General features: G+C 44.5%; 1 protein-coding gene across 2 annotated transcripts; it reads right to left on the bottom strand.

Moving 5' to 3' along the window:
- Positions 1-18,193: 18,193 nt before the first annotated feature.
- On the bottom strand, positions 18,194-47,634 carry LOC143998424 (uncharacterized). 2 transcript variants are annotated; one of them, XM_077493974.1, is made up of 4 exons: positions 47,536-47,634; positions 34,307-34,699; positions 20,483-20,619; positions 18,194-18,896 (listed from the first exon to the last, which is right to left on the bottom strand). In XM_077493974.1, exons 1-4 carry the CDS (start codon positions 47,591-47,593, stop codon positions 18,888-18,890), a joined length of 597 nt encoding a protein of 198 aa, XP_077350100.1. In that variant the 5' UTR covers positions 47,594-47,634; the 3' UTR covers positions 18,194-18,887. The 2 variants fall into 2 exon arrangements, with proteins under 2 accessions (XP_077350100.1, XP_077350099.1); XM_077493973.1 differs by lacking the exon at positions 18,194-18,896 and having other exon boundaries at positions 20,247-20,619.
- Between the last annotated feature and the right edge of the window lie 24,455 nt (positions 47,635-72,089).

Below are 72,089 nucleotides of genomic sequence, written 5' to 3'. Positions count from 1 at the left end.
ACTTGTTACTGACCTTTGGCTTGTTTACTGACTATGCTTCCACTTGATCCCCACCTGCTATATCTGCTACCAGATCCCTGCTTACTCACCTCCTGGTGGGGCGATCCTGAGAACTGCATTCGGGCAGTAACACACAGCAAAACCCATCCCCACCATCAGGAGCTCTGGTGAATACTGGTTAATGCTTAGACCCCGTACCTCGAGCGAGCCAACGTCATCTGCCAGGGTGACCTGCTTCTGTAGGAAAACAGGTGTATAGGTGCTGCAACTTTCCCTCAAAAAAAGCTCCGCCCGGAGCTCAGACCTTGAGGCTTCTGACACCTCCAACGTACCAGAATAAAGAAAAGGGATGGTCTGCACTCAGGATGACATCCAAAATAATATTTCTTTACTAAATGCATGTACAAAGCTGTAAAACTCCCTATACGTTTTGGGCGTTAATGACTAAGGACTAACGTCCAAAGTGCATAGGCTTTGTACATGCATTTAATAAAGAAATACCATTTTGGATGTCATCCTGAGTGTCGACCATCCAGTTCCTTTGACCTGCTTCTGTACTTATCCAGATGGTCGGTGGGAGCCTCTCTACTGCTATAGCTACTGGTCTTCGAGCCTAACCCCTGACCATGACAGTCAAATGCTATACAAGATCATACTATAGAAATCTTGTATGATTGTTCCCGATTTTATCTTTTCATGTGTAATTGTAAATGTTTTCTGGACATTGGGCAGAAAATCTTAACTGCCTTTTCAATTACTGATTTTATTTTCCCTTTTAATCTGTTGTTGTAATACACCAACATTTAAGGATGGTCCTTTTTAATGCCAAATCCTGGAACCAATAAGCTTTTTCATTCAAAACATTAGCAGGGCGACAGCGGTTATCTGAAGAACACCTTAACGTGTTTTGCACTACTATGTCTACTCATGAGGCCTCTTTTCAGAATGTTTGTCTGCACTTTGGGCAGTCACTTCTTCAGTGACTTAGACAAGCTACAGAACATTTCCAACATACCATGACCTGAATAAAGGTGAACCGCAAGGGTTGGGTTGTAAAATATCCAGTAGTGGTTAGTTAGATTCTACTGGACTTTTTCTGCAATGTTGAAAGATGTTTTGTAGCTTCTCTAAGTCACTTCTTCTTCTTCACTTCTTCAGTGGCTTGGACAGATTACGAAACATCTCCAACAAACCATGACCCGAATAAATGGGGAACCTTCATGGATGGATTGTAAAATATCAAGTAGTAGTTGGTCACTTTCTACTGGACTTTTTCTGTAATGTTGAAGATGTTTCATAGCTCCTCCAAGACATTTCTTCTTCTAAACGTCTTCAGTAGCTTGGATCAGCTACGAAATGTCTCCAACATACCGTAACCTGAATAAAGAACCTTCATGGATGGATTGTAAAATATCCAGGAGTAGAAAGTCAGAGTCTACTGGACTTGTTCTGTAACACTGAAGATATTTCGTAGCTTTTCCAAACCACTTCTTCTTCACTTCTTCAGTGGCTTGGACAAGCTACGAAACGTCTCCAACAAACCATGACCTGAATAAGGGAGAACCCTTATGGAAGCATTGTAAAATAGTCACTTTCTACTGGACTTGTTCTGTAATGTTGAAGATGTTTCACAGTTTCTCCAAACCACTTCTTCTTCTTCACTTCTTCAGTGGCTTGGATCAGCTACAAATTGTCTCCAACATACCATGACCTGACTAAAGGAGAACCTTCATGGATGGATTGTAAAATATCCAGTAGTGGTTAGTTAGATTCTACTGGACTTTTTCTGCAATGTTGAAAGATGTTTGGTAGCTTCTCTAAGTCACTTCTTCTTCTTCACTTCTTCAGTGGCTAGGACAGATTACGAAACGTCTCCAACAAACCATGACCTGAATAAACGGGGAACCTTCATGGATGGATTGAAAAATATCAAGTAGTAGTTGGTCACTTTCTACTGGACTTTTTCTGTAATATTGAAGATGTTTCATAGCTCCTCCAAGCCATTTCTTCTTCTAAACTTCTTCAGTAGCTTGGATCAGCTACGAAATGTCTCCAACATACCGTAACCTGAATAAAGAACCTTCATGGATGGATTGTAAAATATCCAGGAGTAGAAAGTCAGAGTCTACTGGACTTGTTCTGTAACACTGAAGATGTTTCGTAGCTTTTTCAAGCCACTTCTTCTTCACTTCTTCAGTGGCTTGGACAAGCTACGAAACGTCTCCAACAAACCATGACCTGAATAAGGGAGAACCCTTATGGAAGCATTGTAAAATAGTCACTTTCTACTGGACTTGTTCTGTAATGTTGAAGATGTTTCGCAGTTTCTCCAAACCACTTCTTCTTCTTCACTTCTTCAGTGGCTTGGATCAGCTACAAATTGTCTCCAACATACCATGACCTGACCAAAGGAGAACCTTCATGGATTGATTGTAAAATATCCAGTAGTGGTTAGTTAGATTCTACTGGACTTTTTCTGCAATGTTGAAAGATGTTTTGTAGCTTCTCTAAGTCACTTCTTCTTCTTCACTTCTTCAGTGGCTTGGACAGATTACGAAACGTCTCCAACAAACCATGACCCGAATAAATGGGGAACCTTCATGGATGGATTGTAAAATATCAAGTAGTAGTTGGTCACTTTCTACTGGACTTTTTCTGTAATGTTGAAGATGTTTCATAGCTCCTCCAAGACATTTCTTCTTCTAAACGTCTTCAGTAGCTTGGATCAGCTACGAAATGTCTCCAACATACCGTAACCTGAATAAAGAACCTTCATGGATGGATTGTAAAATATCCAGGAGTAGAAAGTCAGAGTCTACTGGACTTGTTCTGTAACACTGAAGATATTTCGTAGCTTTTCCAAACCACTTCTTCTTCACTTCTTCAGTGGCTTGGACAAGCTATGAAACGTCTCCAACAAACCATGACCTGAATAAGGGAGAACCCTTATGGAAGCAATGTAAAATATACAGTAGTAGTAGTTAGTCAACTTTCAACTGGACTTGTTCTGTAATGTTGAAGATGTTTGTAGCTTCTCCAGGCCACTTCTTCTTTTTCACTTCTTCAGTGGTTTGGACAAGTTATGAAACATCTACAACATACCATGACTGAAATGACAATGTTGAAAGATGTTTTGTAGCTTCTCTAAGTCACTTCTTCTTCTTCACTTCTTCAGTGGCTTCCATCAGCTACAAATTATCTCCAACATACCATGACCTGACTAAAGGAGAACCTTCATGGATGGATTGTAAAATATCCAGTAGTAGTTAGATTCTACTGGACTTTTTCTGCAATGTTGCAAGATGTTTTGTAGCTTTTTTAAGTCACTTCTTCTTCTTCACTTCTTCAGTGGCTTGGACAGATTACGAAACATCCCCAACAAACCATGACCCGAATAAACGGGGAACCTTCATGGATGGATTGAAAAATATCAAGTAGTAGTTGGTCACTTTCTACTGGACTTTTTCTGTAATATTGAAGATGTTTCATAGCTCCTCCAAGCCATTTCTTCTTCTAAACTTCTTCAGTAGCTTGGATCAGCTACGAAATGTCTCCAACATACCGTAACCTGAATAAAGAACCTTCATGGATGGATTGTAAAATATCCAGGAGTAGAAAGTCAGAGTCTACTGGACTTGTTCTGTAACACTGAAGATATTTCGTAGCTTTTCCAAACCACTTCTTCTTCACTTCTTCAGTGGCTTGGACAAGCTACGAAACGTCTCCAACAAACCATGACCTGAATAAGGGAGAACCCTTATGGAAGCATTGTAAAATAGTCACTTTCTACTGGACTTGTTCTGTAATGTTGAAGATGTTTCGCAGTTTCTCCAAACCACTTCTTCTTCTTCACTTCTTCAGTGGCTTCCATCAGCTACAAATTGTCTCCAACATACCATGACCTGACTAAAGGAGAACCTTCATGGATGGATTGTAAAATATCCAGTAGTGGTTAGATTCTACTGGACTTTTTCTGCAATGTTGAAAGATGTTTGGTAGCTTCTCTAAGTCACTTCTTCTTCTTCAGTGGCTTGGACAGATTACAAAACGTCTCCAACAAACCATGACCTGAATAAACGGGGAACCTTCATGGATGGATTGTAAAATATCAAGTAGTAGTTGGTCACTTTCTACTGGACTTTTTCTGTAATATTGAAGATGTTTCATAGCTCCTCCAAGCCATTTCTTCTCCTAAACTTCTTCAGTAGCTTGGATCAGCTACGAAATGTCTCCAACATACCGTAACCTGAATAAAGAACCTTCATGGATGGATTGTAAAATATCCAGGAGTAGAAAGTCAGAGTCTACTGGACTTGTTCTGTAACACTGAAGATATTTCGTAGCTTTTCCAAACCACTTCTTCTTCACTTCTTCAGTGGCTTGGACAAGCTACGAAACGTCTCCACTAAACCATGACCTGAATAAGGGAGAACCCTTATGGAAGCAATGTAAAATATCCAGTGGTAGTAGTTAATCAACTTTCTACTGGACTTGTTCTGTAATGTTGAAGATGTTTGTAGCTTCTCCAGGCCACTTCTTCTTTTTCACTTCTTCAGTGGCTTGGACAAGTTATGAAACATCTCCAACATACCATGACCTGGATAAAGCAGAACCTTCACAGATGGATTGTAAAATATCATCTTTGTGGTGCTCATCAGCACTTGGTGTCTCTACATATGTGCTGCCCATACTTTCTGTATTGAATATTTTAGGATTTAGTAACGACTTGCAAAGATCTGGGTGGTCTCCTATTCCTGGCATTCCATACATGCATGTCAACTGTCCCGGATTGGTAGGGACAGCCCCCTGCATTTCGGCCCTCCATCCTGCCTATCCTGTGTATCCTGGGCAATGTCCAGGCATCACAGTATCAGCCTTATCTGAGTTACCCCACATGCGCCATAGCTCAAAAAGGTGTTACTTCTGGGCATTAGGGCAACGAGCGTGTGGCTCCACATTTTAAGTGGAAGGGTCTGGGTGGCACCAACCCATAAAGTAAGCATGATGGTCAGTCCCCACAAATTTAGAGTGGGACCAGCCAGTAAAGTGGGCTTCATTTTGGTATGCCCACCTGGAAAGTGGGTAAAAGGCAGACTGAGGGCGGGGCTAACAGTGTCCTGGGACCATAATGTTGGTAGGTATGAACTTGGAGGCCACAGACACCCGAGGTAGAATTTGGTGGTTGGTTCGTTGATATTCCGGGGGGGGCCACAGGCACAGGAGCCACCACCATGCATCTGTGTGATGGCTTATTATCTTACTTATTGTTTTAACCACGTTGTTTGTTCGTTTTTTTTTTTTTGCTTTCCATATTTATTTGAAACCGATTGGAGCAAAGTTCTATAGAGAGAACCTGATTGGCTGCTAGACTACGTAGCCCCACCCTTTTTATTTGATTTGATTATGCTCTATGTTTTACAAATCTCCTGTTGAGTCTGGTTTGTTGCCATTAAAGTTTATGCTGCTTGTACACAATGGGGGGGGGGGGGTGACATCTCCTGACTATGGGGGCCACTCATTGATTGGATGCCTTGACTGCCTGAGTGGGCGGTCTCTTTGAAGTGGGCGGTCACCTTAAAGGAAAGTTCCATTATTATCAGTTTCTTGTTCTGTAGTTCTTGTCCTGGAGCTGAGTGTCGGATTGTGGGCTTGGCCACACATGTTACAATTTAGATTTGACCGACTCCTATACCTACCTGACTGGATATCACTTGTATGGATTGTTTAGGGTGACCTTCATACGGTGTAGCTGTTGGCGAATCTAGAAGAGAGGGCTCTTGAGAGGAGTACTGCAGAGGTTTTTAGGAAGCTCTGTACAGCACCCTGGCAGGCCCCTCCCACCAGCCATGACCTGCCGGCATTGCATAGAGAGGCACAGAGACCCAATGAGGACATCACTGAGTCCAAAATAAAGTGAAATTAAAAGTTCTAATGACAAATTTAATTAAAATGCTCATGATGGGGGAAAGGGGGGACCTCTGTGTATCTCTAAGCAAAACTTTTTATTTTATTTTAAAAGATGCAAAAAATGATTAGAACCTTTTTTTTTTTTTTTGCTTTTGTTTTTTACCTCTGTGTCCCATTTGGGGAGATTTTCCTTCACTTCCTGTCCCATAGAAACAACAGGAAGTGGAACGAGATTTCCCCAAGGCAAAGGAAATCCCTTCTTGGTTGTCACCGGAGTCCCCATTGCAAGATTTTCCCCATCTTTTCCTGTTGTGGTGACAACTGTAACATTTTGAATTTCCCATCAGTCTGACAGGGGTGACCAGAACGAAAAGAGAGGATGAATCTCCCCAGCGGGGACACACACTTAATAAAAATCAAAAAATCTTTAGACAGAGATACGTTTTATGACGAGAAATGTGCCAAGAAATCTATTCTGAACATTGTATGTAGTCGGTATTATGTAAAAAAAGGAAGAGGAATTCTCAGATTGCTGATTTATTTATTAACAAGAAATTTATATTAAATAAAAAAAATTAAATGTCTGATGTCACCCGTCATCACAGCCAATCAGGAGAGAGATTTGTGGCGATTACACGTACAATTAACAGTGTTTCAATATATGTGATATGCATTTTATTTTTTTCCCCTCCTCGAGTACAGTGCAATTCATATAGCGAATGTGCATTAAAGTGTTATGGACGGCGGGTGGCGCCCCCATCTGGCGGTGAACTTGAACTGCGTCCTTGTAATATATTAATGGGACTAATTGCTATGCAGAGAACTGTGTATATATATATATATATATATATATATATCTCAGGAAATGAGACTCTTTTATACCTGATGGAGAGGTATAATTTTATTGAATAAAGCTTTTTTTTTTCTTACGGACTGGTCTTGGCTCTGCCTTTCCTTCCATCGTCTGGATGAAGACGTCCCAACCAATCCCATTTCTTTCCAGGATGGGGCTATTAGTAACATTTTGTGCTCCCTTACATGGGTTTACCTAAACCCATGTATTCAATGGCGACCCCCAATACGTGCGTCCAGGAGAGTGAGTGAGAAAGTCCCCCCCCCCCGGAAAATTCCATCTGCAAACCAAAATTCTCCCCTAAAAAATAAAAAAAATACAAAACATTCCCCTCCTCTCAGTACAAATCCCTCTCCCAGCGCAAATCTTTGCTCCCCCTTTTATCACAATTCCTCCTCCACCCCCCATCCTATCTCCTAGCACAAATCTACCTATTACTCTTCATAGCACAAATCCCCCTCCCCCGCCCCATCCCATCTCTTAGTACAGTGATGGCGAACCTCGGCACCCCAGATGTTTTGGAACTACATTTCCCACGATGCTCAACTACACTGCAGAGTGCATGAGCATCATGGGAAATGTAGTTCCAAAACATCTGGGGTGCCAAGGTTCACCATCACTGTCCTAGTACAAATCTCCTCATTACTCTTAATAGCACAAATCCCCTCCCCCCTCTCCTAGCACAAATCCTCCAATTACCCTTCATAGCACAAATCCCCCCCCCCCACCCCCATCCTCTCTTCTAATACAAATCCTCCCACTACCATTCATGGCACAAAATAGAACTTTTATAACAGCTTACCTGTAAAATCCTTTTCTTCGAGTACATCACAGGACACAGAGCCACAGTATTTACTGATGGGTTATATAGGCACCACTAGGTGATGGACACTGGACACACCCTAGACAGGAAGTTTAGCCCCCTATATAACCCCTCCCCTTACTGGGAGTACCTCAGTTTTGTAGAAAAGCAATATATGTTGTGTATTAGAAGAGGGGAAGGACCTCTGTGTCCCTTGATGTACTCAAAATCCTATATCACGGGACACAGAGCTTCAGTAATTACTGTATGGGATGTCCCAGAGCAATGCCACCTGAGGGGAGGGAGACACAACAAAAGTAGGGTGCAATCAGACCTGAGGACCTATACTGCAGCCTGCAGCACACTGCGCCCAAAGGTGCTATCCTCATGCCTTCTTACATCAGGGATCTCAAACTGGTGGCCCTCCAGCTTTTTGTGAAACTACAAGTCCCATGAGGCTTTGCAAGGCTGATTGTTTTAAGCATGACTCCCACACTCAGAGGCATGATGGGACTTGTAGTTTTGCAACAGCTGGAGGGCCACCAGTTTGAGACCCCTGTCTTACATCCACCTGATAGAATCTGGTGAATGTATGGACTGAAGACCAAGTTGCGGCCTTGCAGATTTGAGCTATGGAGGCCTGGTGATGCACTGCCCAAGAAGCACTAACAGCCTTGGTGGAGTGTGCTTTGATTTGAAATGGTGGAACTTTCCTCTTCAAACCATAAGCTTGAACAATTACCTGTCGAATCCACTTAGCATTGGTAGATTTCGACGCTGCCTGTCCTTTTTTAGGACCTTCAGGGAACACAAATAAAACATCCGTTTTGGAAATCTGAGCAGTCGCTTCCAAATAGGTTTTGGCTGCTCTCACTACATCCAAAGAATGTAGTGACTTCTCTTCCGTAGAACAGGGATCTGGAAAAAAATGAAGGCAGAACAATAGCCTGGTTTAGATGAAAACCTGAAACCACCTTTGGTTCGAAAGCTAGGATGAGGACGCAACACCACTCTATCCTTGTGCATGATTAAATATGACTCTTTACAAGAAAGAGCCGTCAACTCTGATACTCTTCTTGCAGAAGAAATGGCTACCAGAAAAATTCGCTTCCTTGTCAAAAGGGACTAAGGGAATATGTTGTATTGGCTCAAAAGGCTGTTTCTGTAATGCCGACAGAACTAAATTCAAATCCCAGGGGTTCAGGGGTGCTCTAACCAGTGGATTAAGTTGCATTACAACCTGTATACAGTAAAGCTTCAGACCAAAGAATGTGAAGCAAGCGGACATTGAAACAATACCGACAAGGCTAAGACCTGGCCCTTGATGGTGCTCAAGGCCAAGTTCATCTCTAACCCCATTTGCAGAAAAGCACAGATTCTACCTATGACATACATTCTGGGATGCCAACCCCTGGATTCACACCAGGAGACATATGCCTTCCAGTCTCTATAATAAATGACTCTGGAAGCTGGCTTCCTTGCATTAATCAAGGTAGAAATTACTGGGCCTGAAAGCCCACGACTCTTCAGAATGTGGGTTTCAATAGCCAAACTGTTAAATTTATGATTTGTAAGGTAGGATAGAACACTGGTCCCTGCAATAGCAGGTCTGGACGTGATGGTAGGGTCCATGGGGATCCTACCGGTATCTTCACTATTTCTGCATACCAAGATCTTCTGGACCACGCTGGGGCCACTAGAAGCACCGACTTCTTTTCCTGTCTGATCCTGTGAAGAAGTCATCGTAGCAGCAGAATAAGAGGGAATGCATAAATCGGTGAAAACTGATGCCACGGAGTCACCAACACATCTGTCCCACATGCAAGTGGATCTCTTGTTCTTGACACAAAGTTGTCGACCTTGTTGTTGAACCTGGACAGAAACAGATCTACGTCTGGGATCCCCCATCTTTGGCATATAGCCAGGAAGATGTTGGGGTGAAGAGACCATTCCCCTGGGAACAACTGCTGGTGACTTAAGTTTTCCGTCTGCCAATTCTCTACCCCTGGAATGAATATTGTTGATATGCATGGCACATGCTTTTCTGCCCAGATTAGGATCTGGTTTACCTCACCTTGGGCTGCACGACTCCCGGTGCCCCCTTGGTGATTGATATAAGCCACTGCTGTGGCATTGTCGGATTGGATCCTGACAGGACAACCCTGAAACCTGAAAGTCCAGGTCTTTAGGGCCAGGTACACCGCACAAATCTCTAGAATGTTGATGGGTAAGGTCCTCTCGGTTTCGGACCAACTCCCTTGGACCGTCGTCTCTTCCAGAACTGCTCCCCAACCTGAAAGGCTGACATCCGTTGTTAGCACCTTCCAGGTAACTGGTAAAAAGGATTTCCCTTTCCGCAAATTCTCAGGTACCAATCACCAACTGAGGTTCTGATGCACTATTGGTGACAAGCACATCGGAAAATCTAGTGCCTGGACTTTCTTGTTCCAGGCAGACAGGATACTGTTTTGCGGCAGTCTGGAATGAAACTGAGCATAGGGAATTGCTTAGAATGAAGCCACCATCTTTCCCAACAACCTCATACAAAGGCGAATAGAAGGACCCTTCCTTCCCCTGGCTACCTGAACCAGCTCCTTTATGGCACTGATTTTTGCCTGGGGTAAAAACACCCCCTTCTGGGTTGTATCTATGACCAGACCCAAATGCTCTAGTCTTCCTACTGGTTTTAAAGAAGACTTCTCTAATTTGGAGAATAAACCTAGGTATTCCAGGTAGTTGACTGTGGTGACCAAGCTTTGGTCTAAGCGGGCTACCGACTGGTCTATTAAGAGCAGGTCGTCTAGGTACGCTATAACCGTTATACCTTAGGCCCTTAATCTGGCCAGAGGAGGAGGCCTTTGATAACACCCGAGGTGAAGTAGATAGACTGAAAGGCAGAGCTACAAACTAAAAATTTTGTTTTTCCACTTCGAAACGCAGATATTTCTGATGAGCAGGGAAAATAAGTACATGCAGATGCTAGAAGTTCTCCTCCTTGTAGGATAGAGACCTCTGATCGGATTGATTCCATGCAAAAAGATCAAATTTTTAGGAACCGGTTTGGATCTTTGAGATCTAGGATGGGTCTGACATCTCTATTTGGCTTTGGCACCATGAGAAGGTTTGAATAAAACCCCAATGCTCTTGCATAGGAACCACCATGATTACTTTTTGTGACAAAAGTTGCTCCAACGCTTTAAAGAGAGACTTCTTTTTCTCTAGGTCTTTGGGAACATTTGATCTGAGGAGATGGGAATTCTCAGAACTCTAGTTTGTAACCTAGAGTTATTGGGGAGACCACCCATTTGTCCTGAAAATCCTCCTGCCAGACCCTTGAGAACTGTAGCAGTCTTCCCCCCACTCGCGGGGGTGCGCCTTCATAAAGAGCCTGTAGCATTTTTTCTTGTAGATTTCCTCCCCCAGGACCTCTTTTGTCCCTAGGGTTGACTCTGAGTTTTACCTCTTGAACCTGACGGTGGAGGCCGTCGCGACAGCCTGGATTGTGATGCCCCTAGCACTGGGGAAAGAGCCCATTTAAATGAGGGACGTTTATTCATTTTCTTAAGTGGCAAAAGGGTACTTTTCCCACTTGATATTTTTTGGATATAATTGTCCAAATCCTCCCCAAACAGCCTTACACCACGGAAGGGAAAACCAGCCAGGAGCTTTTTACATGACGTTTGGCTGACCAATTTTTCAACCATAAGATTCTACACATATGCACCAACCCAAGCGTAAGGCGAGAGGTCTGAAGGTTAGAATCTCTGATTGTGTCAACTGCAAAACACAAAGCTGCTGGCAGGCTGGTTAACTCCCAGGCCTGCTGTTCAGGAAAAACCTTGAGCACCTGCTTCAAGGTTTTTCACATACTTTGAATTACCGCCACTGCAGGTTAACTACTGAACCTGCCAAGGGAAAAATGTTTTTTAACAGGAATTCCAATTTTTTTATTGGTTGGATCCCTAAGCATTTGAGTGTTGTCAACAGGAGAAGTCAGTATACCCCATAGAAAAAGAAAAAAAATATATTTTTTATATTTTTTTATTTTTTATGTTTTGCTATTACAATTTTGTATATTTGGCATTTTTTTGCAAATAAAAACGCCAACTCTCACTCTCTGATCTACACCATTGGGAGCTTGTCTTTTTTATGTTTTTACATGCTATTTGCCCCATATGTGTGCATTGATTGATTTGAGAAACACGTATTTGGATCTCCTTGGTGTCTGCGCTTTGGCCTGTCGAACTCCCTTGACGTTTGTGGACGGTGAAGGACCTCATACAGCCGGTCGTTCCAAGTGACTATCGTTTTATGGCTGTAAGATCTGGTGTCGCTGACATACAGGTCCACCAACTCTGGTAAGAGTATTTCACCATATCCGTTTGTTTGGATTCTACGACCTCTTGAAGTACAGTTTACTGCTGACTCTCTCCGTATAGGATTGATTTCCGAGTTCCGGGAACCCACTATTCACCTAGATGGACTTCTAGTAGACTCTCTTTTTTGTTTTTAGGAGGGAAAAAATGTTTATCTGGGTGATTCCACTCAGAATAAATAAGCTTTTCCAGCAAGAAATGAACAGGAACGACATGCACAGTTTGAGAAGGCTTCAGTGAACCCAAACAAGACGTAGGTTTTTCAACCGATTCAGTTACGGGTAACTTAAATGTGGAGCGGACCATTTCAGTAAGAGTTTGCACCAGCAATTTCTCATCCTGTGAAGCTGAAGAAGGTCCTTCCCCACTTGATTCCTCAGAAGAGGAGTCATCAGTCTCTGTCACGTACCTGGTGGAAAGAGCCCGGAGTGCAGGGAGCGGCCTCTCGTAACCCTTTGGCTCGAGATTCCCTGGAAATGGGGACAGGGATTCTAGAGTTCAGAGAGCACAAGTGCCAAGCAGGTGAAGAGTAGGACTGGCCCTGGAGCTGGCGGCAGACAACGGCAGTCACAGGTAGGTAGTCTGGAACAACTGGTAAGCAGTCAGCGGCTGGCAGCGGGTACGGATGAACACACTGGAACAGCTGATAGGTAGGCAGCAGACAGCAGCGGGCACAGATGGACAGACTGGGACAGCTGGCAGGCAGGCAGCAGACAGCAGCAGCATGGATGGCAGACTGGAACAGCTAGCAGGCAGGCAGCAGACAGCAGCAGGCACAGATGGCAGACTGGAACAGCTGGCAGATCAAGCGGGGTCAAATACAAGCCGGGTCGGTAACAGGCGGGCAGCAGCGGTACACAGGAGAAGGCAGAAGCGAGGTCAAACAGTCCGAGGGTCAAGGCTGGCAGCAGGCAGGTATAGTCAGGAGCAGGCCGGGTCGAACAGAACAGGAACAATCAGGTAAGCAGGAGGCAGAGTAACCGGAACGCTGTAGACTGGACAGCACCGAGGCATTGGAACGTATTCCTCAAGAAGCCCTCTGGGCGCCAAGGACGGTTGCACGGCGTGCGCCCATGTGAAACCGTGCAGCCGTTCGTGACCCCGCGCACCCGCGTGCGCTCGTTCGCAACATCGCGCACCCGCGTGCGCCCGTTCGTACCCACTCGCACCCGCGTGTGTCCGTTCGCACCAACGCGCGCCCATGGAAACCTATTAACGCTCAACGAGGGGATTCCGTGGATGGATCTACCATGAGCCACTGGATTCCGGAGACCACCATGACAGTCTCATTCCGGTCCTCTGAGGGGGATGCGTCTCCCCTTTCCCAGTGTCCCTCTGTTTGAGGGTTCTGGGTGGTAGACGGAGACCTAATGCGTTTTCACTTCCACTTTGTGAAGATGCGATTAAGGCCATTAATCTTTCCTCTAATCCACTTATGGTTGAGGAAAAAAAGCTCCTGAGTAATATATACAGGGGCTGAAATGCCAGAAGCAGTTGCAGCCTCTGACCCCGATGGCGCACTCTGACCAGCCTCCCTACGTCCTTCGTAGAGGGGGTGTCCTCAGAGCCTGAGGGAGATCCCTTTGAGCCCCTATTTCTTGGGGTATTTGTACCTCCCCTTCTGCCCATAGTGTCAAGCACACATGCAGAGGTACGACAAAAAATGCACCCACTGCTGAGCAAAATAGTCCAGCAAACTGCCGCTGCTATCAAGGCTCAGCCTGATGCTAAGTAAATGTTGCCTGGGAATGGCTGTGTCACCCAACACTCACCTTCCCCCCGTCTGCTCTGTGTCCCTCCTTGAGCTGTGTGCACCTGCAAAAGAGTGCACTTCATAGCTTTGTATAGCCCGCATTGTGTGCGTTAAACCACGCCGACGTCATGCTAACGCTCCGCCCCCCCCGGCTCCGACCCCCCTTCCGCCCCCCCCCTGTCTTTTTAAAAAAAGACCGCTTTTCCCACACGGGCCGAGGGCTTAGATTCCTGATCAGATCGCACAGGGAGGGGGTTGGGACAGAGGAGAAAGGAGGGCCGGTGGATAGAGAGCCGCCGTAATGGCGGAGGAGGTGTGGCATACCGCTGACTTCCCTATGGCCTCTAGCCTGAAGGAAGCTGTGGGGGGACATTCCCAAAAAGAAAAAAAAAAACCCTTCCCACATCCTACCTGGAGCCTGGGTGTCAGAGAGTTGCCCGTAGCGGACATGTCACTGGGCGCGCTGCGGGGTTTCGATGTGTGCTGGTGCGCGCTGGCGCTGCTTGGCGGGTGGCTGTGCGGGCGCGCGTGTGCGTACGCGTGTGCGCACTGGTGCGCGTACGCGTGTGCGCGTTGGCGCCAATCGGCCTACTTAAGTGTTCCCCCGTGGTGTGCTCGGTGCTGTCCGATCTGTAGCTTCCTGTGCCCTGTTGCCTGTGACTTTGCTTGTGTTCCTGAACTCCTGTTTACCCGGCTCGTCCCTTGGATTTTCCTGTCTGCTGCCTGCCTTTGACCTCGGCCTGTCTCTGACCTCGCATCTGCCTGCTCCTTTGTACCACGCTGCCCGCCTGTTGCCAAACCTGCTTGTGACCCGGACTCGAACTTGCTCATCCCTTTCCTGCACTGTCTGCCTGCTGTCATCTGTGCCTGTGGCAGGACCTGCTCACCACCTTCTGCTCGCATCTGCTCCTGCATCCAGCTGTGAGAGTCTGCCTACCTGTCTGAACCCTGCCGTCGGATCTCTCCTTCAGCATCTAACCCGCCAGGCTCTCATACCCGTCTGCACTCCCGTGCCTCCTGTCCATCCTAGCAGGGGCCGTGAACCAGACCCGTAAGGGAGACCTTCCCCCTGCTATTTCGGGCTCACCTGTCAGGTACGTGGGTCTGACACTGGGCTCAGAGGAGACGAGACTGACAAGCTTGGAATCAGGTATGTGCTCTTGACAGCCCCCTGTGACGACTTTAGTCATAGCACACATTTACTTAAAGGACAAAACCCACAAGAATTCGAAAAAATTCCTTAGGAATCTCCCTTATCCGGCTGCAGGGTTCTGTGGTAATAGACCCAATCTTCACCGCTCACAGTGGGCTCCATTTAGAAAACCTTCAGGGACTGGGGCTCCCTTTTTTTAAAACAGGGGATCCCAGCCCTGGGCCTGTAAAGCACCCCGTTACAGGCAAAACCTTGTCTCTTTGGACACGAGGCCCGGCTACCATTCAATTCGGTCTGGAAAAGGCACTTTGAATGGATTCAGTTGCATGGCCAGCCCCAGTAAGGAATATTCCAGCGGAGCTCAGCACAACACACCTTTACTGGTGACCAACACCTAAGACTCCCGGTAAGGGGAGGGGTTATGTAGAGGAGTGGACTTCCTGTCTAGGGGGTGTCCATCACCTGAAGGTGCCATATAATCCATACAGTAATCACTGTGGCTCTGTGTCCCGTGATGTACAAAAAAGAAACCCCCCCAATATTCTCTCCTAGCACAAATCCCCCTCCCCCTCATGCTCTCTCCTAGTACAAATCCCCACCATTACCTTTCATAGCAAAAATCCCCCCCCCATCCTTTCTCCTAGCACAAATCCCCCTCCCCCCCCCATATTCTCTCCTAGCACAAATCCCCTTCCCCCATATTCTCTCCTTGCACAAATCCTCCAGTTACCCTTCATAGCACAAACCACGCCCCCCATCCTCTCTTCTAACACAAATCCCCCCCATTACCATTCATAGCACAAATCTTCCCTCCCGCCAATCCTCTCTCCTAGGACAAATCCCCCATTACACTTCATAGCACAATTCCCCCCCCCCACCCCCTATTACCCTTCATATCACAATCCCCTGCATTCTCTCTCCAAGCACAAATTACCCTGCATAGCACAAATCTCCCCTCCCCCATATTCTCCCCTTGCACAAATTCTCCAATTACCCTTCATACCACAAATCCCCCCATCCTCTCTTCTAACACAAATCCCCCCCATTACCATTCATAGCACAAATCCCCCCCCCCCCCTATACTCTCTCCCAGCACAAATCCCCCCCCCCCAATCCTCTGTCCTAGGACAAATCCCCCATTACACTTCATAGCACAATTCCCCCCCCCCCCACCCCCTATTACCTTTCATATCACAATCCCCTGCATTCTCTCTCCAAGCACAAATTACCCTGCATAGCACAAATCCCCCCTCCCCCATATTCTCCCCTTGCACAAATCCTCCAATTACCCTTCATACCACAAATCCCCCCATCCTCTCTTCTAACACAAATCCCCACATTACCATTCATAGCACAAATCCCCCTAATAATAATACCAAATAATAACATTTAATAAAAGTAAGTATTATTGCTACTATTATTTATTATTACTATTTATTATTATTATTATTATTATTATTATTATTATTACTACTAAAAACAGCCACATGGTGTGAACCAAACCCAAACTCATTTTTTTTTTTTTTTTTTAAACAAACAAACTTTTTATTAGGTATACAAAGGTTAGGAGCAGTACAATAGACTCCAGTACATAACGTTACGGATGAATGGGAGTATCGAAGGGTCACCCAACACTGAAAATCCTCTCCGAAGTTATCTTTGGAGAAATGAGAATAATATAGTGACCTGCGTGCCGTTGGGTACAAATGATAGAGATAAAAGTGAAATACACAATAATGTGCAGTATAGAGGGTCACCTATACCATTTGGTGAGATTTAGCCGGGCATTTTCTGTGTATATAGGTGACCTTTCTATAGGGCAAGGAAAGGTTGACAGCCACCATCCAACCCCGTACTGGGGTCCCAAGATCATTTCTAGTGACATCACTATATCAAATCCCCCCCATTATCTTTCATAGCACAAATCCCCCTCCCCATCCTCTCTTCTAGCACCTCCCTCCCATCTTCTCCCCTAGCACAAATCCACCCCATCCTCTATTCTAGCACAAATCCCCCCAATCCTCTCTCCTAGCACAAATCCCCCCATTATCCTTCATAGGGCAAATCCCCCCCCCCCCATTACCCTTCATAGCACAAATCCCCCCCCCATCCTCTCTTCTAGCACCCCCCCTCCCATCTTCTCTCCTAGCACAAATCCACCCCCCATCCTTTATTCTAGCACAAATCCCTCCCCCCATCCTCTCTTCTACCCCGAACCCCCCCATTATGCTTCATAGCACAAATCCCCCTCCCCATCCATCATCTCTCCCAGCACAAATCCCCTCATTATCCTTCATAGCACAAATCCCACCTCCCCCATCCTCTCTTCTACCCCAAATCCCCCCCCCCCCCCATTACCCTTTATAGCACAAAATCCCCCTAATTATACGAAATAATAACATTTAATAAAAATAATTATTGTTGCTACTATTATTTATTATTATGATTATTATAATTAATATTACAAATAATAATACCAAATAATTATTAATTAAAAAAAAAGTATTATCGCTACTATTATTTATTATTACTATTTATTATTATTAATATTACTAAAAACAGCCACATGGTGCGAACCAAACCCAAACTCATTTCTTTTTTTTTTTTTAAACAAACAAACTCTTTATTGGGTATAGAAAGGTTACTGTGGTCCCAAGATCATTTCTAGTGACATCACTATATTAAATCCCACCCCCCACCCCATTATTATTCATAGCACAAATTCGCCCCCCCCCATACTCTCTCCCAGTACAAATCTCCCCCCCCCCCATCCTCTGTCCTAGGACAAATCCCCCATTACACTTCATAGCACAAATCCCCCTCCCCCTCATCCTCTCTCCTAGTACAAAACTCCCCCTCCCCCTTTACCCTTCATAGTACAAATCCCCCTAATAGTAATACAAAATAATAACATTTAATAAAAATAAGTATTATCGCTACTATTATTTATTATTACTATTTATTATTATTAATATTACTAAAAACTGCCACATGGTGCGAACCAAACCCAAACAAATTTTTTTTTTTTTTAAACAAACAAACTCTTTATTGGGTGTAGAAAGGTTACTGTGGTCCCAAGATCATTTCTAGTGACATCACTATATCAAAATACCCCCCCCCCCCATTATCCTTCATAGCACAAATCCCCCTAATAATAATACAAAATACGAAAATTGAATAAAAGTAACTATTATTTATTATTATTATTATTATTATTATCTATTATTATTATTATTATTATTATTATTATTATTATTATTATTGGGATTATTATAATTAATATTACTAATAATAATACCAAATATGAATTAATATTAAAAAAAAAAGTATTATCACTTTTATTTATTATTACTATTTTTTATGATTAATATTACTAAAACTGCCACATGGTGTGTGAACCAAACCCAAACTCATTTCTTTTTCTTTTTTTTGAACAAACAAACTTTTTATTAGGTATACAAAGGTTAGGAGCAGTACAATAGACTCCAGTACATAACGTTACGGATGAATGGGAGTATCGAAGGGTCACCCAACACTGAAAATCCTCTCCCAAGTTATCTTTGGAGAAATGAGAATAATATAGTGACCTGCGTGCCGTTGGGTACAAATGATAGAGATAAAAGTGAAATACACAATAATGTGCAGTATAGAGGGTCACCTATACATGTAGACATCACTCAGGAGGTCGCTGGTCCTTCCTCCGTGTAGGTAGAAGCTACGAAGGTCTAACCACCGATCCCACATTTGGTGATATTTAGCCGGGCATCTTCTGTGTATATAGGTGACCTTTCTATAGGGCAAGGAAAGGTTGACAGCCACCAGCCAATCCCGTACTGGGGTCCCAAGATCATTTCTAGTGACAACGCTCTGTCCTTTTCTCCATAACGTGCCCCGGCGTTGTCACCCTGTCATATGTTCTACAAGTGACCACCCTGACACACATTGCACAGACATGGTCCGCCATTGTCCAGAGCCGAGATGCGCAGCCAATGCTGGAGTGAATATATGTAGTCAGGAAGAGGCCCGGAAGGCGCTGGAGGAGATCAGCAGCACTGAGATGGGGAAAAGAAAGACTAAATAATGTTTAAACTTTACTTAATGGAAAAATTGGCAATTGTTTAACCACTTGCTTACTGGGCACTTAAACCCCTCTCAGTCCCAGACCAATTTTCAGCTTTCGCTTTCGCTGATGCACTTTGAATGACAATTGCGCGGTCATACAACACTGTACCCAAATGACATTTTTATCATTTTTTCCCACAAATAGAGCTTTCTTTTGGTGGTATTTAGTTACAGCTCGGAGTTTTATTTTTTGCTAAACAAACAAAAAAAGATGCAAAAAATAAATAAATTAAAAAATCATGTTTAATAGTTTGTTATAAAATTTAGCAAACAGGTCATTTTTCTCCTTCATTGAAGTGCGCTGATGAGGCGGCACTGATAGGCTGCACTGGTGGGCACTGATAGGCTGTATTGGTGGGCACTGATAGGCTGCACTGGTGGGCACTGATAGGCTGCACTGGTGGGCACTGATAGGCTGTATTGGTGGGCACTGATAGGCTGCACTGGTGGGCACTGATAGGCATAGTTAAGGCGGCACTAATAGGCACAGATAAGGTGGCACCAATAGGCACAGATAAGGTAGTACTGATGGGCACAGATAAGATGGTACGGATGGGTGGCACGGATGGGTGGCACTAAGGGGCACTGATAAGTACCACTGATAGATGGGACTGATGGGCACTGATAGGTGGCTCTGATAGGTGGCTCTGATAGGTGGCACTGCTGGGCACTGATGGGCGGCACTGATGGGCACTGGTAGATGACACTGATGGGCACGGATATGTGGCACTGGGGTGCAGCACCGTTGTTGAGGCAGATTGTGGGTACTGCTGGGTGGCACTGTGCGCACTTCTGGGTGGCACTGCTGGGTGGCACTATGGGCACTGCGGGGTGGCACTATGGGCACTGCTGGGTGGCACTGAGGGGGCACTTATTTTTTAATGAGGTGGCACTGGCAGAGGGCAGGTGGGCACTGGTAGGGGGCAGATGGGCACTGGCAGGGCTGGCCGTGATCGGGACTGATGTCCTGATCATGGCCGCCGGTGATCGGCTCTTTTTTTTTCTCCTCACGCTGTCAGCGCGAGGAGGAATAATAGCCGATTACCGGCTCCGTTGTATCACATGATCAGCTGTCATTGGCTGACAGCTGATCACGTGGTAAGGGGTCGGGATCGACCCCTTGCTTGGATCAGTGATCAGGTGAGTCTCATAGACTATTAGACTCGCCGATCACAGAGCGCGCCGCGCACGCCCCTCAGGGGGCGCGCAGGCCGCTTGTGCACGGGACTACGTCAATAGACGTCGTCCCGGCAAAGGAGGTCCGTGCTGTAGCCATCATTCGGCTATAGCGCGGGTCTCAAGTGGTTAATGTAAACATGAACAAAATGTTACCCATTTGGGGTTGCATTTACTTTAATCTCCTCCTCCCATCTCCCCAAACCCAACCCAACGTATCTCAAGTGGAGGAAACATCCTTCGTGTTTGATAAAATCTTCCTCTGCTGGGAATGAGGAAAGTCCCACCTACATGGGGGTGGTTGGCAGGTGCGATGTGCCGGGGGTTGCCGATGTCTCACCTGTCTCCACCACACACAGTGCAGAACCAGAATGACCAGGAGGAAAATGGCGGCACAGGTAAACCTCAAGGTTCCTGGTGGGGGGAGGTGTCTCCATACATTTGCTTCCATCTCAGGTTGGGTGGTCTGGGCAGATTCTGTAGACATGATGGAGGACATGAAGACATTGGTATTATTATTATTACCCGAGTGATGGGAGAATTTCAACACATTCTATAAATATTCTAACCAGCACCACCAAGTGTTCAGACAAAGGGAACAGCAATGGGGTCCTTCTTTACTCCCCTTGTTCCACCCTTGGACTCCCCCCAATTTTCTGGGTGCCCACAAGCCCCCTGGGCTCCTCTACACACCAGAGAATAAAGGTTAGACACGTGCAGTTCATTTTGTTCCAAATTGAAATTCGGACTAATTTTTCGTTATTCGGAAATTCAGATGCATCCAAATTTCCAAATTACAATAGTAACTAATTTAAACAAATTGGAAATAACGAATATATATAAATAATATAACAAATATATATATATATATATATATATATATATATATATATATATATAAATAATATAACAAATATATATATATATATATATATATATATAAATAATATAACGAATATATATATATAAATAATATAATGAATATATATATATATATATATATATATATATATATATATATATATATATATATATATATATATAATATAACGAATATATATAAATAATATAACAAATATATATATATATATATAAAAATAATATAACGAATATATATAAATAAATAATATAACAAATATATATATATATATATATATATATATATATATATAAATAATATAACGAATATATATATATATATATATATATATATAAATAATATAACGATATATATATATATATATATATATATATATATATATATATATATATATATATATAATATAACAAATATATATATATATTGTAATGGACGCCGTGGCTGGGTCCTGGAAGGACGCTATATTTCCCCTCTGTTTGGGTTGTGGTCTCTTTAAGGGAATAAAATTGAGTAACCCACCTGTTAAGGAAGTGTCTTTAAAAGCAAGACAGGAAGTGGTAGAAGGGTGTGGAGGAGTGGAGAAGACATGGTGGATGGTGTTTATGTTGGGTTGCAGCAAATGAAGTGGACAGCAGTGTCCTGTTTGGAAGGCTCCTGGCAGGAGAAGCTACCTGCCATCAAGACCAAGCTCTGTTTCTGATAAGGACAGCTGTTCTGGACTTTGCAAGTCGGTGAGACTACAAATCTTTTTCCTTTTGTTTTTGGCTGCTGTAAAGCTATTTAAGTTAATAAACCCTTTGTTGTATGAAAAGCCTGTGTCCTGCGATCTACCTGGTCCCCCGAACATTACAAGTGGTGCTCGAATGCGGGCAGGACAAAGTAACAGGCATTTTTTCTTGCTATTTTTTTTTTTTTGTGGATTTGAACTGGCATTTAAAGGGACAGTACAGTGAATTTATGTCCTGGGTTAAAGCTGCACAACTGCGGAAAGCTGAAACCATGGAGGAGCTAATTAAACAGCTGTCCTTGGCGAATATACAAGCGCAGACCCGCCATGAGGAAGCTAATCAGCGCTTAGCAACGCAGCACAACGAGGCACTGGCTTTGCAGCAAGAAAATACTCGCCTGTTGGTGGCCCAGTTAGCAGCCCAGCAAGCGACCCAACAAGAGGTTATGCAGGCTCAGATGGCGGCCTTAAAAGAAGCAGTGCAGCAGCTGTCTCAGGGCCGTGAACAAGTGGCCGTTGCCCCTGGCAACCAGGTGACCATAAGGGCAAGCCATTTCTTGCAGAAGTTGTCCCCGAGTGATGACGTAGAGGCGTTTCTAGCAACATTTGAGAGGACGGCAGAGAGAGAAGGGTGGCCCCAGGACCAGTGGGCCGGCTTAATTGCTCCTTTCCTCACCGGAGATTCTCAAAAAGCCTATTTTGACCTACCACCAGAAGATGCTAAAAATTATCAAACACTAAAGGCAGAAATACTGGCTCGGTTGGGGGTGACTACGGCCGTTCGGGCCCAACGAGTGCACCAATGGAAGTATCGTTCAAACCGGCCACCGCGATCTCAAATGCATGACCTGGTGCAACTAGTAAAAAAATGGCTGCAGCCCGAAGTGTTGTCTGGCCCCCAAATTGTGGAGCGGATCGTGCTGGACCGATACTTAAGGTCACTGCCAGATGACCTTCAACGGTGGGTCAGTCATGGAGACCCCAAAACCGCGAACGGCCTTGTTGAGATGGTGGAACGATATACGGTGGTGGAGGATCTGCTTGGCCCCACCAAGCGTCAAGGGCCCAGTCTGCCACGGCCCTTCCGATCAACTGCCGCCCTTCGAACGGATGTCCCCAGGAGCCCTGGAACCAACACCCCGGAAGGCCAAGAGTCACACCCGTTACCCCCTCAGCGACCTGTTCCTGATCGGAGAGGAGGGGATGTACAATGTTGGCGATGTCATGCCTGGGGCCATACCCGGGCCCACTGCCCATTGCAGGAAGAACCCATGGAATGCGGGGTTCTTCGGAGGGGGTCTTTTTATGCCCATAAATCGTGTACAACACATCTTGACCTTGGAGAGAGGAATTTTGAGTGTGAAGTCCAAGTGAACAACCACCCTGCATGGGCCTTGCTGGACTCTGGAAGCATGGTAACCCTGGTTCACCCTAGAGTAATTGGGAAGATCGGTCCGGTAAGCAAAATTTTGCGGGTTGTCTGCATTCATGGGGACACTAGAGAGTACCCTCTCATCTCGGTGTCCATCTCCACAGCATGTGGCACTGGTACTCAAGAGGTGGGGGTGGTAAAGAACTTGGTACATGACGTTATCATAGGACGAGACTGTCCATTATTTGCAAAACTTTGGAGACAAGGAGAACTATCTGAAAGGTCCAGAGACTGGGAAGAAACTAGTCCCTCTGTTCCTGTTGTAGAGGGTAATAACCCTGAGATGCCACATGTTCATAATATGGACCCAGTTGATAAAAACGCCAAGACTTTGGTTAGTAATGATGAAAATAGTGCTGATACTGTTAAAGATGTCAATATGTGGGGTTCTCAGACCTACCTGAACACTGAGGGGGGGGAACCTTCCCCGCTTCAGGTAATGCTGGGGGAAGACGATGAGGAAATGGCCTCTACCCCTGACTTGCCAGATTTGGGTGTTCCCCAGGGGGCATTTGGTACTGCCCAGATGCAGGACCCCACTTTGGCCAGGGCACGGGAACAGGTTGTAGTAATAAATGGGCAGCCCCAAGAGCCAGGTGCTAATGAGCGGTGGCCACATTTTTCAATATGTAATGAATTGCTTTATCGGGTTACTAAAGTGAGAGAAAATGTGGTAGAACAATTATTGGTACCCCAACAATATAGACGCAAGGTCCTGGACCTGGCCCATGATGATGTTTTAGGGGGACACCTGGGAGTTGAAAAGACGGAGGCACGGATCGCCGACCGGTTTTACTGGCCAGGCTTGAAAGCAGAGGTAAGGAGATACTGTACCTCTTGTCCCACCTGTCAGTTGACCGCTCCGGCGACCCATTTCCGGAGCCCGTTGGTCCCTCTGCCCATAATTGAGGTCCCATTCGAAAGGATAGCCATGGATATAGTGGGTCCCTTGGTAAAGTCGGCTCGAGGTCATTCTTACATACTAGTGATCCTCGACTATGCCACTCGTTATCCTGAGGCACTACCCCTGCGGAATACCTCCTCTAAGGCTATTGCACGGGAGTTATTCCAGTTGTTTACACGGACGGGTTTTCCCAAGGAAATACTCACAGACCAGGGCACCCCGTTTATGTCGAAGGTTATGGCCGATGTATGCAGACTGTTCCGGATTAAGCAGCTGCGCACATCGGTCTACCATCCCCAAACAGATGGATTGGTAGAACGTTTTAATAAGACCCTTAAGTCTATGCTCAAGAGAGTGGTACAAAGGGATGGGAAAGACTGGGACTGCCTGTTACCAGCTCTCCTGTTCGCTATCCGAGAAGTGCCCCAGGCCTCCACTGGGTTTTCGCCCTTTGAATTGGTATATGGGCGGAGACCTCGTGGATTACTGGACTTTGTTAAAGAAGAATGGGAAAGTGAACCAATTCAGCATAAAAGTGTTCTTGAATATGTCTCTCAAATGCAGGAGAGGATCCGAACTGTGATGCCGCTAGTTAAGGAACATTTACAAAAAGCCCAGGAGGCTCAACGACGGGTCTATAATAGGGCAGCCAAAATTAGGAACTTTCAAGTGGGGGATCGAGTAGCAGTGTTGATTCCCACTGTGGAAAGTAAATTCTTGGCCAGATGGCAAGGCCCTTTCGAGGTTGTAGAAAAAATGGGAGAGGTAAATTATAGAGTCCACCAGCCAGGCAAGAGGAAACCCTTCCAGATATATCATGTAAACTTGTTAAAGCCCTGGACAGACAGGGAACCAGCAACCTCCCTTGCTAGTACAAAACTTGAGCCTCGGGTTGGGGTGGAGAGTGTCCAAGTAGCAAAGACCCTGTCTAAAACCCAAAGTCAGCAAGCAAAGGAGTTCTTGCAGCGAAATAAAGAAAAATTTTCAGACTTGCCAGGGCTCACTAGTGTCATAGAGCATGATATTATCACAGAACCAGGAGTCAAAGTTTTTGTCCGGCCCTACCGCATCCCAGAGGCTCAAAGGAAGGCCGTTTCAGAGGAAGTAAAAAAGATGTTAGACCTAGGGATTATTGAGGAATCGCAGAGTGAGTGGTCGAGCCCGATTGTGTTGGTACCGAAGCCCAACGGAACTCTGCGATTCTGCAATGATTTCCGGAAACTTAATGAAGTTTCCCGGTTTGATGCCTACCCCATGCCCCGGGTAGATGAGCTTATCGAGAGACTAGGTCTAGCCAGGTATATCACTACGTTAGACCTTACCAAGGGGTATTGGCAAATCCCGTTGACTAAGGCTGCTAGAGAGAAAACTGCTTTTTCTACCCCGGAGGGGAGTTTTCAGTACAAAAGGATGCCTTTTGGATTGCAAACTGCTCCAGCCACGTTCCAGAGAGCAATGGATAGGATTTTACGACCTCACCGGAAGTATGCCTCAGTATACTTGGACGATATAGTCATTTTTAGCAAAGACTGGGAATCACATTTTGCCCAAAGTGCAGGCAGTGCTGGACTCTCTTTGGAAGGAGGGGTTTACAATAAACCCTGAAAAATGTGCTTTGGGAATGGAGGAGGTGAAATACCTGGGTTATATCGTGGGTAGAGGGGTAGTGAAACCGCAGGTCAACAAGATAGAGGCTGTACAGAATTGGCCCCGCCCCCTCACAAAAAAGCAGGTACGTGCATTCCTGGGCATGGTGGGATACTACAGGAGGTTTGTACCCAACTTTGCCACGTTGGCGGCTCCGTTGACCGATCTGACTAAGGGTCGGAAATCGGTCATGGTGGAGTGGAATGCAGACGCTGAGAAGGCTTTTTTGGAGCTCAAGTCAGCGCTGTGCCAATACCCTGTCCTGGTAGCACCTAATTTTTCAAAAGAGTTTGTTGTCCAGACTGATGCTTCCGATGTAGGATTGGGAGCGGTGTTGTCACAGGTTATTCATGGCGAGGAACACCCGATAGTCTTCCTCAGCAGGAAGTTAACACCAGCAGAGAAAAACTATGCCATAGTTGAACGAGAGTGTCTGGCCATTAAGTGGGCTCTGGAATCCCTTAGATATTACCTTTTGGGGAGGAAGTTTAGGCTGATTTCTGACCATGCCCCTTTAACATGGCTGAGACAGGGAAAAGGGACTAATGCCAGGGTCACCCGGTGGTTCCTGGCACTCCAGGAATTTAAATTTGTAGTGGAGCATAGGCCCGGGAGACTGCATCAAAATGCAGATGCCCTCTCCCGAGTCCATTGTTTGAGCTCCACTGTTGCCTCCACCTCCTTGGCGTTGGGGCACAGGGGGGGGATATGTAATGGACGCCGTGGCTGGGTCCTGGAAGGACGCTATATTTCCCCTCTGTTTGGGTTGTGGTCTCTTTAAGGGAATAAAATTGAGTAACCCACCTGTTAAGGAAGTGTCTTTAAAAGCAAGACAGGAAGTGGTAGAAGGGTGTGGAGGAGTGGAGAAGACATGGTGGATGGTGTTTATGTTGGGTTGCAGCAAATGAAGTGGACAGCAGTGTCCTGTTTGGAAGGCTCCTGGCAGGAGAAGCTACCTGCCATCAAGACCAAGCTCTGTTTCTGATAAGGACAGCTGTTCTGGACTTTGCAAGTCGGTGAGACTACAAATCTTTTTCCTTTTGTTTTTGGCTGCTGTAAAGCTATTTAAGTTAATAAACCCTTTGTTGTATGAAAAGCCTGTGTCCTGCGGTCTACCTGGTCCCCCGAACATTACAATATATATATATATATATATATAAATAAATAATATAACGAATATATATATATATATATATATATATACACACACACACACACACACACACACACACACACACACACACACTATGTTGTCAAAAGTATTTGGACACGCACATGAACTTTAACGTCATCCCAGTCTAAGCCCTTGTACACACAGTCGGACATTCTGCCAACCAAATCCGTTGGATTTTGTCCGACGGATTGTGTCCGAAACTGTTGCATACACACGGTCGGACTAAGTTGTCGAAAAATCCGATCATTCAGAACGTGATGACGTTATTTCGTTACGATGGGACTACATTCAGGCTAGTAGCCAATAGCTTTGATGTAGGAATTTGATCTGAGCATGCGTGGCACTTGGTCCGATCAAAATTCTCTACACATGATCGGAGTATGTCCGATCGGCCCAGTTGGTCGGGAAATATTTCCAACATGTTGGAAAATTGGGTCCGACGGATATTCCGACGGAAACAGTCCGATACAGACCACACACACAGTCGGATTATCCGACGACACGGTCCGATAGGACACATTCCGTCGGAATCTCCGACCGTGTGTACAAGGGCTTAGTCTCGTAGGGTTCAATATTGAGTTGGCCCTTTGCAGCTATAAGAGCTTCAACTTTTCTGGGAAGGCCGTCCACAAGGTTTAGGAGATGTGTCTATGAAAAGGTTTGACCATTCTTCCAGAAGGGCATTTGTGAAGTCAGGCACTGATGTTGGATGACAAGGCCTGACTCACAGTCTCTGCTCTAATTCATCCCAAAAGGTGTTCTATTTTGTTGAGGTCAGGACTCTGTGCAGGCCAGTCAAGTTCCTCCACCCAAAACTCGCTCATCCATGTCTTTATGGACCTTGCTTTGTGCACTGGTCCAAATCATTTGGTGGAGGGGGGATTATGGTGAGGGGGTGTTTTCAGGGGTTGGTCTTGGCCCCTTAGTTCCAGTGAAGGAAACACTTAAGGCATCAGCATGCCAAGACATTTTGGACAATTTCCTGCTCCCAACTTTGTGGGAACAGTTTGGGGACGGCCCCTTTCTGTTTCAACATGACTGCCCACCAGTGCACAAAGCAAGGTCCATAAAGACATGGATGAATGAGCTGGGGGTGGAGGAACTTGCCCAGCCTGCACAGAGTCCTGATCTCACAGTACAACAACCCCACCATAGCATGTTTGGCAGCACACAAGCCCGGGTCATAGAACCCATTAGTAAAGTACCTCCTCAGCTAATGGCCATCATAACATGCATTAAATTCATTAAAGAAAGTCTACCAATGGCTATCATTCTATCATTGCAGCATTTAGTGGAGGGTGAGAAACCAGGGACCGGTATATGGCCCCCGGTTGTAAAATTTTTAGCAGTGAAAAGCAATCCACATTCCTGTCTGTTTTTTTTTTATTTTATTTGGAAATGCCAGTGCCAAAAGCCACATATAATTCATAAAACCTGATAGGATAAAGTTACATTCATAACAAACATATAACTGGAGGTATAAGAAAAAAAAAACACCTCCGGGGGGGAATTTTATTAAAAAAAAAAAAAAAAACAAAAAAAAAAAAACATTCATATAGAAATTTTTTAGTGAAAAGAGTATGTAGATTTGCTCTGTGCAAACGGGACAAAATATATATTTTTTTCCTTTGCTGTGTTTTTCATTGATTTCAAACGGAAAATACAGCTTTTGGCCACTAGATGGCGCTAAACATCATAGGAAATAATTTTAGTACTTATCACCATCTAGTGGCCAAATGCAGTATTTTTGTATTTTAAATCAACGAAAAACATTTGTCCAGCACAGGAAATAGCCCAATAACATTTGTTTTTAGTCCCATTCACATAAAAAGGAGGCTTGGGGGGGGGGGGGGGCGCTGGTGGACTCTTTAAACTTTCACAGGAGGAGCTGCAATGCAAAGTTTGTTTAAATATACCGCATAGTGACCGACATATTTTTTTTTTGTATACATTCAGTTAAAACGCTTGTTATGAATGTAATTTTATCATATCAGGAATTATATGTACATTTTGGTCCTGGCACTTACCAGAATGCAGATGCGCCTCCTTGGATAACAAACGCCCCAGTATTACGAAGTGCAGAGGACTGAAGATCCCTTCTGACAAAGCCACATTTACAAATAATACACTTCTAATAAAATGGCCCCGTATGTTGCCGAATTTGGGGCCCCTTCACACCAATGGGCACGCATTGTGGGCCATAAGTGGTGCATATTTTTTATGCATTGCGCCGTGGAAAAATGCAAACGTGTGTGACATGCGTAGGTCACACTGGAGGAGATTTACTAATGTAGCGCTGGTATTTTTTTAATACCGATGCTAGTATTTTTGTAAATTTAAAGGGGTTGTAAAGGTTCTTTTTTTTATTTTCTAAATAGGTTCCTTTAAGCTAGTGCATTGTTGGTTCACTTACCTTTTCCTTTGCTTTCCTTTCTAAATGTTTTTTTTTTCTTTGTTTTCTTTGTCTGAATTTCTCACTTCCTGTTCCGCCTCAGTAAGCTACTAAAGCGGGAGTCCGCCGGGAGTCCGCGTTTTTTTTTTTTTTTAAAAGACAGCAGCTACAAATACTGCAGCTGCTGACTTTTAAAATAGTGACACTTACCCGCCCAGCGCGCCCGCGATGTCGGCACCCGAAGCCGATCTCTCGATCGTCTCTCAAGTGCTGCTGCCGCCATCTTGGGTATGGGAATCAGGAAGTGGAGCCTTTCGGCTTCATTTCCCGGTTCCCTACTGCGCATGCGCGAGTCACGCTGCGCAATAAGGATGGACCCCGCTGCCTCTGGGATCTGTGTGTTTCCCAGCAGGCAGCGGGGGACTTTCGGAAAGGGGCGTAATCTACGCCCCTTTCTGCAGAGAGCTATCCCGGAAGTGGGTGCAGATACCTGTACTGTACAGGTACCTGCACCCCCCTCCCCCCTGAAAGGTGCCAATTGTGGCGCCGGAGGGGGGGAGGAATCCAATGAGCGGAAGGTCCACTTTAGGGTAAGCTGTTCTGGCTGACTAACCACCGCTCAGATGACGGTGTGAAGTTTACTGAGGAGAAACAGGAAGTGAGAAATTCAGACAAAGGAAAAAAAACATTTAGAAGGGAAATCGAAGGAAAAGGGTAAGTGAACCAACAATGCACTAGCTTAAAGGAACCTATTTAGAAAATAAAAAACGAAGCTTTACAACCCATTTAAGTTTGTCTGAAGCTGCAGTTTGGCTCAGACTAATAATGCTAAAGTTCTGGCTTCTGTACCAGTTCAGCTGGGTTGTGTTAATTTCCACTTGGGTGTGGTTGTTAGGGTTGCCACCCTTTCTTCAAGTCAAACCCGAACACTTTAGCAGTGCATGATTTTTTTTTTATATATATATATATAGTGTAAACTATACATATATTTTGCTATTAAATAACATTTCTAATCATATGAAGTTAATAACAAGAGTCTCCTTTTACATCAGAGTCCACAGAGTTCCCATTTTACATCTGAACTTGCAGAGCTCCCTTTCAAAGTAAGGGGGGACTCTGCAGACTCTGATGGAAGGGAGAACTCTGGGGACTCTAACATAATTCCCACATCCTCTGGGAACCCTGATGTAAGGGGAAACACTGGCCTCTGGTGTAAAGGGGAACTCTGATGTAAGGGGGTGCTCTGAAAACCCTGATTTACCTTAGTGTACTCACTCAGAGGCAGGGGAGAGAAGAGGGGAGACTTCAGTCACAGACAGGGATGGATGGTGAGCTCACTCACCCCTTGGCAGTCAGCACCTCTCATCCAGATGTATCTGAGGCTGCTGGGTTCAAATTTCCAGACCCAACTTTCCTTTTCTGAGGCACAGTGCCAGGGATTGGAGTGTGGGGAAGACACAGAGGGGTAGGGGTGGGGGCAAGAGGTGCAGGTCGAGCCCTCTCTCCTCTCCCATCTGTGTGTGTTTGGGGGGGGGGATTGTTAGTGTTGGTTTTGGGCAGTGTGAAAGAGTGTAACAGACACTCTCAGCTTACTTAGACAACTGCAGCCAGCAACCCTGCTGGGAAGCCATAGTCCAGTCTATATAATGTGTCCGGGTTTCAGGTGGTCTGAAACCCGAACACATGATTCCAAACCCGAACTGTCCGGGTGAATCCTGGACAGGTGGCAACCCTAGTGGTTGTCGCCACCGGTAAGTGTTGGAAAGGCAACTGGCTGAATGCATTGGGTACCCCTTTTACTCAGACACAGCCCGGTGGGAGTGGTCTATCCGCTGTGCATTCTGGGTAAGGGTACTTAAGGTACAGGCGCCATGTTTTTTGGGTTCGTTTTTCCCCAACCTCATGGCCCTCCTGGCCTGAGGTGTGTGCTGCCTAATTCAATGTCTTGGGGGCCGGCTGGCCTGAGGCTCCGCAGCTGAAAAGTAGGCCCAGAAGCTCTACTGATCCAGAGATGATCCTGTGCTGCCTTGCCTGAGGCGAGAAGCCACGCAACTGAAGGATCCAGGGGAGGACTTTTTTCGGAAGAGGACCGAGCAACAAGGCTGGTGCCTCATGGAGAAGCCTGGAGACTCAGGTGGAGGACGCATCCTGGGTTGTCTACCACACAGTATCACCAGGTCGGCTGAAAGAATCAGGTAGGGTGGGGAAACTCTTTAACTTTGCAACCAGAAGCTTATCGTGCCTTCCTGTGGCAGAGACTTTCATTGAACAAATCATCGGCTGCTAGGTCAGTGAGAGAGGCCTATCCGGTGGCTGTTGGAAATTGTTTGTCCTCTGGATCAGGGAAGTACCTTTAACCAGTTCCCGACCGGCGCACGCCGATGTTCGTCGGCAGAATGGCACGGGCAGACATACTGGCGTACAGGTACGTCCATTTTAAAATGCCGCCCTGCGGGCTTGCTTTCCGGTCGGGACCCCCGTGAGTCCGGTCGTGGGACCCGCGGACTCGATCGCCGTGGAGATACCCGCGATCGCCTCACAGGGCGGCTGAACGGGGAGATGCCGTTGTAAACAGCATCTCCCCATTCTGCCTAGCAACAAGTGACGCTGATCTCTGCTCCATGTGATTGGAGCAGAGATCAGTGTTCACTAACACAAAGCCCAGCCCCCCACAGTTAGTAACACGCCCCTAGGAACACTTAACCCCTACACTGCCACCCACTGGTTAACCCCTTCACTGCCAGTGTCATTTACACAGGAATCACTGCATTTGTATAGCACTGATTGCTGTATAAATGACAATGCTCCCAAAAATGTGTCAAAAATGTCCGATGTGTCCGCCATAATGTCGCAGTCACAATAAAAAAAAATCGCTGATGGCCGCTATTACTAGTAAAAAAATTATTAATAAAAATGCCATAAAACTATCCCCTATTTTGTAAACGCTATAACTTTTGCACAAACCAATCAATAATCGCTTATTGCAATTTTTTTTTTTTTTTACCAAAAATATGTAGAAGAATACGTATCGGCCTAAACTGAGGGAAAAAAACGTTTTTTTTTATATATTTTTGGGGGATATTTATTATAACAAAAAGTAAAAAAATAATGCGTTTATTTCAAAATTGTCGCTCTATTTTTGTTTATAGCGCAAAAAATAAAAACCGCAGGGGTGATCAAATACCACCAAAAGAAAGCTCTATTTGTGGGGAAAAAAGGACGTCGATTTTGTTTGGGAGCCACGTCGCACGACCGCGCAATTGTCAGTTAAAGCGACGCAGTGCCGAATCGCAAAAAAGTGCTCTGGTCTTTGACCAGCAAAATGGTCCGGTCTGTAAGTGGTTAACACCAAAACTACAAAAGGTACCCGAATTCGCCTTATCCTCTACCCCTCTATTGCAAAAGTGTGTGTTTTTGTTAAATAAATATCCAGAAAAAAGGACTAAGTGTCGGAGCACTATTCTTTGACCAACCCTTTTTACGGGACCCCTAGGACGGACCCCTAGTACGGACACAGTGGACAGGTGAGGTAGCGGTAAGCCCAACAAAAACCAGCAGCTCCTTCGGGGGTCAGTGCTACATTAAAAATGGAGCACACAGAACAAGGCCGTCTTTAATATTGATTGGGCCCTGGGCAAAAATTTGCTTAGGGCCCCCCTCCCCCCATGCAATTTCGCTCTCCACCTTCTCTGAGACATACAGTAAATAGCAGCTGGACTTAAAATCAGTTTACTGTATCAGATCAGGCAGCGATTGCGATTGGTTGCCAGAGGTTACAGCATATCATTACTGCTTACTGACTGGTTGCTAGAGGTTACAGCACTCCTTAAGGCTCACTGATTAGTTGCTAGAGGTTACAGCACATGATTTCGGCTTGTTGATTGGCTGCTAGAGATTACTGTACAGTAATACTGATCACTGGTTGCTGTAGGTTACAGCACATCATCTCCTCACTGCAGGGGGCATGATATACATATGAATGCTGCCTTTATTTACATATCAGTGCCGTTGGCCTCAGCTATTTACATATGCATGTCACTGTTATTTGCATATGAATGCTGGTTATTTACATGTAAACACAGGGTCTGCAGGTGAGTCGTCTGTACACAACAACAGGACTAAAATCTCAAGGGACAAGGGAATGTAAACTGGGACAGTTGGCAAGTATGAGGCAGCTGCTTTGGACCCCACAACAATGACAGGGCCCAGGGCAGCTGCCCCTTTTGCCCTGCCTTAAAGCGGGAGTCCGCGTTTTTTTTTTTTTTTTTAAAAGCCAGCAGCTACAAATACTGCAGCTGCTGACTTTTAAAATAATGACACTTACCCGCCCAGCGCGCCCGCGATGTCGGCACCCGAAGCCGATCTCTCGATCGTCTCTCGGGTGCTGCCGCCGCCATCTTGGGTATGGGAATCAGGAAGTGGAGCCTTTCGGCTTCATTTCCCGGTTCCCTACTGCGCATGCGCGAGCCGCGCTGCGCAATAAGGATGGTCCCCGCTGCCTCTGGGATCTGTGTGTTTCCCAGCAGGCAGCGGGGGACTTTCGGAAAGGGGCGTAATCTACGCCCCTTTCCACAGAGAGCTATCCCGGAAGTGGGTGCAGATACCTGTACTGTACAGGTACCTGCACCCCCCTCCCCCCTGAAAGGTGCCAATTGTGGCGCCGGAGGGGGGGGAGGGTTCCAATGAGCGGAAGGTCCACTTTAGGGTGGACCTCCGCTTTAAAGACGGCCCTGACACAGAATCTGGTGCAGCTTCTAACTTCAGCTTCTTCAGTGAAGCTTTGACTATAAAACCTGGAAGCTGATTGGTTTCTATGCAGAGCTCTGCACCAGCTCCTGTGTGCTCCACTTTTAGTCAATCTTCCCTATAGAGAACAATTGTGTCCATCAAAGACGGTCAACACACACGGAGTGAACAAAACCCTAAACTGAAGGTTCCAAAATCCAAAATAAACACGCACAAGACATGTTCTGGTAGGCTTTCCACGTAGACCCGGCCTGGTACCTACCTGTGCTGTTTGGAGGTCTCTCTGGGTCCTGCACGGACAGCATTATGGTTCTTGTCTCGTTGAGTTCCTGAAAGGCGATGGTGTACAGGCCGCTATCCTCGGGACGAAGGACTCGGAGGAGGAGCGAGGCGTTCTCTGAGAAGAACATGGTTCTGTGCCGGTACTTCTCCACCACAAAACTATAATCCTGGCACAGCTTCATGGAGGGCGCCGTGTTTCCTCCACAGGGGCTCAGCTCAGAAAACACCACGATAGACATCTGGAAGCTCCATATGACCCTCAGAGTGAGCGGAGGGTGAGGCAGGACATAGGTGACCGGCAGCAGCACCGATTCTCCAGCTTTGGCCCATACGGGCTCCTGGGGGACCAGAATGACGTGGGCCCCGGTCACACCTGGAACGAGAGGACCGGCATGCTGTCAACCAATGAGGAAAATGATTCTTGGGTCCAATGGAATTTAAATTATTGAAGGCTTCAGAGAGCCATGGCGGGCCCCAGTGAACACATCAAAGTTTAACAGTCTTGCAAGGGCCCCAGACATGAGATCCAACAGCTATGGTATGGTCCTTATGGCTCTACCAGTCAGGAGCATGTGGAACCATTCATAACAGACCATACAAAAATGTCTGCTGTGATCCACTTCACTATTCCGCTCTGTACAAGCTGAGCCAGAGGCGGGCCAGACACAATGTTTTTGGGGGTATCAGACGCTGGACTCTATATAATCCACAGTACATGTACTGCAACAGGGCGGCTCATACAGCATAACCTACCTGTACATGGTGACATTCTTCCAGGTGCAGGGTGGAAGCACAGCAGGACTTAGTCAGCAGCTCCCAGCCAAGGATTCATGGCCAGGACCTGCTGATCGTCTGTGTCTAATCACAGCCCAGATCCCTGTGTTGACAATCAACACAGAGCTCTAAATAGAGGGAACAATCTCTTTGTTTCTTATCCCTGCAAACCAGGGATAAGAAACAAAGACATCTTTAGCAAAAAGCAGCACATATCACACACATTACACATTGTTAGGCACACATTTAACCCTTTAACCCTAAATGATTGCCCCTGTAATGTGCTCTTTTGCCTCGATCGCCCCTGTAATGTGCTCTTTTGCCTCGATCCCTCCTGTAATGTACTCTTTTGCCTCGATCCCCCTGTAGTGTGCTTTTTTGCCTCAATCCCCCCTGTAATGTGCTCTTTTGCGTCAATTCCCCCTGTAGTGTGCTCTTTTGCCTCGAACACTCCTGTAGTGTACTCTTTTGCCTCGATTCCCCCTTTAGTGTTCTCTTTTGCCTCGATCCCTCCTGTAGTGTACTCTTTTGCCTCAATCCCCCCTGTAGTGTGCTCTTTTGCCTCGATCCCTCCTGTAGTGTACTCTTTTGCCTCAATCCCCCCTGTAATGTGCTCTTTTGCCTCGATCCCCCCTGTAGTGTGCTCTTTTGCCTCGATTCCCCCTGTAGTGTGCTCTTTTGCCTCGATCCCCCCTGTAGTGTGCTCTTTTGCCTCGATTCCCCCTTTAGTGTGCTCTTTTGCCTCGATCCCTCCTGTAGTGTACTCTTTTGCCTCCATCCCCCCTGTAGTGGGCTCTTTTGCCTCAATCCCCCTGTAGTGTGCTCTTTTCTCTCGATTCCCCCTGTAGTGTGCTCTTTTGCCTCGATCCCTCCTGTAGTGTGCTCTTTTGCCTCGATCCCTCCTGTAGTGTACTCTTTTGCCTCCACCCCCCCTGTAGTGGGCTCTTTTGCCTCAATCCCCCCTGTAGTGTGCTCTTTTCTCTCGATTCCCCCTGTAGTGTGCTCTTTTGCCTCGATCCCTCCTGTAGTGTGCTCTTTTGCCTCGATCCCTCCTGTAGTGTACTCTTTTGCCTCGATTCCCCCTTTAGTGTGCTCTTTTGCCTCGATCCCTCCTGTAGTGTGCTCTTTTGCCTCGATCCCTCCTGTAGTGTATTCTTTTGCCTCGATTCCCCCTTTAGTGTACTCTTTTGCCTCGATCCCTCCTGTAGTGTACTCTTTTTCCTCGATCCCCCCTGTAGTTTGCTCTTTTGCCTCGATCCCTCTAGTAGTGTGCTCTTTTACCTCAATCCCCCCTGTAATGTGATCTTTTGCCTTGATCGCCCCTGTAGTGTGCTCTTTTGCCTCGATCGCCCCTGTAGTGTGCTCTTTTGCCTCGATCGCCCCTGTAGTGTGCTCTTTTGCCTCAATGCTTCCTGTAATGTGCTCTTCTGCCTCCATCCCCCCTGTAGTGTGCTCTTTTGCCTCCATCCCCCTGTAATGTGCTCTTTTGCCTCCATCCCCCATGTAGTGTGCTCTTTTGCCCCCATCCCCCCTGTAATGTGCTCTTTTGCCTCTGTCCCCCATGTAGTGTGCTCTTTTGCCTCAACCCCCCCTGTAATGTGCTCTTTTGCCTCCATCCCCCCTGTAGTGTGCTCTTTTGCCTCCATCCCCCCTGTAATGTGCTCTTTTGCCTCCATCCCCCATGTAGTGTGCTCTTTTGCCTCCATCCCCCCTGTAATGTGCTCTTTTGCCTCAATCCCCCATGTAGTGTGCTCTTTTGCCTCCATCCCCCCTGTAATGTGCTCTTTTTCCTCCATCCCCCATGTAATGTGCTCTTTTGCCTCCATCCCCCCTGTAATGTGCTCTTTTGCCTCCATCCCCCATGTAATGTGCTCTTTTGCCTCCATCCCCCCTGTAGTGTGCTCTTTTGCCTCGATCGCCCCTGTAGTGTGCTCTTTTGCCTCGATCGCCCCTGTAGTGTGCTCTTTTGCCTCAATGCTGCCTGTAATGTGCTCTTCTGCCTCCATCCCCCATGTAGTGTGCTCTTTTGCCTCCATCCCCCCTGTAATGTGCTCTTTTGCCTCAACCCCCCCTGTAATGTGCTCTTTTGCCTCCATCCCCCCTGAAGTGTGCTCTTTTGCCTCCATCCCCCCTGTAATGTGCTCTTTTGCCTCCATCCCCCCTGTAGTGTGCTCTTTTGCTTCAATCCCCCTGTAGTTTGCTCTTTTGCCTCGATCGCCCTGTAATGTGCTCTTTTGCCTCCATCCCCCCTGTAGTGTGCTCTTTTGCTTCAATCCCCCTGTAGTTTGCTCTTTTGCCTCGATCGCCCTGTAATGTGCTCTTTTGCCTCGATCACCCCTGTAGTGTGCTCTTTTGCCTCCATCCCCCCTGTAGTGTGCTCTTTTGCCTCCACCCCCCCTGTAATGTGCTCTTCTGCCTACATCCCCCTGTAGTGTGCTCTTTTGCCTCAATCCCCCCTGTAATGTGCTCTTTTGCCTCCATCCCCCCTGTAGTGTGCTCTTTTGCCTCCATCCCCCCTGTAATGTGCTCTTTTGCCTCGATCGCCCCTGTAGTGTGCTCTTCTGCCTACATCCCCCCTGTAGTGTGCTCTTTTGCCTCGATCCCTCCTGTAGTGTACTCTTTTTCCTCGACCCCCCCTGTAGTTTGCTCTTTTGCCTCGATCCCTCTAGTAGTGTGCTCTTTTACCTCAATCCCCCCTGTAATGTGATCTTTTGCCTTGATCGCCCCTGTAGTGTGCTCTTTTGCCTCGATCCCCCCTGTAGTGTGCTCTTTTGCCTCGATCGCCCCTGTAGTGTGCTCTTTTGCCTCGATCGCCCCTGTAGTGTGCTCTTTTGCCTCAATGCTGCCTGTAATGTGCTCTTCTGCCTCCATCCCCCATGTAGTGTGCTCTTTTGCCTCCATCCCCCCTGTAATGTGCTCTTTTGCCTCCATCCCCCATGTAGTGTGCTCTTTTGCCTCCATCCCCCCTGTAATGTGCTCCTTTGCCTCTGTCCCCCATGTAGTGTGCTCTTTTGCCTCAACCCCCCCTGTAATGTGCTCTTTTGCCTCCATCCCCCCTGTAGTGTGCTCTTTTACCTCCATCCCCCCTGTAATGTGCTCTTTTGCCTCCATCCCCCATGTAGTGTGCTCTTTTGCCTCCATCCCCCCTGTAATGTGCTCTTTTGCCTCCATCCCCCATGTAATGTGCTCTTTTGCCTCCATCCCCCCTGTAGTGTGCTCTTTTGCCTCGATCGCCCCTGTAGTGTGCTCTTTTGCCTCGATCGCCCCTGTAGTGTGCTCTTTTGCCTCAATTCTGCCTGTAATGTGCTCTTCTGCCTCCATCCCCCATGTAGTGTGCTCTTTTGCCTCCATCCCCCCTGTAATGTGCTCTTTTGCCTCAACCCCCCCTGTAATGTGCTCTTTTGCCTCCATCCCCCCTGAAGTGTGCTCTTTTGCCTCCATCCCCCCTGTAATGTGCTCTTTGCCTCCATCCCCCATGTAGTGTGCTCTTTTGCCTCCATCCCCCCTGTAATGTGCTCTTTTGCCTCCATCCCCCCTGTAGTGTGCTCTTTTGCTTCAATCCCCCTGTAGTTTGCTCTTTTGCCTCGATCGCCCTGTAATGGGCTCTTTTGCCTCGATCACCCCTGTAGTGTGCTCTTTTGCCTCCATCCCCCCTGTAGTGTGCTCTTTTGCCTCCACCCCCCCTGTAATGTGCTCTTCTGCCTACATCCCCCTGTAGTGTGCTCTTTTGCCTCAATCCCCCCTGTAATGTGCTCTTTTGCCTCCACCCCCCATGTAGTGTGTTCTTTTGCCTCCACCCCCGCTGTAATGTGCTCTTTTGCCTCCATCCCCCCTGTAGTGTGCTCTTTTGCCTCCATCCCCCCTGTAGTGTGCTCTTTTGCCTCCATCCCCCCTGTAGTGTGCTCTTTTGCCTCCATCCCCCCTGTAGTGTGCTCTTTTGCCTCCATCCCCCCTGTAATGTGCTCTTTTGCCTCCATCCCCCCTGTAATGTGCTCTTTTGCCTCCATCCCCCCTGTAATGTGCTCTTTTGCCTCGATCACCCCTGTAGTGTGCTCTTTTGCCTCGATCACCCCTGTAGTGTGCTCTTTTGCCTCGATCGCCCCTGTAGTGTGCTCTTCTGCCTACATCCCCCCTGTAGTGTGCTCTTTTGCCTCGATCCCCCTGTAGTGTGCTCTTTTGCCTCAATCCCCCCTGTAATGTGCTCTTTTGCCTCCATCCCCCCTGTAATGTTCTCTTCTGCCTCCATCCCCCCTATAGTGTGCTCTTTGGCCTCCATCCCCCCTGTAGTGTGCTCTTTTGCCTCCATCCCCCTGTAGTGTGCTCTTTTGCCTCCATCCCCCCTGTAATGTGCTCTTTTGCCTCGATCGCCCCTGTAGTGTGCTCTTCTGCCTACATCCCCCCTGTAGTGTGCTCTTTTGCCTCGATCCCTCCTGTAGTGTACTCTTTTTCCTCGATCCCCCCTGTAGTTTGCTCTTTTGCCTCGATCCCTCTAGTAGTGTGCTCTTTTGCCTCAATCCCCCCTGTAATGTGATCTTTTGCCTTGATCGCCCCTGTAGTGTGCTCTTTTGCCTCGATCCCCCCTGTAGTGTGCTCTTTTGCCTCGATCGCCCCTGTAGTGTGCTCTTTTGCCTCGATCGCCCCTGTAGTGTGCTCTTTTGCCTCAATGCTGCCTGTAATGTGCTCTTCTGCCTCCATCCCCCATGTAGTGTGCTCTTTTGCCTCCATCCCCCCTGTAATGTGCTCTTTTGCCTCCATCCCCCATGTAGTGTGCTCTTTTGCCTCCATCCCCCCTGTAATGTGCTCCTTTGCCTCTGTCCCCCATGTAGTGTGCTCTTTTGCCTCAACCCCCCCTGTAATGTGCTCTTTTGCCTCCATCCCCCCTGTAGTGTGCTCTTTTACCTCCATCCCCCCTGTAATGTGCTCTTTTGCCTCCATCCCCCATGTAGTGTGCTCTTTTGCCTCCATCCCCCCTGTAATGTGCTCTTTTGCCTCCATCCCCCATGTAATGTGCTCTTTTGCCTCCATCCCCCCTGTAGTGTGCTCTTTTGCCTCGATCGCCCCTGTAGTGTGCTCTTTTGCCTCGATCGCCCCTGTAGTGTGCTCTTTTGCCTCAATTCTGCCTGTAATGTGCTCTTCTGCCTCCATCCCCCATGTAGTGTGCTCTTTTGCCTCCATCCCCCCTGTAATGTGCTCTTTTGCCTCAACCCCCCCTGTAATGTGCTCTTTTGCCTCCATCCCCCCTGAAGTGTGCTCTTTTGCCTCCATCCCCCCTGTAATGTGCTCTTTGCCTCCATCCCCCATGTAGTGTGCTCTTTTGCCTCCATCCCCCCTGTAATGTGCTCTTTTGCCTCCATCCCCCCTGTAGTGTGCTCTTTTGCTTCAATCCCCCTGTAGTTTGCTCTTTTGCCTCGATCGCCCTGTAATGGGCTCTTTTGCCTCGATCACCCCTGTAGTGTGCTCTTTTGCCTCCATCCCCCCTGTAGTGTGCTCTTTTGCCTCCACCCCCCCTGTAATGTGCTCTTCTGCCTACATCCCCCTGTAGTGTGCTCTTTTGCCTCAATCCCCCCTGTAATGTGCTCTTTTGCCTCCACCCCCCATGTAGTGTGTTCTTTTGCCTCCACCCCCGCTGTAATGTGCTCTTTTGCCTCCATCCCCCCTGTAGTGTGCTCTTTTGCCTCCATCCCCCCTGTAGTGTGCTCTTTTGCCTCCATCCCCCCTGTAGTGTGCTCTTTTGCCTCCATCCCCCCTGTAGTGTGCTCTTTTGCCTCCATCCCCCCTGTAATGTGCTCTTTTGCCTCCATCCCCCCTGTAATGTGCTCTTTTGCCTCCATCCCCCCTGTAATGTGCTCTTTTGCCTCGATCACCCCTGTAGTGTGCTCTTTTGCCTCGATCACCCCTGTAGTGTGCTCTTTTGCCTCGATCGCCCCTGTAGTGTGCTCTTCTGCCTACATCCCCCCTGTAGTGTGCTCTTTTGCCTTGATCCCCCTGTAGTGTGCTCTTTTGCCTCAATCCCCCCTGTAATGTGCTCTTTTGCCTCCATCCCCCCTGTAATGTTCTCTTCTGCCTCCATCCCCCCTATAGTGTGCTCTTTGGCCTCCATCCCCCCTGTAGTGTGCTCTTTTGCCTCCATCCCCCTGTAGTGTGCTCTTTTGCCTCCATCCCCCCTGTAATGTGCTCTTTTGCCTCCATCCCCCCTGTAGTGTGCTCTTTTGCCTCCATCCCCCCTGTAGTGTGCTCTTTTGCCTCCATCCCCCCTGTAATGTGCTCTTTTGCCTCAATCCCCCTGTAATGTGCTCTTTTGCCTCGATCGCCCCTGTAGTGTGCTCTTTTGCCTCCATCCCCTATGTAGTGTTTTCTTTTGCCTCCACCCCCCCCCCCCTGTAATGTGCTCTTTTGCCTCCATCCCCCCTGTAGTGTGCTCTTTTGCCTCCATCCCCCCTGTAATGTTCTCTTCTGCCTCCATCCCCCCTATAGTTTGCTCTTTTGCCTCCATCCCCCTGTAGTGTGCTCTTTTGCCTCCATCCCCCCCTGTAGTGTGCTCTTTTGCCTCCACCCGCCCCCGGTAGTTTGCCCTTTTGCCTCCATCCCCCCCGGTAGTTTGCCCTTTTGCCTCTATTCCCCCTGTATTGCGCCCTTTCTGTCAATTTGTCTTTGATTTATGGCGTGTTTTCTTATTGATTAACAATGATTTTATTGAAAGAACTAATGAATATATGTTTAATATAATTCTTGAGAGTAGGTGCATGAATTGGGTCAGGCTGGAAGGGGCCCCATGCATTTCTTTCCCAGGGGCCCATGATGCTATTAAGATAGCCCTGAAGCCAAGGCCCAGTAGTGGGGAGGCCACGGCTTACTACTAATCTGGAGCATGCATGTAGTGGGCTGCCCTACTGCAATCCCCCTCTTGTCCCAGCCCTGACTCTGTGCCCAGGTTGTCCTGGAACCACCCCCTCTCCCCCAGCCTGTGATTGGATAGTAAAAGGAGAAGCAGCAGACTGATGAGCGCGTCTCTCTGATGTTCTGCTCTCTCCTCCTATCAGCATGCACATGAACTGATTGACTCTTTGTCCTGCTTCTCCTTCTGGCACTAGAATGGACCTTCTCAACTTTTTCACCCCAGAAGAACCCTAAAATCATTTTCAGGTCTTGGGGAAACCCAGCTGTTACCTTGTAAAAGTAGCAGTGATAACATCACTGTGTCAGAGCTGTGGGAGGGGCCCAGAAGGCTCCACCCACTACAGACTTTCTCAAGAGGGGCGGAGACAAGACTGGTCCCCCTGCACAAGGAGAGAGAGCAGAGCTGTGGGAGGGGCCAATCAGGCTCCACCCACTAAAGTTTTTTCTACAGGAAGGGGCGGAGAAGACAAGACCAGTCATCCTGCACAAGGAGAGAGAGCAGTGCTGTGGGAGGGGTCCAACAGGCTCCACTCACTACAGAAAACTACAGGAGGGGGCGGTGACGAGACTGGTCCCCCTGCACAAAACAAAAGCAGAGCTGTGGGGGCGGGCCAACAGGCTCCACTCACTACAAAAACCTACAGGAGGGGCGGAGACAAGACCGGTCCCCCTGCAAAAGTACAGAGAGCAACGCTATGGGATGGGCCCAGCAAGGCTCCACCCACTACAGGAGGGGGCGGAGATGAGCAGTCCCCCTAAACAAGGAGAGAGAGCAGAGCTGTGGGAGGGGCCAGCAAGGCTCCACCCACTACAGGAGCAGTCGGAGACAAGAGCATTCCCCCTGCACATGGAGAGACAGCAGAGCTGTGGGAGGGGCCAGCAAGGCTCCACCTACTACCGAAAACTACAGGAGGAGGCGGAGACAAGAGGAGTCCCCCTGAACAAAGAGAGGGAGCAGAGCTGTGGGAGGGGCCAGCAAGCTCCACCCACTACAGACAAACTACAGGTGGGGGCGGAGACAAAAGCAGTCCTCCTGCAGAAGGAGAGAGAGAGCAGAGCTGTGGGAGGGGCCAGAAATGCTCCACCCACTATAGAAAATGACAGAAGGGGGCGGAGACAAGAGCAGTCCCCCTGCACAAGGAGAGACAGCAGAGCTGTGGGAGGGGACAGCAAGGCTCCACCTACTACCAAAAACTACAGGAGGAGGCGGGAGACAAGAGCAGTCCCCCTGAACAAACTGAGGGAGCAGAGCTGTGGGAGGGGCCAGCAAGCTCCACCCACTACAGACAAACTACAGGTGGGGGCGGAGACAAAAGCAGTCCTCCTGCAGAAGGAGAGAGAGAGAGCAGAGCTGTGGGAGGGGCCAGAAATGCTCCACTCACTATAGAAAATGACAGAAGGGGGCGGAGACAAGAGCAGTCCCCCTGCACAAGGAGAGAGAGCAGAGCTGTGGGAGGGGCCAGAAATGCTCCACCCACTATAGAAAATGACAGAAGGGGCGGAGACAAGAGCAGTCCCCCTGCACAAGGAGAGAGAGAGAGAGAGCAGAGCTGTGGGAGTGGCCAGCAGGACTCCACCCACTACAAAAAAAACGACAGGAGGGGGGCGGAGACAAGAGCAGTCCCCCTGAACAAACTGAGGGAGCAGAGCTGTGGGAGGGGCCAGCAAGCTCCACCCACTACAGACAAACTACAGGTGGGGGCGGAGACAAAAGCAGTCCTCCTGCAGAAGGAGAGAGAGCAGAGCTGTGGGAGGGGCCAAAAATGCTCCACCCACTATAGAAAATGACAGAAGGGGCGTAGACAAGAGCAGTCCCCCTGCACAAGGAGAGAGAGAGAGAGAGAGAGAGAGAGAGAGCAGAGCTGTGGGAGTGGCCAGCAGGACTCCACCCACTACAAAAAAAAAACGACAGGAGGGGGGCGGAGACAAGAGCAGTCCCCCTGCACAAGGAGAGAGGGCGGCAGTGAGCGGTGCAGTGGGAACTTTTTTGGATACACTTGAATGTAACTATAAATCACTGGACAGATGTTGACGTCTCTGCGGAGAGAGGGGGAGGGGGGAATCACTCTGCAGTCCGTGTAATCTGATCTCCCTGCATTTTATTCTATTTCAGAGCCTCCATAATGCCCTTCGAGGAGCAGTTTTGTCCTGTATACATAATCTATATAATTACTATACAGTTTGCACACCGCTGACCCCCCGTTACGTGACCCGCAGCTGGGAACTCCCCCGACGCTTGCTCGGGTTTATGTCTGCAGGAAGTGCGCTGCTAGAGAGAATGTAACAAAATATGAAGAGAAGTAGTCAGAGAATGTATAGCGGGGTCAGTTCCCATTCCGCCCGCTGTGTATTGTTAGTAAACGTGTGGGAAATGTTCAGACAGGGAACCCGAGAATTCCAGCGATGGGACTCAAATCAATGCCTGGGAGGTGGGGGAGGGTGACCATGGAAGGAACTCCCCCCTCCCCCACCATCCCAGGGGCCACACTCGCTTTCACTAATGACCTCCACAGCAGGCGGGCCCCTTGAAACCCGACACATACACATTCCATACACCAGCCCATGAGGCTCCCACCATCAGGGTCGGGACTAGGTATGAAGGCCAAAGGGCCCCCTTCCGTCCCCCCCCCCCCCCAAGGCCAGAGTGTCCCCACCCATCAAAGCGAAAGTGCCCCCAAAGAATAGAATAGCAAATAATGGAATAGAATATAATAGAATAAAACCAAATGGAACAGAATAAAATAGAAACAAATAGAATAAGAGAATATAAAATAAAATAAAAAAGATGAGAATAGAATGAGACAGAATATAAAATAAAAGAATAGAATAAAAAAAGAAGAGAATAGACTAAAACAGAATAGAATAGAAAATGAAAGAATACAATAGAATCAAATAGAACATCTTCTGAAATTCTAATTTTGAGTCAATACGAAAATAGCAAATATATTAAAGAAGATAATAGAAAAATAAAAGAATAGAATAAAATATAATAAAACAGAATGGAATAGAAGAGAAGAGATAAGACTAACATAGAATAGAAAATAAAGAATAGGATAAAACAGAAAAGAACAGAAAATGAAAGATTAGAAAAAAAGAATAGAAAAATTAGAAGAATAGAATAGAACAAAATAGAACAAATAGCCATCTTCCTAAGTTAAAAATTTGATTTGATTTGAAAATAACTAATATATTATAGAAAATAATAGAAAACAAAAGAATGGAATAAAATAGAATAAGAAAAAAAAATAGAGTAAAACAGAATAGAACAGAAAATGAAAGAATATAAAAATAAAAAAGAATAGAATAAAATAGAACAAAATATAGCCGTCCTGCAAAATTAGAATTTTGAATTGATTTGAAAATAACAAATATATTATAGAAAATAATAGAAAACAAAAGAATAGAATAGAATTAAAAAAAGAATAGAATACAACAGAATATAATAGACCAGAAAATTATAGAATAAAAAATAAAAGAATAGAATAGAATAAAATAGAACAAAATATAGCCGTCCTGCAAAATTAGAATTTTGAATTAATTCGAAAATAACAAATATATTAAAGAAGATAATAGAAAAATAAAAGAATAGAATAAAATATAATAAAACATAATGGAATAGGATAGAGGAGATAAGAATAACATAGAATAGAAAATAAAGAATAGGATAAAAAAAGAATAGAACAGAAAATGAAAGAATAGAAAATTAGAAGAATAGAATAAAATAGAACAAAATATAGCCGTCCTGTAAAATTTGAATTTTGAATTGATTTGAAAATAACAAATATATTATAGAAAATAATAGAAAACAAGAGAATAGAATAGAATTTAAAAAAAGAATAGAATACAACAGAATATAATAGACCAGAAAATGAAAGAATAAAAAATAAAAGAATAGAATAGAATAAAATAGAACAAAATATAGCCGTCCTGCAAAATTTGAATTTTGAATTAATTTGAAAATAACAAATATATTAAAGAAGATAATAGAAAAATAAAAGAATAGAATAAAATATAATAAAACATAATGGAATAGGATAGAGGATATAAGAATAACATAGAATAGAAAATAAAGAATAGGATAAAAAAAAAAGAATAGAACAGAAAATGAAAGAATAGAAAATTAGAAGACTAGAATAGAATAAAATAGAACAAAATATAGCCGTCCTGCGAAATTTGAATTTTGAATTGATTTGAAAATAACAAATATATTATAGAAAATAATAGAAAACAAAATAATGGAATAGAATAGAATAAAAAAATAAAAGAATAGAATACAACAGAATATAATAGACCAGAAAATTAAAGAATAAAAAATAAAAGAATAGAATAGAATAAAATAATAAAATAGAACAAATATATACGAAATGTGTAATCGATTTGAAAATAAAAAATATATTATAGATGATAATAGAAAACAAAAGAATGGCATAGAATAGAACAGAACAGAATAGAAAAGAATATAATAAAACAGAAAAGAATAGAATACAACAGAATAGAAGAGAACAGAATTTGAAGGAATAGAAAAAGAATAGAATAGAAGATAAAAGAATAGATTAGAACAGAATAGAATAAAATAGAACAAATACAGCCATCTTCTGAATTCAAGTTTTTGAAATAGGAATCGATTTGAAAATAACTAATATATTCTAGAATAGAATAGGACAAAACAGACAGGAAAAAAATGGAAAATAATAGACTAGAATATAAAGTAATAGCATAGAAAGAATAGAAAAGAATAGAATAGAATAGAAAAGAATAGAATAGAATAGAGTAGAAAATAATAGAAAACAATACATTAGAATAGAATCAAATAGAACAAATATAGCCGTCTTCCAAAATTAGAATTTCCAAATCTGAATCGATTTGTAAAATAATGAATATACGGAAAATAACTGAAACATGTGAATCCGAAACATTCTAACATAACAAATGTGACGAAACTAAAAATATTAACTTAATGAAGGAAGTTGAAAGAAAACATAAACAAAATGTTTCCATTGTGCACATCTCTAGTTAATACCAATCCTGATTGCAGGGTGCACGGTGCACACACCCACGGGGGCGGGCATGGAGGAGGACCCCACAAGGACCCCCGGGGACAATCTTCTGCTCCTCTCCGGTATCGGGAAGGACAGGAAGTCACTTCCTTCCCTCCTCATTGTGACTTCCTGTAAGGTTCCTACAAGACACACATGGAGGCCGGGAAAGAAATGTTCCTTTTGACCCTCAAACTCCCTGCAAATGCCGACCTCTACCACATGGTATTGTTGGCTCCAACCCCTCTGCATCCAGTAAGGACATTGGTGTTTGGTGAAGGTTGGTTGGCCAGGCACAGAGGTGTCGGGAAGAGGTAAGTCATTACACAACAACTGGAGTCGGAATAGGTCATCATCTGCTCTGGTGGCCATCAGATAATTATTGGAAGGTGTATACAGTGTGGAGGGAGTATGAAGAAGGAGCCCCCCCATGTCCAGGTCATCCCCGGGAATAGGGAAAGTCAGGCTGTGTTAGCGCTGTATAAGGTAGGTGGGCACTTACCTAAGAGAAGGGCACCGATGAGAACGCCAAGGGGGGATAGATGAGATCTCAAATACATGGCTTCTGCTGACTGACTGCAGGTTACGAGTGAAGGTGCAAAACCCCTCGCAGGAAGGAAATGGCCCCCCTGCCACTGACACTGTGTATGGCCGGCACAGAGGATGCCCCCCCCCCCCCCCCCACGTTCTATTCTACAAGAAATCAAGCCATTTCCTGTGCAGGTTATTAAAGTCACTATACAAGTTTATAGTATCCTGACACGCAGGGCCATCTTTAATATTGATTGGACCCTGGAAAAACATTTTCTTGACCCCCCCCCCCCCCCCCCCCCCTTCATGAAATTTCACTATCCACCTGCTCTGAGACTTACAATAAATAGCAGCAAGACTCAAAATCAGTTTTCTAAATAAGATCAGGCAGTGATTGTGATTGGTTGCTAGAGGATACAGTGTATCATTACCGCTCACTGACTGGCTGCTAGAGGTTACAGTGCATCATTACCGCTCACTGACTGGCTGCTAGAGGTTACAGTGCATCATTACCGCTCACTGACTGGCTGCTAGAGGTTACAGTGCATCATTACCGCTCACTGACTGGCTGCTAGAGGTTACAGTGTATCATTACTGCTCACTGACTGGTTGCTAGAGGTTACAGTGTATCATTACCGCTCACTGACTGGCTGCTAGAGGTTAGTGTATCATTACCGCTCACTGACTGGCTGCTAGAGGTTACAGTGTATCATTAACACTCACTGACTGGCTGCCAGAGGTTACAGTGTATCATTACCACTCACTGACTGGCTGCTAGAGGTTACAGTGTATCATTACCGCTCACTGACTGGCTGCTAGAGGTTACAGTGTATCATTACCGCTCACTGACTGGCTGCTAGAGGTTACAGTGTATCATTATCGCTCACTGACTGGCTGCTAGAGGTTACAGTGTATCATTACCGCTCACTTACTGGCTTCTAGAGGTTACAGTGTATCATTACCGCTCACTGACTGGCTGCTAGAGGTTACAGTGTATCATTACAGCTCACTGACTGGCTGCTAGAGGTTACAGTGCATCATTACCGCTCACTGACTGGCTGCTAGAGGTTACAGCACACATCATGGCTCACTGATTATTTACCAGAGGTTACAGCACATGACTTCTGCTTGTTGATTGGTTGCTAGAGATTACTGTACATCAATACTAGAGAGGCTGCTGGAGATTACTGAATATCCTTACTGCTCAAAGATTGGTTACAAGAGGTTAGTGCACATCATTACTGCTCACTGATTGGTTGCCAAAGGTTACAGCACATCATCTCCTCACTGCCTGCACGCTATGGACTGGGGAGGTGAGGGGACCCATCAATAGACAGAAAACTCTTAAGGATCCTAGGACTCCTAGTGGCAGTTCCAAGGGGGTTGATGGGATCCGTGCCAGTGGTGGGGGGATGGGAATAGTTAGGAGGCAGTACACTGTGACAAATTCTGAATCAAGCAGAGCAAAGCTGGAAATCTTTGGCAAGTATATAGTGGTGGATTCTACACTGACCACCAATGTAATGGGGAAATTACACTGACCACCAATGTGAGGGGGGATTTTTACTGACCACCATGTAACAGTGAATTTTATGCCACCCACCAATATAAAGAGGGATTTCTACACTGACACCAAAATAATAGGAGTATTTACACCAACCACCAGTGTAAGGGGGATATACAATGACCCCCATGTAAGAGGGAATTTACACTGACAACCATTGTTGAGTAGATTTGTACTGACCACAAATGTAAGTTGACACTTTTCCACTGACCACCAATGTTAGAGGGGATTTACACTGACCACCAATGTAAAGGGGGATTCACACTGACCACCAATGTAAAGGGGGATTCACACTGACCACCAGTGTAAGGGCAATTCTACATTTACCATCAATATAAAGGGAAATGTTTGTCTCTTTTTACTGTACACTTTGGCACAAATCTGTTTTTTCTCAATCCGTTTAAGCTTACCGACAATCCTCTCTCTAAAGACAGACAGGGACTCATCTCTCCTTGGGCCAGGCCCAGAATCTTCCACAGGCTGAGGCCTAGTCACAGGCCTATACAGGGGGCCCCCGCCAGGGTCCTCCCCAGGATCCAGCATTCCTCCTGGGGCAGAGAAGCAACTCTAGCCCCTGGTCTGTGGAAGCACAGGACCTAAAGAACCATCAACCTCACACCTCACTGTCAAGGAGCAGAATGGCAGTTTCCCACCATCCCTGTGCTGAGTTCCCGGGTCTGTACACCCGCTGTGCCCATTATGAGGGGTTCCCACCATCCCTGTGCTGAGTTCCCGGGTCTGTACACTCGCTGTGCCCATTATGAGGGGTTCCCACCATCCCTGTGCTGAGTTCCCGGGTCTGTACACCTGCTGTGCCCATTATGAGGGGTTCCCACCATCCCTGTGCTGAGTTCCCGGGTCTGTACACCCGCTGTGCCCATTATGAGGGGTTCCCACCATCCCTGTGCTGAGTTCCCGGGTCTGTACACCCGCTGTGCCCATTATGATGGGTTCCCACCATCCCTGTGCTGAGTTCCCGGGTCTGCACACCCGCTGTGCCCATTATGATTGGTTCCCAACATCCCTGTGCTGAGTTCCCGGATCTTTACACCCGCTGTGCCCATTATGAGGGGTTCCCACCATCCCTGCCCTGAATTCCCGGGTATGTACACCCGATGTGCCCATTATGATGGGTTCTCACCATCCCTGTGCTGAGTTAACGGGCCTGTACACCCGCTGTGCCTATTATGAGGGGTTCCCACCATCCCTGTGCTGAGTTCCCGGGTCTGTACACCCGCTGTGCCCATTATGAGGGGTTCCACCATCCCTGTGCTGAGTTCCCGGGTCTGTACACCCGCTGTGCCCATTATGAGGGGTTCCCACCATCCCTGTGCTGAGTTCCCGGGTCTGCACACCCGCTGTGCCCATTATGAAGGGTTCCCACCATCCCTGCACTGAATTCCTGGGTATGTACACCCGCTGTGCCCATTATGAGGGGTTCCCACCATCCTTGTGCTGATTTCCCAGGTCTTTACACCCGCTGTGCCCATTATGAGGGGTTCCCACCATCCTTGTGCTGATTTCCCAGGTCTTTACACCCGCTGTGCCCATTATGAGGGGCTCCCACCATCCCTGCGCTGAATTCCTGGGTCTGTACACCCGCTGTGCCCATTATGAGGGGTTCCCACCATCCCTGTACTGAGTTCCAGGTCTGTACACCCGCTGTGCCCATTATGAGGGGTTCCCACCATCCCTGTGCTGAGTTCCCAGGTCTATACACCCGCTGTGCCCATTATGATGGGTTCCCACCATCCCAGTACTGAGTTCCCGGGTCTGCACACCCGCTGTGCCCATTATGAGGGGTTCCCACCATCCCTGTGCTGAGTTCCCAGGTCTATACACCCGCTGTACCCATTATGAGAGGTTCCCACCATCCCTGTGCTGAGTTCCCGGGTCTGTACACCCGCTGTGCCCATTATGAGGGGTTCCCACCATCCCTGTGCTGAGTACCCAGGCCTGTACACCCGCTGTGCCCATTATGAGGGGTTCCCACCATCCCTGTGCTGAGTACCCAGGCCTGTACACCCGCTGTGCCCATTATGAGGGGTTCCCACCATCCCTGTGCTGAGTTCCCGGGTTCTGTACACTCGCTGTGCCCATTATGAGGGGTTCCCACCATCCCTGTGCTGAGTTCCCGGGTCTGTACACCCGCTGTGCCCATTATGAGGGGTTCCCACCATCCCTGTGCTGAGTACCCGGGTCTGTACACCCGCTGTGCCCATTATGAGGGGTTCCCACCATCCCTGTGCTGAGTTCCCGGGTCTGTACACCCGCTGTGCCCATTATGAGGGGTTCCCACCATCCCTGTGCTGAGTACCCGGGTCTGTACACCCGCTGTGCCCATTATGAAGGGTTCCCACCATCCCTGTTTAATTGATTTTAATTGGGGGCCACCATGCAAAAAAATTAAAAAAAAATGTTCTGGGTTCCCGCCAAACTCCATATTGACTTATTTGGACCCCCATCCCAAAAATCCATACAAGACCCTTATTGGATATGAAGCCTGACAGGCCAGGAAAGGAAGGGTGAGGGAAGCAAGCACCCCCTCATCTCCTGAACCATATCGGGCCCCTAACATGGGGGGGGGGGAGCTTCATGGGGCTATTATTAGCGGACAACCAATCAGGGGTTAGATGATTTTTCTCTTTCTGTAGTGTGGCCGGCATCCTTCATCAGGACTAACATGGATCTGTGGAAGACATGATTGCTGATATCTGGGGGGCCCTCTAAATGTTAGAGGGGGCTTCCAGATTCTAATCAGCCCCCCCCGCCCGCCTGGCAGACCCCCACAACCACCAGGCCAGGGTTGTGGGGAAGTGGCCCTTATCCTTATCAATGTGGGATCAAGGTGATGTGCAGGGGGGTCCCCCCTGGCAAGGTACCCCCCCCCATGTTAAAGGTATGTGGTTTGGTATGGTCCAGGAGGGTCAGGCTACATTCTCGTCCCACCCCCCCCCCCCCCTTTTCCTGACCGGCTAGGCTTCATGCAAATATCAGCCCCCCAGTCCAGGATAAGGATTACCTGAACACCACTCAGACCTCACGTAGCCGGATGACTGATCGGACGCACAGAAAAGTGAAGCGGTCATCTGTAGCGACCACACCCTGGCTGATTCCATCACTACTGCGGGTCAGAGAGTGGAGCCGTCATTTGCTATTGGTAGCAGTGGAGGAAGGGGGAGTTACTAAAGCTGGAGAGTGCAGAATCTGGTGCGCATGGCAGCCAATCAGCTTCTAAATTAATGTCTGCACCAGATTTTGCACCCTCCAGTTTTAGTAAATCAACCCCCAGTGTGTTTCCTCTCCTCTGGTTGTGACTAAGGATGAGCTCACGCGTGTTCGCATGGACCACGTGCAGAGCCCGCCGCTGAGCCGACTTCCTGGCGGGCTCTGCACGTGGTCCATGCAAACACGCCTGAGCTCATCCCTAGTTGTGACAGATCAGCCCCAGGACACTTTGGTTTGGTAGGTCACAAGATGTCTGACAGCCAATCACAGTCGGAGTCTCCGGGGACCCAGGGAGGTGGTGTAGATTGAGAAAAGGAGAGGTCCAAGAACCGAACCTTGAGGGACCCTAACGGAGAAAGGAAGAGGAGAGGAGGAAGTAGAGTTGTAAGTGGCACTGAAGGAGCAGTGGGATAGGTAGGTTGGGAACCAGCGAAGAGTAAAGTCACGGAGACCAAAGGAGTGGAGTTTATTGAGGAGGAGGGGGTGGGTCCACTGTGTCAAAGGCAGCAGAGAGATCCAGGAGAAGTAGTACAGAATAGTGTCCGCTGGTTTTAGCCGTTAGTAGGTCATTTGACGGTTTAAGGAGAGCAGTTTCCATGGAGTGTTGAGGGCGAAATCCAGACTGAAGGGGATCAAGAAGTTTGTTCATGGTCAGATGGTCGCTCAGTCGGTTGTAGACCAGTCTTTCAAGACATTTGGAGGAGGAGGCGAGTAAGGAGATGGGACGTAGGTTGGTGGGGTCCACTGAGGGCTTTTTAAGTATGGGGGTGGCTAGCACCTGTTTTGGAGAGTTTGGAAATATGCCACAAACAGAGGGAGAGGTTGAAAATGTGAGTTCGAGAGTGTAGAATCGAGTCAGAGGGTGAGAGTAGGATTCACGAGGGAGCAGGATCCAAGGGGCAGGTGGTTAAATGAGTGTTAAATAAAAGTTTAGCAACCTCATTAATACTAGCAGGGTTGAATGAGGGAAGTAATGTATCTGTTGACATGGGGTGTTGCGTGGGGGAGGTTTCTGCGCGTTGGAGATCTCCTCATGAAGTGAGTCAACACCTCAACCTCCGCAACATCTCCAAGATACGTCCCTTCCTAACCAATGTCACCACCAAGCTTCTAATCCCCTCCGTGGTCATCTCTCACCTCAACCTCCGCAACATCTCCAAGATACGTCCCTTCCTAACCAATGTCACCACCAAGCTTCTAATCCACTCCCTGGTCATCTCTCGCCTCAACCTCCGCAACTTTTCCAAGATATGCCCTTCCTAACCAATGTCACCACCAAGCTTCTAATCCACTCCCTGGTCATCTCTCACCTCAACCTCCACAACATCTCCAAGATACGTCCCTTCCTAACCAATGTCACCACCAAGCTTCTAATCCCCTCCGTGGTCATCTCCCTCCTCAACCTCCACAACATCTCCAAGATACGTCCCTTCCTAACCAATGTCACCACCAAGCTTCTAATCCCCTCCGTGGTCATCTCCCGCCTCAACCTCCGCAACTTCTCCAAGATACGCACCTTCCTAACTGATGTCACCACCAAGCTTCTAATCCCCTCCGTGGTCATCTCCCTCCTCAACCTCCACAACATCTCCAAGATACGTCCCTTCCTAACCAATGTCACCACCAAGCTTCTAATCCCCTCCGTGGTCATCTCCCGCCTCAACCTCCGCAACATCTCCAAGATACGCCCCTTCCTAACCAATGTCACCACCAAGCTTCTAATCCACTCCCTGGTCATCTCTCACCTCAACCTCCACAACATCTCCAAGATACGTCCCTTCCTAACCAATGTCACCACCAAGCTTCTAATCCCCTCCGTGGTCATCTCCCGTCTCAACCTCTGCAACATCTCCAAGATACGTCCCTTCCTAACCAATGTCACCACCAAGCTTCTAATCCCCTCCGTGGTCATCTCCCGCCTCAACCTCCGCAACTTCTCCAAGATACGCACCTTCCTAACCGATGTCACCACCAAGCTTCTAATCCCCTCCCTGGTCATCTCCCTCCTCAACCTCTGCAACATCTCCAAGATACGTCCCTTCCTAACCAATGTCACCACCAAGCTTCTAATCCCCTCCCTGGTCATCTCTCGCCTCAACCTCCGCAACATCTCCAAGATACGCCCCTTCCTAACTAATGTCACCACAAAGCTTCTAATCCGCTCCCTGGTCATCTCTCGCCTCAACCTCCGCAACATCTCCAAGATACGTCCCTTCCTAACTAATGTCACCACCAAGCTTCTAATCCCCTCCGTGGTCATCTCCCACCTCAACCTCTGCAACATCTCCAAAATACGTCCCTTCCTAACCAATGTCACCACCAAGCTTCTAATCCACTCCCTGGTCATCTCTCACCTCAACCTCCGCAACATCTCCAAGATACTCCCCTTCCTAACCAATGTCACCACCAAGCTTCCAATCCGCTCCCTGGTCATCTATCGCCTCAACCTCCGCAACATCTCCAAGATACGTCCCTTCCCAACCAATGTCACCACCAAGCTTCTAATCCCCTCCCTGGTCATCTCCCTCCTCAACCTCCACAACATCTCCAAGATACGTCCCTTCCCAACCAATGTCACCACCAAGCTTCTAATCCCCTCCCTGGTCATCTCTCGCCTCAACCTCCGCAACATCTGCAAGTTACGCCCCTTCCTAACCAATGTCACCACCAAGCTTCCAATCCGCTCCCTGGTCATCTCTCGCCTCAACCTCCGCAACATCTCCAAGATACGCCCCTTCCCAACCAATGTCACCACCAAGCTTCTAATTCCCTCCCTGGTCATCTCTCGCCTCAACCTCCGCAACATCTCCAAGATACGCCCCTTCCTAACCAATGTCACCACCAAACTTCTAATCCCCTCCCTGATCATCTCTCGCCTCCACCTCTGCAACATCTCCAAGATACGCCCCTTCCTAACCAATGTCACCACCAAGCTTCTAATCCACTCCCTGGTCATCTCCCTCCTCAACCTCCGCAACATCTCCAAGATACGCCCCGTCCTAACCAATGTCACCACCAAGCTTCTAATCCCCTCCCTGGTCATCTCCCTCCTCAACCTCCGCAACATCTCCAAGATACGTCCCTTCCTAACTAATGTCACCACCAAGCTTCTAATCCCCTCCCTGGTCATCTCTCACCTCAACCTCCGCAACATCTCCAAGATACGTCCCTTCCTAACTAATGTCACCACCAAGCTTCTAATCCCCTCCCTGGTCATCTCTCGCCTCAACCTCCGCAACATCTCCAAGATGCTCCCCTTCCTAACCAATGTCACCACCAAGCTTCTAATCCTCTCCCTGGTCATCTCTCGCCTCAACCTCCGCAACATCTCCAAGATGCTCCCCTTCCCAACCAATGTCACCACCAAGCTTCTAATCCTCTCCCTGGTCATCTCCCTCCTCAACCTCCGCAACATCTCCAAGATACGTCCCTTCCTAACCAATGTCACCACCAAGCTTCTAATCCCCTCCCTGGTCATCTCTCGCCTCAACCTCTGCAACATCTCCAAGATACGTCCCTTCCTAACTAATGTCCCCACCAAGCTTTTAATCCCCTCCCTGGTCATCTCCCTCCTCAACCTCCACAACATCTCCAAGATACGCCCCTTCCTAACCAATGTCACCACCAAGCTTCTAATCCCCTCCCTGGTCATCTCTCGCCTCAACCTCCGCAACATCTCCAAGATACGCCCCTTCCCAACCAATGTCACCACCAAGCTTCTAATCCCCTCCCTGGTAATCTCTCGCCTCAACCTCCGCAACATCTCCAAGATACGTCCCTTCCTAACCAATGTCACCACCAAGCTTCTAATCCCCTCCCTGGTCATCTCTCGCCTCAACCTCCGCAACATCTCCAAGATACGTCCCTTCCTAACCAATGTCACCACCAAGCTTCTAATCCTCTCCCTGGTCATCTCTCGCCTCAACCTTCGCAACATCTCCAAGATACGCCCCTTCCCAACCAATGTCACCACCAAGCTTCTAATCCCCTCCCTGGTCATCTCCCTCCTCAACCTCCGCAACATCTCCAAGATACGTCCCTTCCTAACCAATGTCACCACCAAGCTTCTAATCCCCTCCCTGGTCATCTCTCGCCTCAACCTCCGCAACATCTCCAAGATACGCCCCTTCCCAACCAATGTCACCACCAAGCTTCTAATCCCCTCCCTGGTCATCTCTCGCCTCAACCTCCGCAACATCTCCAAGATACGTCCCTTCCTAACCAATGTCACCACCAAGCTTCTAATCCCCTCCCTGGTCATCTCTCGCCTCAACCTCCGCAACATCTCCAAGATATGTCCCTTCCTAACCAATGTCACCACCAAGCTTCTAATCCCCTCCCTGGTCATCTCTCGCCTCAACCTCCGCAACATCTCCAAGTTACGCCCCTTCCTAACCAATGTCACCACCAAGCTTCTAATCCACTCCCTGGTCATCTCCCTCCTCAACCTACACAACCTCTCCAAGATACGTTCCCTCCCAACCAATGTCACCAACAAGCTTCTAATCCGCTCCCTGGTCATCTCCCTCCTCAACCTCCGCAACATCTCCAAGATACGTCCCCTCCCAACCAATGTCACCACCAAGCTTCTAATCCCCTCCCTGGTCATCTCTCGCCTCAACCTCCGCAACATCTGCAAGTTACGCCCCTTCCTAACCAATGTCACCACCAAGCTTCCAATCCGCTCCCTGGTCATCTCTCGCCTCAACCTCCGCAACATCTCCAAGATACGCCCCTTCCCAACCAATGTCACCACCAAGCTTCTAATTCCCTCCCTGGTCATCTCTCGCCTCAACCTCCGCAACATCTCCAAGATACGCCCCTTCCTAACCAATGTCACCACCAAACTTCTAATCCCCTCCCTGATCATCTCTCGCCTCCACCTCCGCAACATCTCCAAGTTACGCCCCTTCCTAACCAATGTCACCACCAAGCTTCTAATCCACTCCCTGGTCATCTCCCTCCTCAACCTACACAACCTCTCCAAGATACGTTCCCTCCCAACCAATGTCACCAACAAGCTTCTAATCCGCTCCCTGGTCATCTCTCGCCTCAACCTCCGCAACATCTCCAAGATACGTCCCTTCCTAACCAATGTCACCACCAAGCTTCTAATCTCCTCCCTGGTCATCTCTCGCCTCAACCTCCGCAACATCTCCAAGATACGTCCCCTCCCAACCAATGTCACCACCAAGCTTCTAATCTCCTCCCTGGTCATCTCTCGCCTCAACCTCCGCAACATCTCCAAGATACGTCCCCTCCCAACCAATGTCACCACCAAGCTTCTAATCTCCTCCCTGGTCATCTCCCTCCTCAACCTCCGCAACTTCTCCAAGATACGTCCCCTCCCAACCAATGTCACCACCAAGCTTCTAATCTCCTCCCTGGTCATCTCTCGCCTCAACCTCCGCAACATCTCCAAGATACGTCCCTTCCTAACCAATGTCACCACCAAGCTTCTAATCCATTCCCTGGTCATCTCCCTCCTCAACCTCCGCAACATCTCCAAGATACGTCCCTTCCTAACCAATGTCACCACCAAGCTTCTAATCCACTCCCTGGTCATCTCTCGCCTCCACCTCTGCAACATCTCCAAGATACGCCCCTTCCTAACCAATGTCACCACCAAGCTTCTAATCCACTCCCTGGTCATCTCCCTCCTCAACCTCCGCAACATCTCCAAGATACGCCCCTTCCCAACCAATGTCACCACCAAGCTTCTAATCCCCTCCCTGGTCATCTCCCTCCTCAACCTCCGCAACATCTCCAAGATACGTCCCCTCCCAACCAATGTCACCACCAAGCTTCTAATCTCCTCCCTGGTCATCTCTCGCCTCAACCTCCGCAACATCTCCAAGATACGTCCCTTCCTAACCAATGTCACCACCAAGCTTCTAATCCATTCCCTGGTCATCTCCCTCCTCAACCTCCGCAACATCTCCAAGATACGTCCCTTCCTAACCAATGTCACCACCAAGCTTCTAATCCCCTCCCTGGTCATCTCCCGCCTCAACCTCCGCAACATCTCCAAGATACGTCCCTTCCCAACCAATGTCACCACCAAGCTTCTAATCCATTCCCTGGTCATCTCTCGTCTCGACTACTGCAACTCCCTCCTCATTGGCTTATCTCTAAATAGGCTCCTCCTCCCTTCAGTCCATCATGAACGCTGCTGCCCATGCTCATCCACCTCACAACCGCTCAGCATCTGCTATACCCCTCTGCCAATCCCCCCATTGGCTGCCACTCAGCCAACAAATTCAATTCAAGTTACTAACCACAACTTACAAAGCCTCCCACAACCTGCCCCCGGCTACATCACTGACCTCGTCTTCAAATACCAACCTAATCGTTCTCCTCGCCCCTCCCAAGACCTCCTGCTCTCAAACTCCCTCGTCACTTCATCCCATGCTCGCCTCCAGGACTTCTCCAGAGCCTCTCCCATCCTCTGGAATGCTCCACCCCAATCTGTCCGATTTTCTCCTACTTTATCCACTTTCAGAGGATCCCTGAAAACTCATCTCCTTGGAGAAGCCTATCTGGCCCCCCCACCCAGCGACTGTACATTTATCTTCTCCATCAGCCCATCCCCCACAGTTATTACCCCTTGTATCTCTCGACCTTCCCTCTTATGCCACGTACACACGATCAGACTTTCCGGCAGACTTGGACCGGCGGACCGGAATCCGTCAGACAATTCGATCGTGTGTGGGCTCCAGCGGACGTTTTTTCCCCAAAAGTCAGACGGACCTACAGATAAAACATCTTTGAAATCTATGCGACGGACTCAAGTCCGATGGACTAAAAATTGTGAAAACCGTTGGTCTGTGTGCTGGTTGGTCCGACGGGCCAAATACCACGCCAGGGCAGCTATTGGCTACTGAACTTCCTTGATTAGTCCCGTCTTACGTCATCACGTTCAAAACTAACGGACTTTCGAATGGACTTAGTCCGGTCGTGTGTGGCCAAGTCCGTTCCTTCAGAAAGTCCGTCAGGAAGACCAACAGACCTTGTCCGTCGAAAAGTTCCGGTCGTGTCTACGTGGCGTTAGAGTGTAAGCTCTAAGGATCAGGGCCCTCTGATGCCTCCTTTATTAAAGTGAATTGTAACTGTACTGCCTACCCTCAAGATGTAAAGCACTGCGTAAACCGCTGGCGCAATATAAACCCTGAATAATAATAATGATGGAGATTATTGATCCCTCTGTATATTATGGAGATTATTGATCCCTCTGTATATGATGGAGATTATTGATCCCTCTGTATATTATGGAGATTATTGATCTCTCTGTATATTATAGAGAATATTGATCTCTCTGTATATTATGGAGATTATTGATCCCTCTGTATATTATAGAGAATATTGATCCCTCTGTATATTATAGAGATTATTGATATCTCTGTATATGACGGAGAATATAGATCTCTCTGTATATGATGGAGATTATTGATCTCTCTGTATATTATAGAGAATATTGATCTCTCTGTATATTATGGAGATTATTGGTCTCTCTGTATATGATGGAGATTATTGATCCCTCTGTATATGATGGAGATTATTGATTTCTCTGTATATTATAGAGATTATTGATCTCTCTGTATATGATGGAGATTATTGATCCCTCTGTATATTATAGAGAATATTGATCCCTCTGTATATTATAGAGAATATTGATCCCTCTGTATATTATAGAGATTATTGATCCCTCTGTATATTATAGAGATTATTGATCTCTCTGTATATGATGGATATTATTGATCTCTCTGTATATTATAGAGAATATTGATCTCTCTGTATGTGATGGAGATTATTGATCCCTCTGTATATTATAGAGAATATTGATCTCTCTGTAGATGATGGAGATTATTGATCTCTCTGTATATTATGGAGATTATTGGTCTCTCTGTATATGATGGAGATTATTGATCTCTCTGTATATGATGGAGATTATTGATCTCTCTGTATATGATGGAGATTATTGATCCCTCTGTATATGATGGAGATTATTGATCCCTCTGTATATTATAGAGATTATTGATCCCTCTGTATATTATAAAGATTATTGATCTCTCTGTATATTATGGAGATTATTGATCCCTCTGTATATTATAGAGATTATTGATTTCTCTGTATATTATAGAGATTATTGATCTCTCTGTATATTATGGAGATTATTGATCCCTTTGTATATTATAGAGATTATTGATCTCTCTGTATATTATAGAGAATATTGATCTCTCTGTATATGATGGAGATTATTGATCCCTCTGTATATTATAGAGAATATTGATCTCTCTGTATATTATGGAGATTATTGGTCTCTCTGTATATGATGGAGATTATTGATCTCTCTGTATATGATGGAGATTATTGATCCCTCTGTATATTATAGAGAATATTGATCTCTCTGTATATTATAGAGATTATTGATCTCTCTGTATATTATGGAGATTATTGATCCCTCTGTATATTATAGAGAATATTGATCCCTCTGTATATTATAGAGATTATTGATATCTCTGTATATGATGGAGATTATTGATCTCTCTGTATATGATGGAGATTATTGATCCCTCTGTGTATGACGGAGAATATAGATCTCTCTGTATATGATGGAGATTATTGATCTCTCTGTATATTATAGAGAATATTGATCTCTCTGTATATTATGGAGATTATTGGTCTCTCTGTATATGATGGAGATTATTGATCCCTCTGTATATGATGGAGATTATTGATTTCTCTGTATATTATAGAGATTATTGATCTCTCTGTATATGATGGAGATTATTGATCCCTCTGTATATTATAGAGAATATTGATCCCTCTGTATATTATAGAGATTATTGATCCCTCTGTATATTATAGAGATTATTGATCTCTCTGTATATGATGGAGATTATTGATCTCTCTGTATATTATAGAGAATATTGATCTCTCTGTATGTGATGGAGATTATTGATCCCTCTGTATATTATAGAGAATATTGATCTCTCTGTATATTATAGAGAATATTGATCTCTCTGTAGATGATGGAGATTATTGATCTCTCTGTATATTATGGAGATTATTGGTCTCTCTGTATATGATGGAGATTATTGATCTCTCTGTATATGATGGAGATTATTGATCTCTCTGTATATGATGGAGATTATTGATCCCTCTGTATATGATGGAGATTATTGATCCCTCTGTATATTATAGAGATTATTGATCCCTCTGTATATTATAAAGATTATTGATCTCTCTGTATATTATGGAGATTATTGATCCCTCTGTATATTATAGAGATTATTGATTTCTCTGTATATTATAGAGATTATTGATCTCTCTGTATATTATAAAGATTATTGATCTCTCTGTATATTATGGAGATTATTGATCCCTCTGTATATTATAGAGATTATTGATTTCTCTGTATATTATAGAGATTATTGATCTCTCTGTATATTATGGAGATTATTGATCCCTTTGTATATTATAGAGATTATTGATCTCTCTGTATATTATAGAGAATATTGATCTCTCTGTATATGATGGAGATTATTGATCCCTCTGTATATTATAGAGAATATTGATCTCTCTGTATATTATGGAGATTATTGGTCTCTCTGTATATGATGGAGATTATTGATCTCTCTGTATATGATGGAGATTATTGATCCCTCTGTATATGATGGAGATTATTGATCTCTCTGTATATGATGGAGATTATTGATCTCTCTGTATATGATGGAGATTATTGATCCCTCTGTATATGATGAAGATTATTGATCCCTCTGTATATTATAGAGATTATTGATCTCTCTGTATATTATGGAGATTATTGATCCCTCTGTATATTATAGAGATTATTGATCTCTCTGTAGATGATGGAGATTTTTGATCTCTGTGTAGATGATGGAGATTATTGATCCCTCTGTATATGATGGAGATTATTGATCCCTCTGTATATTATAGAGATTATTGATCTCTCTGTATATTATAGAGAATATTGATCTCTCTGTATATGATGGAGATTATTGGTCTCTCTGTATATGATGGAGATTATTGAGCTCTCTGTATATGATGGAGATTATTGATCTCTCTGTATATGATGGAGATTATTGATCCCCCTGTATATGATGGAGATTATTGATCTCTTTGTATATGATGCAGATTATTGATTCCTCTGTATATGATGGAGATTATTGATCTCTCTGTATATGATGGAGATTATTGATCCATCTGTATATGATGGAGATTATTGATCTCTCTGTATATGATGGAGATTATTGATCCCTCTGTATATGATGGAGATTATTGATCCCTCGGTATATTATAGAGATTATTGATCTCTCTGTATATGATGGAGATTATTGATCTCTCTGTAGATGATGAAGATTATTGATCTCTCTGTATATTATAGAGATTATTGATCTCTTTGTATATGATGGAGATTATTGATCGCTCTGTAGATGATGAAGATTATTGATCTCTTTGTATATGATGGAGATTATTGATCCCTCTGTATATGATGGAGATTATTGATCCCTCTGTATATTATAGAGATTATTGATCTCTCTGTATATTATGGAGATTATTGATCCCTCTGTATATTATAGAGATTATTGATCTCTCTGTAGATGATGGAGATTTTTGATCTCTGTGTAGATGATGGAGATTATTGATCCCTCTGTATATGATGGAGATTATTGATCCCTCTGTATATTAAAGAGATTATTGATCTCTTTGTATATGATGGAGATTATTGATCGCTCTGTAGATGATGAAGATTATTGATCTCTTTGTATATGATGGAGATTATTGATCCCTCTGTATATGATGGAGATTATTGATCCCTCTGTATATTATAGAGATTATTGATCTCTCTGTATATTATGGAGATTATTGATCCCTCTGTATATTATAGAGATTATTGATCTCTCTGTAGATGATGGAGATTTTTGATCTCTCTGTAGATGATGAAGATTATTGATCTCTCTGTATATTATAGAGATTATTGATCTCTTTGTATATGATGGAGATTATTGATCGCTCTGTAGATGATGAAGATTATTGATCTATTTGTATATGATGGAGATTATTGATCCCTCTGTATATGATGGAGATTATTGATCCCTCTGTATATTATAGAGATTATTGATCTCTCTGTAGATGATGGAGATTTTTGATCTCTGTGTAGATGATGGAGATTATTGATCCCTCTGTATATGATGGAGATTATTGATCCCTCTGTATATTAAAGAGATTATTGATCTCTCTGTATATGATGGAGATTATTGATCCCTCTGTATATTATGGAGATTATTGATCCCTCTGTATATTATAGAGATTATTGATCTCTCTGTATATTATGGAGATTATTGATCTCTCTGTATATTATGGAGATTATTGATCCCTCTGTATATGATGGAGATTATTGATCTCTCTGTATAGGATGGAGATTATTGATCTCTCTGTATATGATGGAGATTATTGATCCCTCTGTATATGATGGAGATTATTGATCCCTCTGTATATTATGGAGATTATTGATCCCTCTGTATATGATGGATATTATTGATCCCTCTGTATATTATGGAGATTATTGATCTCTCTGTATATGATGGAGATTATTGATCCCTCTGTATATGATGGAGATTATTGATCCCTCTGTATATTATGGAGATTATTGATCCATCTGTATATGATGGATATTATTGATCCCTCTGTATATGATGGAGATTATTGATCTCTCTGTATATGATGGAGATTATTGATCCCTCTGTATATTATGGAGATTATTGATCCCTCTGTATATTATAGAGATTATTGATCTCTCTGTATATTATGGAGATTATTGATCTCTCTGTATATTATGGAGATTATTGATCCCTCTGTATATGATGGAGATTATTGATCTCTCTGTATAGGATGGAGATTATTGATCCCTCTGTATATTATAGAGATTATTGATCTCTCTGTATATTATGGAGATTATTGATCCCTCTGTATATTATAGAGATTATTGATCTCTCTGTAGATGATGGAGATTTTTGATCTCTGTGTAGATGATGGAGATTATTGATTTATTTGTAGATGATGGAGATTATTGATCTCTCTATATATGATGGAGATTATTGATCTCTCTATATATGATGGAGATTATTGATCTCTCTGTATATGATGGAGATTATTGATCTTTCTGTATATGATGGAGATTATTGATTTATTTGTAGATGATGGAGATTATTGATCTCTCTGTATATGATGGAGATTATTGATCTTTCTGTATATGATGGAGATTATTGATTTCTTTGTAGATGATGGAGATTATTGATCCCTCTGTATATTATAGAGATTATTGATCTCTCTGCATATGATGGAGATTATTGATCTCTCTGTAGATGATGGAGATTATTGATCTCTGTGTATGATGGAGATAATTGATCTCTCGGTAGATGATAGAGATTATTGATCTCTCTGTATATGATGGAGATTATTGATCTCTCTGTAGATGATGGAGATTATTGATCACTCTGTATATCATAGAGATTATTGGTCTCTCTGTATATGATGGAGATTATTGATCCCTCTGTATATTATGGAGATTATTGATCTCTCTGTATATTATAGAGATTATTGATCTCTCTGTATATGATGGAGATTATTGATCCCTCTGTATATTATAGAGATTATTGATCTCTCTGTATATTATGGAGATTATTGATCTCTCTGTAGATGATGGAGATTTTTGATCTCTGTGTAGATGATGGAGATTATTGATCCCTCGGTATATGATGGAGATTATTGATCCCTCTGTATATTAAAGAGATTATTGATCTCTCTTTATATGATGGAGATTATTGATCCCTCTGTATATTATAGAGATTATTGATCCCTCTGTATATGATGGAGATTATTGGTCCCTCTGTATATTATGGAGATTATTGATCTCTCTGTATAGGATGGAGATTATTGATCCCTCTGTATATTATAGAGATTATTGATCTCTCTGTATATGATGGAGATTATTGATCTCTCTGTATATGATGGAGATTATTGATCTCTCTGTATATGATGGAGATTATTGATCCCTCTGTATATTATAGAGATTATTGATCTCTCTGTATATGATGGAGATTATTGATCTCTCTGTATATTATGGAGATTATTGATCTCTCTGTATATGATGGAGATTATTGATTTATTTGTAGATGATGGAGATTATTGATCTCTCTGTATATGATGGAGATTATTGATCTTTCTGTATATGATGGAGATTATTGATTTCGTTGTAGATGATGGAGATTATTGATCCCTCTGTATATTATAGAGATTATTGATCTCTCTGCATATGATGGAGATTATTGATCTCTCTGTAGATGATGGAGATTATTGATCTCTGTGTATGATGGAGATAATTGATCTCTCGGTAGATGATAGAGATTATTGATCTCTCTGTATATGATGGAGATTATTGATCTCTCTGTAGATGATGGAGATTATTGATCCCTCTGTATATTATAGAGATTATTGATCTCTCTGTATATGATGGAGATTATTGATCGCTCTGTAGATGATGAAGATTATTGATCTCTTTGTATATGATGGAGATTATTGATCCCTCTGTATATGATGGATATTATTGATCCCTCTGTATATTATAGAGATTATTGATCTCTCTGTATATTATGGAGATTATTGATCCCCCTGTATATTATAGAGATTATTGATCCCTCTGTATATTATGGAGATTATTGATCTCTCTGTATATTATAGAGATTATTGATCTCTCTGTATATGATGGAGATTATTGATCCCTCTGTATATTATGGAGATTATTGATCTCTGTATATTATAGAGATTATTGATCTCTCTGTATATCATAGAGATTATTGATCTATCTGTATATTATGGAGATTGATCTCTCTGTATATGATGGAGATTATTGATCTATCTGTATATGATGGAGATTATTGATCTCTCTGTATATAATGGAGATTATTGATCTCTCTGTATATTATGGAGATTATTGATCCCTCTGTATATGATGGAGATTATTGATCTCTCTGTATATGATGGAGATTATTGATCTCTCTGTATATGATGGAGATTATTGATCCCTCTGTATATTATAGAGATTTTTGATCTCTCTGTATATGATGGAGATTATTGATCTCTCTGTATATCATAGAGATTATTGATCTCTCTGTATATGATGGAGATTATTGATCTTTCTGTATATGATGGAGATTATTGATTTCTTTGTAGATAATGGAGATTATTGATCTCTCTGTATATTAAGGAGATTATTGATCCCTCTGTATATGATGGAGATTATTGATCTCTCTGTATATGATGGAGATTATTGATCCCTCTGTATATTATAGAGATTATTGATCTCTCTGTATATGATGGAGATTATTGATCTCTCTGTATATCATAGAGATTATTGATCTCTCTGTATATGATGGAGATTATTGATCTCTCTGTATATGATGGAGATTATTGATCTCTCTGTATATGATGGAGATTATTGATCCCTCTGTATATTATAGAGATTATTGATCTCTCTGTATATGATGGAGATTATTGGTCTCTCTGTATATGATGGAGATTATTGATCTCTCTGTATATGATGGAGATTATTGATCTCTCTGTATATGATGGAGATTATTGATCTCTCTGTATAGGATGGAGATTATTGATCTCTCTGTATATAATGGAGATTATTGATTTCTTTGTAGATTATGGAGATTATTGATCCCTCTGTATATTATAGAGATTATTGATCTCTCTGTATAGGATGGAGATTATTGATCTCTCTGTATATTATAGAGATTATTGATCTCTCTGTATATGATGGAGATTATTGATCCCTCTGTATATTATAGAGATTATTGATCTCTCTGTATATGATGGAGATTATTGATCGCTCTGTAGATGATGAAGATTATTGATCTCTTTGTATATGATGGAGATTATTGATCCCTCTGTATATTATAGAGATTATTGATCTCTCTGTATATTATGGAGATTATTGATCCCCCTGTATATTATAGAGATTATTGATCTCTCTGTAGATGATGGAGATTTTTGATCTCTGTGTAGATGATGGAGATTATTGATCCCTCTGTATATGATGGAGATTATTGATCCCTCTGTATATTAAAGAGATTATTGATCTCTCTTTATATGATGGAGATTATTGATCCCTCTGTATATTATAGAGATTATTGATCCCTCTGTATATGATGGAGATTATTGGTCCCTCTGTATATTATGGAGATTATTGATCTCTCTGTATAGGATGGAGATTATTGATCCCTCTGTATATTATAGAGATTATTGATCTCTCTGTATATGATGGAGATTATTGATCTCTCTGTATATTATGGAGATTATTGATCTCTCTGTATATGATGGAGATTATTGATCTCTCTGTATATGATGGAGATTATTGATCCCTCTGTATATTATAGAGATTATTGATCTCTCTGTATATGATGGAGATTATTGATCTCTCTGTATATTATGGAGATTATTGATCTCTCTGTATATGATGGAGATTATTGATTTATTTGTAGATGATGGAGATTATTGATCTCTCTGTATATGATGGAGATCATTGATCTCCCTATATATGATGGAGATTATTGATCTCTCTATATATTATGGAGATTATTGATCTCTCTGTATATGATGGAGATTATTGATCTTTCTGTATATGATGGAGATTATTGATTTATTTGTAGATGATGGAGATTATTGATCTCTCTGTATATGATGGAGATTATTGATCTTTCTGTATATGATGGAGATTATTGATTTCTTTGTAGATGATGGAGATCATTGATCCCTCTGTATATTATAGAGATTATTGATCTCTCTGTATATGATGGAGATTATTGATCTCTCTGTATATGATGGAGATTATTGATCTCTCGGTAGATGATAGAGATTATTGATCTCTCTGTATATGATGGAGATTATTGATCTCTCTGTAGATGATGGAGATTATTGATCCCTCTGTATATTATAGAGATTATTGATCTCTCTGTATATGATGGAGATTATGGATCCCTCTGTATATTATGGAGATTATTGATTTCTGTATATTATAGAGATTATTGATCTCTCTGTATATCATAGAGATTATTGATCTATCTGTATTTTATGGAGATTATTGATCTATCTGTATATGATGGAGATTATTGATCTCTCTGTATATGATGGAGATTATTGATCTCTCTGTATATAATGGAGATTATTGATCTCTCTGTATGTGATGGAGATTATTGATCTCTCTGTATGTGATGGAGATTATTGATCTCTCTGTATATGATGGAGATTATTGATCTCTCTGTATATGATGGAGATTATTGATCTCTCTGTATATGATGGAGATTATTGATCTTTCTGTATATGATGGAGATTATTGATTTATTTGTAGATGATGGAGATTATTGATCTCTCTGTATATGATGGAGATTATTGATCTTTCTGTAAATGATGGAGATTATTGATTTCTTTGTAGATGATGGAGATTATTGATCCCTCTGTATATTATAGAGATTATTGATCTCTCTGTATATGATGGAGATTATTGATCTCTCTGTAGATGATGGAGATTATTGATCTCTGTGTATGATGGAGATAATTGATCTCTAGGTAGATGATAGAGATTATTGATCTCTCTGTATATGATGGAGATTATTGATCTCTCTGTAGATGATGGAGATTATTGATCCCTCTATATATCATAGAGATTATTGATCTCTCTGTATATGATGGAGATTATTGATCCCTCTGTATATTATGGAGATTATTGATCTCTCTGTATATTATAGAGATTATTGATCTCTCTGTATATGATGGAGATTATTGATCCCTCTGTATATTATGGAGATTATTGATCTCTGTATATTATAGAGATTATTGATCTCTCTGTATATCATAGAGATTATTGATCTATCTGTATATTATGGAGATTGATCTCTCTGTATATGATGGAGATTATTGATCTATCTGTATATGATGGAGATTATTGATGGCTCTGTATATGATGGAGATTATTGATCTCTCTGTATATAATGGAGATTATTGATCTCTCTGTATATTATGGAGATTATTGATCCCTCTGTATATGATGGAGATTATTGATCTCTCTGTATATGATGGAGATTATTGATCTCTCTGTATATGATGGAGATTATTGATCCCTCTGTATATTATAGAGATTATTGATCTCTCTGTATATGATGGAGATTATTGATCTCTCTGTATATCATAGAGATTATTGATCTCTCTGTATATGATGGAGATTATTGATCTCTCTGTATATGATGGAGATTATTGATCTTTCTGTATATGATGGAGATTATTGATTTCTTTGTAGATAATGGAGATTATTGATCTCTCTGTATATTAAGGAGATTATTGATCCCTCTGTATATGATGGAGATTATTGATCTCTCTGTATATGATGGAGATTATTGATCCCTCTGTATATTATAGAGATTATTGATCTCTCTGTATATGATGGAGATTATTGATCTCTCTGTATATCATAGAGATTATTGATCTCTCTGTATATGATGGAGATTATTGATCTCTCTGTATATGATGGAGATTATTGATCTCTCTGTATATGATGGAGATTATTGATCTCTCTGTATATGATGGAGATTATTGATCTCTCTGTAGATGATGGAGATTATTGATCCCTCTGTATATTATAGAGATTATTGATCTCTCTGTATATGATGGAGATTATTGATCTCTCTGTATATGATGGAGATTATTGATCTCTCTGTATATGATGGAGATTATTGATCTCTCTGTATATGATGGAGATTATTGATCCCTCTGTATATTATAGAGATTATTGATCTCTCTGTATATGATGGAGATTATTGATCTCTCTGTATATGATGGAGATTATTGATCTCTCTGTATATTATGGAGATTATTGATCTCTCTGTATATGATGGAGATTATTGATCCCTCTGTCTATTATAGAGATTATTGATCTCTCTGTATATGATGGAGATTATTGATCCCTCTGTATATTATAGAGATTATTGATCTCTCTGTATATGATGGAGATTATTGATCTCTCTGTATATGATGGAGATTATTGATCTCTCTGTATATGATGGAGATTATTGATCTCTCTGTATATGATGGAGATTATTGATTTCTTTGTAGATTATGGAGATTATTGATCCCTCTGTATATGATGAAGATTATTGATCTCTCTGTATATGATGGAGATTATTGATCTCTCTGTATATGATGGAGATTATTGATCTCTCTGTATATTATGGAGATTATTGATCTCTCTGTATATGATGGAGATTATTGATCCCTCTGTCTATTATAGAGATTATTGATCTCTCTGTATATGATGGAGATTATTGATCCCTCTGTATATTATAGAGATTATTGATCTCTCTGTATATGATGGAGATTATTGATCTCTCTGTATATGATGGAGATTATTGATCTCTCTGTATATGATGGAGATTATTGATCTCTCTGTATATGATGGAGATTATTGATTTCTTTGTAGATTATGGAGATTATTGATCCCTCTGTATATTATAGAGATTATTGATCTCTCTGTATAGGATGGAGATTATTGATCTCTCTGTATATGATGGAGATTATTGATCTCTCTGTATATGATGGAGATTATTGATCTCTCTGTATATTATGGAGATTATTGATCTCTCTGTATATGATGGAGATTATTGATCCCTCTGTATATTATAGAGATTATTGATCTCTCTGTATATGATGGAGATTATTGATCCCTCTGTATATTATAGAGATTATTGATCTCTCTGTATATGATGGAGATTATTGATCTCTCTGTATATAATGGAGATTATTGATCTCTCTGTATATGATGGAGATTATTGATCTCTCTGTATATGATGGAGATTATTGATCCCTCTGTATATTATAGAGATTATTGATCTCTCTGTATATGATGGAGATAATTGATCTCTCTGTATATGATGGAGATTATTGATCTCTCTGTATATGATGGAGATTATTGATCTCTCTGTATATGATGGAGATTATTGATCTCTCTGTATATGATGGAGATTATTGATCTCTCTGTATATTATGGAGATTATTGATCTCTCTGTATATGATGGAGATTATTGATCTCTCTGTATATGATGGAGATTATTGATCTCTCTGTATATTATAGAGATTATTGATCTCTCTGTATATGATGGAGATTATTGATCCCTCTGTATATTATAGAGATTATTGATCTCTCTGTATATGATGGAGATTATTGATCTCTCTGTATATAATGGAGATTATTGATCTCTCTGTATATGATGGAGATTATTGATCTCTCTGTATATGATGGAGATTATTGATCCCTCTGTCTATTATAGAGATTATTGATCTCTCTGTATATGATGGAGATTATTGATCCCTCTGTATATTATAGAGATTATTGATCTCTCTGTATATGATGGAGATTATTGATCTCTCTGTATATGATGGAGATTATTGATCCCTCTGTCTATTATAGAGATTATTGATCTCTCTGTATATGATGGAGATTATTGATCCCTCTGTATATGATGGAGATTATTGATCTCTCTGTATAGGATGGAGATTATTGATCTCTCTGTATAGGATGGAGATTATTGATCTCTCTGTATATGATGGAGATTATTGATTTCTTTGTAGATTATTGATCCCTCTGTATATTATAG

Source organism: Lithobates pipiens, unplaced genomic scaffold (assembly GCF_037356315.1).
Source record: "Lithobates pipiens isolate NorthernLeopardFrog02 unplaced genomic scaffold, aLitPip1_a1.2 Scaffold_19, whole genome shotgun sequence".
In the NCBI taxonomy this organism is placed as follows: domain Eukaryota; kingdom Metazoa; phylum Chordata; class Amphibia; order Anura; family Ranidae; genus Lithobates; species Lithobates pipiens.
Note: the sequence above shows the minus strand (reverse complement) of the source record. Positions and strands in the feature narration are given on the sequence as shown.

Bases quoted from the DNA above. Each gene is read 5' to 3' on its own strand.
- LOC143998424 (XM_077493973.1), bottom strand. From the start codon at position 47,593: ATGTATTTGAGATCTCATCTATCCCCCCTTGGCGTTCTCATCGGTGCC. The intron at 34,700-47,535 runs GTAAGTGCCCAC...CTCTCGTTCCAG, and splicing joins CATCGGTGCCCTTCTCTTAG to GTGTGACCGGGGCCCACGTC. The intron at 20,620-34,306 runs GTAGGTACCAGG...TCATGTCTACAG, and splicing joins GAGACCTCCAAACAGCACAG to AATCTGCCCAGACCACCCAA.